Source organism: Symphalangus syndactylus, chromosome 10, assembly GCF_028878055.3.
Source record: "Symphalangus syndactylus isolate Jambi chromosome 10, NHGRI_mSymSyn1-v2.1_pri, whole genome shotgun sequence".
Lineage (NCBI taxonomy): Eukaryota > Metazoa > Chordata > Mammalia > Primates > Hylobatidae > Symphalangus > Symphalangus syndactylus.
Genome location: NC_072432.2, coordinates 123,062,614 through 123,126,833, shown reverse-complemented (window position 1 = coordinate 123,126,833; position 64,220 = coordinate 123,062,614). Strand labels below are relative to the sequence as shown.

At 43.1% G+C, this 64,220-nt stretch overlaps 3 protein-coding genes across 6 annotated transcripts; 2 read left to right on the top strand and 1 right to left on the bottom strand.

Moving 5' to 3' along the window:
* Positions 1-11,730: 11,730 nt before the first annotated feature.
* Positions 11,731-24,775, top strand: MBOAT4 (membrane bound O-acyltransferase domain containing 4). Its single transcript, XM_055295870.2, has 3 exons — positions 11,731-11,953; positions 17,633-17,857; positions 23,418-24,775. Exons 1-3 carry the CDS (start codon positions 11,835-11,837, stop codon positions 24,379-24,381), a joined length of 1,308 nt encoding a protein of 435 aa, XP_055151845.2. The 5' UTR covers positions 11,731-11,834; the 3' UTR covers positions 24,382-24,775.
* LEPROTL1 (leptin receptor overlapping transcript like 1) lies at positions 18,042-61,860 on the bottom strand. 4 transcript variants are annotated; one of them, XM_063610905.1, is made up of 5 exons: positions 61,689-61,835; positions 54,991-55,066; positions 52,474-52,660; positions 32,552-32,613; positions 18,167-19,119 (listed from the first exon to the last, which is right to left on the bottom strand). In XM_063610905.1, coding segments are annotated over exons 1-5 (342 nt in total). In that variant the 5' UTR covers positions 61,705-61,835; the 3' UTR covers positions 18,167-19,118. The 4 variants fall into 4 exon arrangements, with proteins under 4 accessions (XP_055151850.1, XP_063466975.1, XP_063466974.1 ...); XM_063610904.1 differs by lacking the exon at positions 18,167-19,119 and adding an exon at positions 22,927-24,348; XM_055295875.2 differs by lacking the exon at positions 32,552-32,613 and having other exon boundaries at positions 18,042-19,119.
* On the top strand, positions 38,815-39,288 carry LOC129491468 (small ribosomal subunit protein uS8-like). The gene has a single exon (XM_055295878.2). It carries the CDS (start codon positions 38,833-38,835, stop codon positions 39,184-39,186), a length of 354 nt encoding a protein of 117 aa, XP_055151853.1. The 5' UTR covers positions 38,815-38,832; the 3' UTR covers positions 39,187-39,288.
* Positions 61,861-64,220: the final 2,360 nt, after the last annotated feature.

The window sequence follows — 64,220 nt, the reverse complement described above, 5'->3', positions numbered from 1 at the left end:
TTTCTATAATGTACTTTTTTTAAAATGTAAAAAAATTAAAAATAAGAGCCAAATTCAGTTATTTTATTTCCGCTTCCTCTTAAAATCCAAACTGCTTTCCATAACCTATCTCTGAGCTACATCCAGCCCCTGCCTACTTCTCTCTTCCTCTTTCTATGTGTTCGATCACACCCTCATTCTCCAAAAAAGCAAAGCTGACTCTCCACCTCCAACTGCTTCCACTTGCCCCCACCCTAACACCTTCTGACCCTTTATGTCTCGGACATCACAAACTCAGCTTCCAACCAGAGAAACAGAACTAGTAGTAGATGGGTATCAAAAGGCTTATTGTAAGGAATTGGCTTACATGATTGTGGAGCCCCAGCTAAGCAAGTCCAAAATCTGTACACTAAGCTGGAACTCTCACGCAAGGGGTGAGGCTGTTGTTCACAGGAGGAATTGCTTCAGGGAAGCCCAGCTCTGCTCTTATGGCCTTCAACTGATTGAATCAGGCCCACCCAGATTAGCTAGGATAATCTCCCTTCCTTAAAGTGAACTGATGATGGGCTTTAATCACATCCACAAAATACCTTTACAGCAGCATCTAGATCAGTGTTTGACTAATGACTTGGGAATGTAGCCTAACCAAGATGACACAAAAAACTGACCATCACACTCAGGGAAACCTTCCTTGACTGTCTTAGTTCTTTTTTTTTTTTTTTTTTTTTGAGACGGAGTCTCGCTCTGTCGCCCAGGCTGGAGTGCAGTGGCGCAATCTCGGCTCACTGCAAGCTCTGCCTCCCACGTTCACGCCATTCTCCTGCCTCAGCCTCTCCGAGTAGCTGGGACTACAGGCACCCGCCACCACGCCCGGCTAATTTTTTGTATTTTTAGTAGAGACGGGGTTTCACCGTGGTCTCGATCTCCTAACCTCGTGATCCGCCCGCCTCGGCCTCCCAAAGTGCTGGGATTACAAGCGTGAGCCACCGCGCCCGGCCTGACTGTCTTAGTTCTTTCTGGCTGCTATAACAAAATACAGCTGGCCCTTTGTATCTGTGGGTTTGACATCTGTGGCTGGTTGACATCAACCCATGTTGGATCAAAAATTTGGGGGAAAAAATTACACAAGTTTCCAAAAAGCAAAACCTGAATTTGCTGCATGCCAAGTACTACATTGAAGCCACATGAATGAAGTGATATGTAGGAATTGTATTAGATATTCTGAATAATACAAAGATGATTGAAAGGATATGGGAGGATATGCATCAGTTAGTTATATGCAAATACTACACCATTTTATATCAGGGACTTGAGCATCTGCAGATTTTGGCATCAGGGTGTCCGGGAACCAGTTCCCCAAGCATACTGAGGGACAGTTATACCTTAGACTGGGTATAGTAGTCCTTCCTTATCCTCGGGGGATACATTCCAAAACCTCTAGTGGATGCCTGAAACTACAGATAGTACTGAACCCTCTATATACTATGCACACATTTCCTTTTCCTCATTAACAGTTTCATGGGTAAAAGATTTATTCTTACCGTAGATCTTAGCAACCTCAGCATATAGTTTTTTTTCTTTCCTTTTGAAATCAAGAAGTTTTCACATTTTCACTTAAAGCATTTTACAGTTTCTCTTTGGCAGATCCAAATCACCTGCATCACTACTTTTGGGCTTTGGGGCCATTATGAAGTAAAATAAGAGTGACTTGAACACAAGCACTGTGATACTGCAACAATGTATCTGATTACTGAGAAGGCTTTAATGAGCAGGTAGTACCAACAGTGTGGATACAAAGGGATGATTCATGTCCTTGCCTAGAGAGAGCAGCATGGTACGAGAGTTCATCATGCTACTCAAAATGGTGTGCAATTTAAAACTCACGAATTGTTTATTTCTGGAACTTTCTCTTTAATATTTTTGGACTGACGTTGACTACAGGTTACTGAAACCACAGAAGATGAAACCATGGATAAGTGTGACTACTGTTATTTATAAACAAAGACATTTATTGCTCACAGTCCTAGAGGCTGGGGAATCCAAGATCAAAGCGCTGGACATTCTGTGTCTGACGAGAGCCCTCATCACCTAATCACCTCCCAAATGTCCCACCTCTTAATTGCCAAGTAGTCAATAAAATATCACATGTGAAGCTTGGCAGAGAGGACAGAACCTTGAAGGTTTTATTTCAACATATGAATTCTGGAGGGACAAAAACATTCAGACCATAGCACCATCTAATCAAAAATAGGCTACCCTTCCTATTCTAATTATTTTCTCTGTGGGGTGAGGATTGCACTCATCACCAGCTATACTTACTTATCTTACCATTTCCCCCAAAGACTTAAGTTCCATGAAGGTAGGGCCATGTGAGTTTTGTTCCCACTCTTTACTCAGCATAAACCACAGTGCCTGGTGCATGGTTGATACTCCCCTAAACTTGTTGAATAAGTATATGAATGAATTTAGAGTATTCTGTCGCTGCCAACCATGTAAACACCTACCTATTTTCAAGCAATGTCTGTCTATATTAATTTGAAAGGCTTCTATAGCATACTTGTAAAGGACCATTTTATCAGTATTAGGTACAGTGTCTAGGACCTATAGGCTTTTTGGGGATCAACGAACTGTTTGAAACCTGAAAATAAAATGTACTGATTCCAGAATGCAAAAAGTACAGGTAGGAATTAATTAATACTAAGACCAGGCACAGTGGCTCATGCCTGTAACCCCAGCACTTTGGGAAGCTGAGGCAGGTGGATTGTTTGAGTTAGAAGTTCGAGACTAGCCTGGGCAACATGGCAAAACTCTGTCTCTACAAAACATACAAAAATTAGCGAGGCGTGGTGACATGTGCCTGTAGTCCCAGCTACTTGGGGCCTGAGGTGGGAGGATCACTTGAGCCCGGGAGGTCAATGTTGCAATGAGCCAAGATCATGCCACTGCACTCCAGCCTGGGCAACAGAGCAAGAGCCTGTCTCAATAATAAAATAAATAAATGCACACATACTTTTTTTTTTTTTTTTGAGATGGAGTTTCACTCTTGTTGCCCAGGCTGGAGTGCAATGGCGTGATCTTGGCTTACTGCAACCTCCGCCTCCCGGGTTCAAGTGATTCTCCTGCCTCAGCCTCCCGAGTAGCTGGAATTATAGGCACCCACCACCATGCCTGGCTATTTTTTTTTTTTTTTTTTTGTATTTTTAGTAGAGACAGAGGTTCACCATGTTGGCCAGGCTGGTCTCGAACTCCTGACCTCAGGTGATCCACCTGCCTCTGCCTCCCAAAGTGCTGGGATTACAGGCATGAGTCACCACATCCAACCTCACACATACACACTTAATTCAGTGTCTACAAAGCAACTTTTTCCTTAACAAATCAACTGCAATTCAATTCTTCTATACCTAGAAATTATATTTAATGTGGGATTTGGTTTCATTCAATATGTTTAATACGATGTTAGCTTGTTTAGTTCCTTGGGGAGACCTCTTCTTCCCTGTTGGGAATAGGCCCCCAAAATCTGGCCATAAACTGGCCCCAAAACTGGCCATAAACAAAATCTCAGCAGCACTGTGACATGTTCATGATGGCCATGATGCCCATGCTGGAAGGTTGTGGGTTTCCCAGAATGAAGGCAAGGAACACCTGGCCCACCCAGGGCAGAAAACCGCTTAAAGGTGTTCTTAAACCACGAACAATAGCATGAGCGATCTGTGCCTTAAGGACATGCTCCTGCTGCAGATAACTAGCCAAACCCATCCCTTTATTTTGGCCCATCCCTTTATTTCCCATAAGGAATATCTTTAGTTAATCTATAATCTATAGAAACAATGCTTATCACTGGCTTGCTGTCAGTAAATATGTGGATAAATCTCTGTTTGAGGCTCTCAGCTCCAAAGGCTGTGAGACCCCTGATTTCCCACTCCACACTCTATATTTCTGTGTGTGTGTCTTTAATTCCTCTAGTGCCGCTGGGTTAGGGTCTCCAGGACCAAGCTGGTCTTGGCAAGTGGCGCCCATACATGGGGGCTCATACCACGTTGAAGGGTCATCAGAGCGACGGTTGGAGAACACAGAACTAAGCTGGAGGACACCCAAGTACTCTAACACAGAACTAAGCTGGAGGACACCCAAGTACTCTTAAAGCAATCCCCATGGTGAGTAAGAAGGGGAGCTCGGAAGCATCAGAGTAACAATGGGACAAATGTGGGCTCTGTTTCGTTCCACTTTGTAACCTTTTCACACTGATGATGAGGAAGGAGAGTATAACGAAATAATAGAAGAGGTTACAGAGCAGGTTTATTTGCTAGCTAAAGCTAAAGTGGCAAAGGAGGGAGAGGTTCATCCCTACCCTTCTGCACTCCCTCATTATTATTTTGAAGAAAAAGAGTGGTCTTGCCCTCCAGATCTTTCTTTTCTGGAGGACACTGGGCGAAAAGTAGTTGCCCCAGTGACTGTTCGAGCAGCGCCTCCAGCGACCACTCTCAGTTCTATTCAGGCAGGAATTCAGCAAGCTAGACAAGAGGGTGATATAGAGGCTTGGCAGTTCCCTGTTAGAATACACCCACCTGATCAACAGGGAAATATTACAGCTACATTTGAGCCTTTTCCTTTTAAATTACTCAAAGAATTTAAACAAGCTATTAATCAGTATGGACCAGGTTCTCCTTTTGTAATGGGACTGTTAAAGAATGTTGCTGTTTTCAGTCGGATAAGTCCTACTGACCGGGACATTCTTACTCGAGCTTGTCTAATTCCCACTCAGTTCTTACAATTTAAAACTTGGTGGGCAGATGAAGCTTCCATTCAGGCTGCTCGCAACACCCAGGCCCAACCTCAAATTAATATAACTGCAGACTAACTTTTGAGGGTCGGCGGCTGGGCTGGTTTAGATGCAGAAGTGGTCATGCAGGATGATGCCATAGAACAGCTTAGAGGAGTGTGCATTAGAGCTTGGGAAAAAATCACTTCAAGTGGAGAGAAATACCCTTCCTTTAGTGCTGTAAAACAGGGACCAAAAGAACTGTATACGGATTTTATAGCTCGGTTACAGGAGTCTCTTAAAAAAGTAATTGCAGATTCGGATGCTCAAGATAGAGTGTTGCGGTTATTAGCTTTTGACAATGCTAATCCCGATTGCCAGGCTGCTCTGCGACCTGTTAGAGGGAAAGCACATTTAGTTGATTATATAAAGGCCTGTGATGGTATTGGAGGTAATCTGCATAAAACTACTTTCTTGGCACAGGCAGTGGCAGGACTGAGAGTGGATAAAGGAAATACTCCATTTCCTAGAGCTTATTTTAACTGTGGGAAGCGTGGTCATACTAAAAAAGAATGTAGAAAAACTCAGGAAGTCAGGCCACCAGATGGGGGAATAAAGAAAACTGATGAGCCTGAAATATGTACAAAATGCAAAAAAGGAAAACATTGGGCTAACCAGTGTCATTCTAAGTTTGATAAAGATGGGAACCTGATTTCGGGAAACACCCTGAGGGGCCCATCCAGGCCCCATTCCAAACCAGGGCATTTGTGGCTCAGGCCATTTCCTCACCCCTGTACAATGTCTGTCCCCTGCCACAGCCAGTAGTGCCACAGTAGATTTATGCTGCACAAAAGTTGTGAGCCTTCTGACTGGGGAACCCCTGCAAAAGGTCCCAACAGGAGTCTGTGGACCCTTGCCAGCAGGGATGATAGGATTACTTTTAGGAAGGTCTAGTTTAAATTTAAAAGGGGTACAAGTACAAACAGGAGTCATTGATTCAGATTACAATGGGGAAATTCAAATTGTTATATCTGCTTCTGTTCCCTGGAAAGCAGAGCCAGGAGAGCACATAGCACAGCTCCTGATTGTGCTGTATGTGGGAATGGGGAAAAATGAAATTAAACAAACAGGAGGATTTAGAAGCACAAATAAGCAAGGCAATGCAGCTTATTGGATAAATCAAATTACTGATAAATGTCCTACCTGTGAAATAACTATTCAGGGAAAGAAATTTAAAGGTTTGGTAGATATAGGAGCAGACATTTCAATCATTTCTCTACAGCACTGGCCATCCGTGTGGCCAATTCAACCCACTCAATTTAACATAGTTGGAGTTGGTAAAGCCCCTGAAGTATATCAAAGTAGTTATATTTTGCATTGTGAAGGGCCCGATGGACAACCTGGGACTATTCAACCAGTTACAACTTCTGTACCTATAAATGTATGGGGAAGAGATTTGTTACAGCAATGGGGAGCACAAGTTCTAATTCCTGAACAATTATATAGCCCTCAAAGTCAACATATGATGCATGAAATGGGGTATGTCCCTGGTATGGGACTAGGAAGATGTTTGCAAGGTTTAAAGGAACCACTTCAATTAGAAAGACAAAGTTCCCGCCAAGGTTTAGGATATCATTTTTGATGGCGGCCATTGTTAAGCCTCCAGAACCTATACATTTAAAATGGTTCACAGAGTAGCCAATTTGGATAAAACAATGGCCGCTAAGTACAGAAACTGGAGGCTTTAGAGTAATTCATTACTGAACAATTAGAAAACGCGCACATAGCTCCAACATTTTCCAGTTTTTGTAATTAAGAAAAGATCAGGTAAATGGAGAACGTTAACTGACTTAAGAGCCATTAATTCAGTTATACAACCTTAAAATAATAAGTTAGGGTAGAGGTTATACTTGTGTTTCTGCAGCACCGAATCAACAGCTGATTTGGATACCATCAAGACACCTGAAACCTTATCATGAATCAGATGCCGAGGAAGAGATTCCGGGAGGATCCTGAGGATCCCCTGGTTACAGCCATGTCGAGACTGATGCTGAGGAGGACCCCAACTGTCACGAGCAAACCTGTCGAACACAGCCACCCACCTGAGGACATATCAAGAAGCTGTCACAGATGGCAGAAGAAAACCTGAGGAAAGTGGGACAACCAGTGACAACGAGTAATTTAATGGTAGCTATGATAGCGGTGATCACCACTGCTGTGAGTATTCCTTCAACAAGGGCTGACACAAAGAACAATTTTACTTATTGGGCATATTTATCAATCTTGGCTGGCAATAATGCCTGGATGTAATCACTCTATGACACAGTTACCATGCTTTCTGAACTCAGTATTTACCATAATAAATCTGCTCCTATAATTGAGGCATACCACCCTCAAAAACCTATTTGTAAACAGAATTGGACCTGGCCAGAAATAATGAACATAGTTGTTTGGGAAGATTGCGTTGCAGAACAGGCAGAGGTGCTGCGCAACAATTCCTATGTAATCATTATTGGTTGGTCCCCTAAGGGGATGTTTAGCTTAAATTGCACCTCTCAGTCTGCGTGCCATGGCCACACTATATTCAGCTGGTCGGAACAAAACGGTCAGATGGTAGAAATGGTAAGAAGTACGGCAAGAGTTCCTATTATTTGGAACCATGGTGGTATAGTGGCACCTCAACCTCAAATGATATGGCCCGCTGTAAAAGCTAAACATAAGGACTTGTGGAAACAATTAATAGCTCTTAATAAGATCAAGATTTGGGAAAGAATAAAAAAGCATCTAGAAGGACACTCTACAAACTTGTCTTTGGATATTGCAAAATTAAAAGAACAAATATTTAAAGTATCCCAGGCACACCTGACATTAATGCCAGGAACTGGAGTGCTTGAAGGAGCTGGAGACAGATTAGCAGCTAGTAACCCATTAAAATGGATAAAACACTTGGATGCTCTGTGACTTCAATGATGATTGTGCTTTTAATCTGTGTTGTTTGTCTTTGTATAATCTGCAGATGCATATCCTGACTCCTGTGACAAGTAGCTCACCGTGACAAAGCTGCCTTTGCTTTTATTGCTTTGCAAATCAAAGAAAGGGGACATGTTGGGAATAGGCTCCCAAAATCTGGCCATAAACTGGCCCCAAAACTGGCCATAAAAAAAATCTCTGCAGCACTATGACATGTTCATGATGGCCATGACGCCCATGCTGGAAGGTTGTGGGTTTACCGGAATGAGGGCAAGGAATACCTGGCCCAACCTGGGCAGAAAACCACTTAAAGGTGTTCTTAAACCACAAACAACAGCATGAGCGATCTGTGCCTTAAGGACATGCTCCTGCTGCAGATAATGAGCCAGAGCCCTTCCCTTTATTTCCAAAAAGGAATACTTTTGGTTAATCTATAATCTATAGAAACAATGCTTATCACTGGCTTGCTATCAATAAATATGTGGGTAAATCTCTGTTCGAGGCTCTCAGCTCTGAAGGCTGTGAGACCCCTGATTTCCCACTCCACACTCTATATTTCTATGTGTGTGTCTTTAATTCATCTAGCACCGCTGGGTTAGGGTCTCCACGACTGAACTACTCTCGGCATTCCCATTAACTGTTTTATTGTTGCCTAAGACTTTGTGCCTTCTGTGACCTAGAATAAGCCACCCATCTGTTTGCAAACATCCTTTCATAGTGAGCCAACTTAAGCACTTCCACTCTTCGAAAATCCTTTTCGATTCCCTATTTCTGCAGGTGATTGTTTCTTTCTTTATCCTCTACCATACACCTGTGTACCTACAGTTCATTAACAAAGGTATTTATTTCCATTTCTGTCTCTCTAGTAGACTGAGAGCCACATGAGTGCAGGGACAATGTGTTACTCATCCCCATATTACTAGTGCTTAGCAAACAGTCTGTCACAAAGTGGTAGCCCAATAATGCTCATAATGTTAATTATTCAATCACTTTACCTTCAGCTACACTCAACCAGCCAGCTTTATATGCCATTATTTACATGCTTTATCTGATTTTCATAATGGTTCTGTTGAGACAGTCATAATTATGTCTAATTTTAAGGTGAAGCTTAGTCCCAGAGAGGTGATGTGACTTGCTCAAAGTTCCCCAATCAGTAAGATTCTTTTGGATTTTCTTCTCTGTGCAGAGCAGTCTCTGATATGTTTGGGTCTATGTCCCCACCCAAATCTCATCCCCAGTTGTAATCCCCACGTGTTGAGGAAGGGAAGTGACTAGATTATGGGAGCGGTTTCCCCATGCTGTTCTCGTGATTGTTCTCACGTGATAGTTCTCATGAGATCTGGTGGTTTTATAAATGGCAGTTTTTCCTGCACTCTTACTTCTCTTTCCTGTTGCCTTGTGAAGAAGGTACTTGCTTCTCCTTTGCCTTCCACCATGACTGTAAGTTTCTGGAGGCCTCTCCAGCCATGCAGAACTGTAAATCAATTAAACCTCTTTCCTATATAAATTACCCAGTCTCGGGTAGTTCTTTACAGCAGTGTGAAAACGGATGAATACAGTCTCTCACTAAAAGATGGTCCTTGCCCTGAAGATGCTCATGTCAGATTTTCTTGTCCCTTATTGACAGCTTGCTCATGAATGTGCCTTTGGGGAGGCAAAGCAGCTGGTCAGGGACAGCCCTGGAATGCCCCGGGTTCAGGAGATGGATCACTACTAGCCAAGAGATGTCTTGCCTCTAGTAAGTGTGGGTGGCAAGCCACCCAGGCGCCGAGGCAAGAGACCGAGGACACGAGCTGTTCCAGTATAATAAAATATAAAACAAGAATAGTTATAGCAGCTATAGATCTTAGATATGATTATATATGAATATCATTAATCATTAGTTTGTAGCAATTACTCTTTATTCCAATATTATAACAGTCCTCGCTCTATAATCATAACTTAGGAAAAACCAGGCCATAAGGAAATAGGAGCTGAGGGGACATAGTGAGGTGTGACCAGAAGACAAGAGTGCGAGCCTTCTGTTATGCCCAGACAGGGCCACCAGAAGGGCTCTTTGGTCTAGCGGTGATGCCAGCGTCTGGGAAGACGCCCGTTGCCAGGCGGACCGTGGTCTAGCGGTAGTGAAAAGTGTCAAGGAACAACACCCGCTACTTAGCAAACTGGGAAAGGGAGTTTCCTTTTCCCCAGGGGAGTTTAGAGAAGACTCTGCTCCTCCATCTCTTGTGGAGGGCCTGACATCAGTCAGGCTCGCCTGCAGTTATCTGCAGGCCTAACCGTCTCCCTGTGATGCTGTGCTTCAGTGGTCACACTCCTAGTCCGCCTTCATGTTCCATCCTGTACACCTGGCTCTGCCTTCTAGATAGCAGTAGTAAATTAGTAAAAGTACTAATAGTCTCTGATATGCAGAAATAATGGCATAAGCTGTTTTTCTCTCTGTCTCCTCTCCCTCTCTGCCTCGGCTGCCAGGCAGGGAAGGGCCCCCTCTCCAGTGGACACGTGACCCACGTGACCTTACCTATCATTGGAGATGACTCACACTCTTTACCCTGCCCCTTTTGCTTTGTATCCAATAAATAACAGCGCAGCCAGACATTCGGGGCCACTACCGGTCTCCGCGCATCGGTGGTAGTGGTCCCCCAGGCCCAGCTGCCTTTTCTTTTGTCTCTTTGTCTTGTGTCTTTATTTCTACACTCTCTTGTCTCCGCACACAGGGAGAAGCCCACTGACCCTGTGGGGCTGGACCCTACAAGTAAGTCTGTTCTGTATTACTTGTCAAGAAAAGATTCTCTTGAAATGTTTCCCCTCTACACTTTGGTATCCTCAAAACCTTTTTTTTCTTTTTCTTTCTTTCTTTTTTTTTTTTTTTCTGAGACAGAGTTCCACTCCTGTTGCCCACGCTGGAGTGCAGTGGCATGATCTTGGCTCACTGCAACCTCTGCCCCCTAGGTTCAAGTGATTCTCCTGCCTCAGCCTCCTGAGTAGCTGGGATTACAGGTGTCCACCACCATGCCCAGCTAAATTTTTGCATTTTTAGTAGAGACAGCGTTTCACATGTTGGCCAGGCTGGTCTTGAACTCCTGACCCAGATGATCCACTCACCTCGGCCTCCCAAAGTGCTGGGATTACAGGCATGAGCCACCACGGCTGGCCTCCTCAAAACCTTTTAAACAAATATTTACTGGGTATATAGTATGTTCAGCAGTGTTCTATATGCTAGGGATATAGTAATCTACAAAACAAAGTCTTTCCCTTGTAGAGCTCAGGTTGTAAAGAGGGCAGGCAAATGGACTGAGAAATAGATACATAAGAGGTACTGATAGGAAAAAAAAAGTAGCATAGGAGGAGAGTTGTGTTGAGGAAGGGGAATCTTGGTTTTTGCCTTAAGAACCTGCCTCCAGCTGGGTGCAGTTCCTCATGCCTATAATCTCAGCACTTTGGGAGGCTGAGGCAGGAAGATCGCTTGAGCCCAGGAGTTTGAGATCAGCCTGGCCAACATGGCAAAATCCCATCTCTACAAAAAAATATAAAAATTAGCTGGGCATGGTGGCACATGCCTGTAGCCCCAGCTTCTCAGGAGGCTGAGGTGGACGGATAACTTGAGCTGGGGAGGTGGAGGTTGCAGTGAGCCAAGGTTGTGCCACTGGACTCCAGCCTGGGTGACAGAGCCAGACCCTATCTCAAAAAGAGAAAAAGAAAAGAACCTGCTTCCCTTCCTCCTGGTCACATTCTTGTTTCCCTTTTTCAGTCCACAGCGTTGTCTGTCAACAGTTGGGAAATGAGATTTTTCAGTAACTTAGTGAAGAAAATATGACAGCATGATGACTGAAAAGGTAAATAGCATACTATGTCAATGAAACAAAACCACAACTTCCAAAAGCAATGTTTTTAGTGCATGTCATGTTTAATGTTACATCAAAATGTGTTTTGGTTTCCATAGTGCAGTTCCTCAATCAGAAAGCCGGTTTTTATTCTGCTTATCTCCAGAGCTTTTGTTTGCCTTTTGCTCACCCTAGCCGTGCTAAACCAGATAAAAAGACCAGAGACAGCGTGATTGAGATTACTCTTGGAGGAAGGCATCAGTTAAGGACCCTAGAAAAGACAGACTCTTTTGTTCTGGTTCCTAATGGAGTGGCTTCGGCTGTTCTTTCTCCATCCTGTATCATTTTACCAGGGGGCTGCATTTCCCTTTGCACTTCTCTTCAATTATCTCTGTATCATGGATTCATTCTCCGCTCGTGCCAGGTAGGCTGGATGGCTATTTTTACCCTTACATCCAGAAATACTATAGTGACTGGGTGAGGTGGCTCACGCCAGTAATCCCTGCACTTTGGGAGGCTGAGGTGGGCGGATCACTTGAGGCCAGGGGTTCAAGAACTGCCTGGCCAACATAGCAAAACCCTGTCTCTACTACAAATGCAAAAAAAATTAGCTGGGCATGGTGGCTCACGCCTGTAGTTCCAGCTCCTCGGGAGGGAGGCAGGAGACTCGTTTAAGCCCAGGAGGTGGAGGGTGCAGTGAGCCGAGATGGCGCCATTGCACTCCAGCCTGGGCAATGGAGCAAACCTCTATCGAAAAAAAAAAAAAAAAAAAAATTCAGAAATACGATAGTAGGGCAAAAAGCAGAGTAGACTGCAGATGTGAAGATTACAATATATTAATTACACTTGTTTTTAACTTTCACTGTCACTGATTATTGATTGCTTGATAATGAATATGTATAATAGAGTAAAACTAAACTGGAAATTCACATCCTGTCTGCACTGACATAAGGTTTGCTGGGTTCACGTTAAATGGCAGATGGATGAAAATAAACTCTCAGGAGAGATGGTTGTTGCGATGGTACAAGAATTCTCCAAATGGATACATCTCTGCCAAACATGGATCTCAGATATTCTTGAATAGTCCTAATTTTATGGAATTTTATCATTTTCAATCAAATTAAATTTTATATAAAGTTACATCAGTATAAGTTTTATTATAACTAAATGTGATTTTTAAGGTGCCTTTATATGAATTCTCAGAGAAATGAAATAAGTCAAAATGAATCTTGTTAGATTAGCTATATGATAATTTGAAGTTCAAAAATTATTGTCACTAGTGATGACTTGATTGTAATGATTTTTTAATATCAAATAACCTGAACACATTAGAGACAGCACCTATTTTTTTAGATTGCTCATATAAGATTTTATTTTTTTAACATAATCAAAAGGCAAGAACTTAACTGAACATAGAACAGAAATGGTGAGTGTACTGTTAACATGGCTACATGATTTTCTGTTAAATTGAAAAGTCGCAAATACATTTTTAATTTTATTTATTTATATGTATTTTTGGAGGTAGAGTCTCTCTCTGTCACCCAAGCTGGAGTGCAGTGGCACGATCTCGGCTCACTGCAACCTCCACTTCCTGGATTCAAGGGATTCTCCTGCCTCAGCCTCCCCAGTAGCTGGGACTATAGGTGCACACCACCATGCCCAGCTAATTTGAAATATATTTTTAAAAATAATTCCAACTTTTATTTTAGATTCAAGGGGTACATGTGTAGGTTTATTACATGGGTATATTGTATGATGCTGAGGGTTGGGGTACGATTGATCCCATCACCCAGGTAGTGAGCACAGTACCCAAGAGTTAGTTTTTCAACCCTTTTTCCCTGACAGTCCCTATTTTTAACAAGGTTTTGTGGAATGTCCTTTTGTAAAGTGAAAATCTATTGCCAAAGGGCCACTTCCTAATAATTCACTTATTTTGGGAATTAGGATTTTTATATATTGGGATTCTTAAATAAAATATAGCTGTATCTACGATCAGTTAGGATTGTGGAATTTGATTAAACAATGGTATGATCACGTGTTCACAACTGCCTGATGACTGTTAACTTCACTTATGGAGATTGGAGTTGGGGAACAGCTGTAAAGAAGTTTCCTTTTGAGAAAGATTCTCAAAACAATAAAGCAACGTGAGTGCAAAAATAAGGATTAATCCTTATGGAGTTACCTTAGGGTGAAGATTGCTCAGTTTCTGGCCGGATGCAGTGGCTCACACCTGTAATCCCAGTAACTGGGAGGCAGAGGCAAGTGGATAGCTGGAGCCCAGGAGTTTGAGACCTGCCCGGGCAACATGACAAAATCCCTGTCTCTACATAAAGTACAAAAAATTAGCCATGTGTGGTGGTACATGCCTGTAGTCCCGGCTACTTAGGAGCCTGAGGCTGGAGGATCCCTTGAGCCCAAGAGGTTGAGGTTGTAGTAAGTCGTGATCATGCCACTGCACTCCAGCCTGGGCAGCAGGGAGAGACTCTGTCAAAAATAAAAAATAAAAATAAAAAAGACTTCTCACTTTGGATTCAGCCTGTTGAGTCTTGACTCCCTCACCTAACTAAGTGTCCTTGTGTATGTCAGTATACTTCACCCAAATGCCCTCTTCTTATCTGTAAAACAGAAAACATAATGCCTATCTCATGGGGTTATTTTAAGTATTAAATAAATATATTTCTCATAAAGGATTATTAGCACTATGCCTAGAATGAAATAAGCAATCGCTAAGTCATACGTTCTACATTGTCCATGTACAGACAATTTAATGTTTATAAATCTCCTAGGGGAGTTGCCTCTGGGTGGGAGGGTTGCTGTGTAAAGGATAAATGTTCCCCCTTTTGTTTTCCCATAGCAGGGAAGTGAAGGCTTGGACCACAACGTTAACTGGGGTGTTGAGGGGGGAAGTCACCCCAAGCATAGGCTCAAAGAGAAGCACAGGAATGTCCCAGGCTTTTGAGTAATAGATGCTCTCACACTAAGACACTTAATGCTCTCCCCCAAGAAAAAAAGAGGTTCTTGCTAACCTGTACTTGGCACTGTGCCCGGAGCCGTGACACACATTTGCCTTGCAGTGGTGTTTCCTGGTTCTGAGTTGGTAGAGAAATCCTAGGCTTCTTTGAGTCGCTTTCCCAGAGAGTCAAAAGGACTAGTGAGTCCTTTTTTCTTTTCTTTTCTCTTTTCTTTAATTTTCTTTCTTTTCTTTTCATTTCTTTTTGAAACGGAGTCTCTCTCTGTTACCCAGGCTGGAGTGCAGCAGTGCGACCTCAGCTCACTGCAACCTCTGCCTCCTGAGCTCAAGTGATTCTCCTGCCTCAGCCTCCCGAGTAGTTGGGATTACAGGGGCCCGCCACCACACCCTACTAATTGTTTTTGTATTTTTAGTAGAGACAGGGTTTCACCATGTTAGCCAGGCTGGCCTTGAACTCCTGACTTCAAGTGATCTGCCTGCCTCAGCCTCCCAAAGTGCTGGGATTACAAGTATGAGCCACCACGCCCAACTATTCCACACTTTTTCTGACCCCTTCATTCAGCTTTATTAATTTGGCAACAATTAAAAAACAAGCCTCCATATAATGCAGAAGGACGAACCAAGTGTGCATAATGTGAACCTTCCCAGGCCTCTGCAGATCCGCATCTCCTTGGCTTCTGAGAGAGGCATGATTCACAAACCATTTCATCAATGTGGGTATTTTACAACATTAAAAAAACACTGGCCAGGCACCCTGGCTCATGCCTGTAATCCCAGGACTTTGAGAAGCTGAGGCAGGAGGATTGCATGAGTCTGAGAGTTCAAGACCAGCCTGGGCAACATGGCGAATCCCCATCTCTACAAAAAATATAAAAAAATTAGCCAGGTATGGTGGTGCATATCGATAGTCCCAGCTACTAGGGAGGTTGAGGTGGGAGGATTTCTTGAGCTGGGGAGGTCAAGGCTGCAGTGAATCATGATCATGCCACTGCACTCCAGCCTGGGCAACAGGGACCCTGTCTCAAAAACAAGACAAAACACCGCTCTTTTCCTCCCTGGCCACCTGAAAATTGGCCACTATCATGAAAGACACAGCAGCTATCCATTCAAAGGAGTTCATAATCAACTGACGACTTGGGTGGAAACATATGGTCGTGGTCATCCTTCACTCTGGGAAGGCAACAGTAATAAGAAAGAAATCTGGGAAAAACTAGCCAAAATGTACAAGATCTCATGGACATGATATATAAGATGGAGATCATCTTTGTATTTAGATTCTGACCCCATTTTGTGGTAGCAAGATAACTGGCATGATTTATGATTCCCTGGATTATGTAAAGAAAAGTGAACCAAAGCATAAACTTGCAAGACATAGCCCAGATGAGAGAAAAAGACGTCAAGAAAACAGCAAAACGAATGCAAGGACAGAATGAAGAAAGTCAGGGGGCCCCAAAAGCCAGTGTTGGTGCTGACAAAAAAGTACAGATTCTGCAATGGCTGGGCGCGATGGCTCACCCCTGTAAACCCGGCACTTTGGGAGGCTGAGGTGGGCGGATCACCTTAGGCACAGTGTCTAAGACTGTACCAGGAGTTCAAGACAGTGTCTAAGACTGAGGCCAGGAGTTCGAGACCAGCCTGGCCAACATGGTGAAACCCCGTCTCTACTAAAAATACAAAAATTAGCCAGGCACGGCGGCAGGTGCCTGTAATCCCAGCTACTCTGGAGGCTGAGGCAGGAGAATTGCTTGAACCCAGGAGACAGAGGTTGCAGTGAGCAAGATTGCACCACTGCACTCCAGCCCGAGCAACAGAGCCAGACTCTGTCTAAAAAAAAAAAAAATGATTCTGCAATGACTTCATCTGCGGTGATTGTGCAGATTTTTCGTGACAGGATATAATAAACTGTAACAACTTTTTGGGTTTTTTTAGAGACAAGATTTTGCACTGTTACCCAAGCTGGAGTGTAATGGTGTCATCATAGCTCAAGTGCAGCCTCTAACTCATGGGCTCAAGTGATCCTCCCACCTCAGACTCCTGAGTAGCTAGGACTACAGGTGGCCACCATGCGTGGCTATTAAACAAATTTTTTTTGTAGAGATGGGATCTTGCTATATTGCCCAGGCTGGTCTCAAACTCTGGCCTCAAGTGATCTTCCCTCCTTGGCCTCCCAAAGTGCTGAGATTACAGGTGTGAGTCACTGTGCCTGGCCTAAACTTTAATAAGTATAAACTTTAATAAAACAAAACAAAATCCTAACTCATAAGATCTAAAAGTGCAGAAGTAAAGATGAAGGGTGGATATAAAGATTTTTCCGAGTTTTCACTTTTCAAAGGGAAGTGTTGAGTCTCCTTTCTCTGTCAGCCTCTGGAATGCTTCTGGGTAGCACAACCCTGTGAAAAGGAAGGTGCTTGTCTTGAGAGGATGCCTAGGGCGCTCTTCTAGATCCTTAACACTAGGTTCACAGCACTTTTCAGTCAGACGACGTACCAGGAGATTTCAAAGATGTCCTTGCTAGCCAGACTTCCAGGACTGTCAGGGGCAGGTGGTGGAATACCTTGGGAGGGAATCCCTTGAATGGTGGGCATCAAAGAGAGAGGTTCCAGGGCCGCTAAGGCAGGAATTGAGATTTGTCTCCAGGTCAAGGGTGTGGCTCATGCCTGCAATCGTAGCATTTTGGGAGGCCGAGGGAGGAGGATCGCTTGAGGCCAGGAGTTTGAGACTGGGTGACACACCAAGATCCCATCTCTAAAAAAATAAAAAGCTAGCCAGGCATGTTGGTGCATGCCTGTAGTCCCTCCCAGGTGGGAGGATCACTTGAGTCCAGGAGGTCAAGGAGGTGAGCCATGGTTGCAACTCTATACTCACCCTGGGTGACAGAGAGAGACCCTGTCTCAAAAAAAAAAAAAAAAAGATTTGTCTCCAAGGCAGAAATTTACAAATTTACCCTGGCTCTTTCTCCCGTGATTCTTTTCTTCTGAAGAACAAAAGGAAAGCCCCGGAGTGCTAACAGTGCAGCTACTTTAGGTGTTGTGTGGGGACTACCCAGATCGGGTTCTCTGGAGTGACATCTGCAGTGATTCCTTTGCTGTGCGGTTCTAAGTCATTCTCCCCAGGGTGTCCCTTCTCTTTCAGGTACCTCTTTCTCCTGGCTGGAGGAGGTGCCCTGGCCGTGGCTGCCATGGGTCCCTATGCCGTGCTCGTCTTCACCCCTGCTGTCTGTGCCGTGGCTTTCCTCTGTTTCCTGGCCCCGCAGCAAGTCCACAGGTGGACCTTCTGCTTTCAGATGAGCTGGCAGACCTTGTGTCACCTGGGTCTGCACTACACTGAGTATCATCTGCATGAGCCTCCTTCCGTGAGGTAAGCAGCCTGTTCGATGGTCATGCTCAGCCCACCTGCGGTTTGGAGGCACCACGGTGGCAGCAGAGAGAACCTGGGTATTGGGTTGGAGTCCTAATTCTTCCACATTTGACCAGTGTGACCTTGAGCAAGTCATTTTACCTCTTTCAGACTCATTTCTTTCTCTGGAAAAAGATACGGGGCTAACGATACTGTGTTGCACTATTGTTGTGAATGTTAGTGTAACCGCCCAATGGGTTCACCTTCTCCACTGACTAGACAGACAGGGGAATTGCAGTAGAGAAAGAGTAATTCACAGAGAGCTGGCTGTGCGGGAGACAGGCCAGTTTTATTATTACTCCAAGCATTTGGAGTAATCATAATCAGTTTCCCCGAGCATTTGGGGATCTGAGTTTTTAACGATAATTTGGTGGGTAGGGGGAGGCCAGTGAGTTGAGAGTGCTGATTGGTTGGGTTGGAGATGAAATCATAGGGAGTCAGAACAGTCTTCTTGTGCTGAGTCAGTTCCTGGGTGGGGGCCACAAGATAAAATGAGCCAGTTTATCGATCTGGGTAGTACCAGCTGATCCGTCAAGGGCAGGGTCTGCAAAATATCTCAAGCACTGATCTTAGGCCTTAGAATAACAATGTTATACCCAGGAGCAATTTGGGGAGGGTCAGAATCTTGTCATCTCCAGCTGCATGACTCCTAAACCATAATTTCTAATCTTTTGGCTAATTTGTTAATCCTTCAAAGGCAATCTAGTTTCCAGGCAAGAAGGGGGTTTGTTTTGGGAAAGGTCTGTGATTGTCTTTGTTTTAAACTGTAAGCTATTAACTAAGTTCCTCCCAAAATGAGTCCCAGGAATGACCAAGGACAGCTTGGAGGTTAGAAGCAAGATGGAGTTGGTTAGGTCAGACTTCTTTCAATGTCTCAGTTATAATTTTGCAATGGCTGTTTCATTAGAATGAATATAAATGTGATTCTGTGACTAATCATCGCTGCCATGTGTTGCCTACGTGGTGCAGTGTCTGGCACTGAGCAGTAGTTGTCATTGTGCCTGAGAGGGAGGGCAAAGCAGGAATCCTAGAGCACACAGAGCAGGCCTGCCCAGAAGTGACTCAGCACTGTCTGCCAGCCTCAGCATGGGTTGAGTGGACACTCTGCTTGCAGGTAACAATCTTCCCATGGCGGCTGCTGGGAGAGGCAGCTGCTGTGTCAGTGTTTTCCTTCCTTCAGACTCAGCTGTTCCCATCTTGCTGAGGAAGGGTAGGCACCCCATCTAGAAAACAGAAATCAAGAGCTAATCACAGTCTAGAGAAGTGTTGTTATGAATCAGCAAGATCCCTGAGATGAGGGGAAACATTGCTTTGTGATCTGGAGATCTCATGTTCCTGACTCTCTCTGGTGATCACAATTGGCTTCAGGGTCACTCAGAGCACAGAGGCTGTGATGCTCCAGGTGGTCACCTATCTGATTCTAGCCTGTGGTTGGTTCACTTGCTTTGCCATCCTGACTATACCCAGAATTTTTTTTTTTAAATTTTCCTGTGAAGACTATTTTCAACACTTTGGGAGGCTGAGGCAGGCAGATCACTTGAGGCCAGGAGTTCAAGACCAGTCTGACCAACATGGTGAAACCCTGTCTCTGCTAAAAATACAAAAATTAGCTGGGCATAATTGGAATCCCAGCTACTCGGGAGGCTGAGACAGGAGATCGCATCACTGCATTCCAGCCTGGGTGACAGAGGGAGACACTGTCTCAAAAAAAAAAAAAAAAAAAAAAAAGAGAGACTATTTTCACCAAAGGCTTCAGGTTGGCTCTTCTAAGTAAAAGGCAAGATGGCAGGTGGGTGGGGCGTAGGAAGTACCAAATGGGATGGAGTGAATCAGGATTTCAGTAGGGAGCTGGGGCCTGATGGGGCTGGGAGGGCAAGTTGAACAGGATCTGGCTGGATGTGAGGGAGGCTGGAGCAGACCTGGTATGGGGGGCTCTGCTAGTCGGGTACGGCTGCTGCCATCACACAGTGCCACAGACTGGGTGGCTCAAACAACAGAAATTCATTTCCTCACAGTTCTGGAGGCTGGAAGTCACTGATGATGGCGTCAGCAGGGCTGGGTTCTTCTGAGGCCATTCTCATGGCTTGCAGGTGGCAGTGTCCCCCTATGTCCGCGTGATGGTCACTCCTCTGTCTGTGCATGTGTCTGTGTCCTAATTGTCTATTCTCATAAGGACTCTGTGCGTATTTGATTAGCGCCCATCCTAATGACCTCATTTAACCTTAATCACATCTTTAAAGACCCTAACTCCATATACAGTCACATTCTGAGGTACTGGGGTTAGACCATAAGCACAGGAATTTTGGGGGCACATTCAGTCCATAATAGAGAGTGAGTGAGCAGGTTTTGGTGGCATTTGGAGGCTACCTTGCTTTCAGTGAGAATCAGTCAAGTGAGGGGGTCCGTTTTTCTTAAATCTTCAGACACACGGATAGAAACAGCAGCAGTTAGAAGACTTGTTTTCTCTCCACAGGACAGCATTTCTGATTGTAGAGTGTGTCACTGTAATTTTCTTTCTTTTTTTTTTTTGAGACAAGGTCTCACTCTGTTGCCCAGGCTGGAGCACAGTGGCATGCTCATGGCTCACTGTAGCCTTGACCTCCCGGGCTCAAGCAATCCTCCCACCTCAGCCTCCTCAGTAGCTGGGACCACAGGCATGCACCACCAAATCGGGCTAATTTTCATATTTTTTGTAGAAACGGAGTTTTGCCATGTTGCCCAGGCTGGTCTCAAACTCCTGCGCTCAAGTGATCAGCCCACCTCACCTCAGCCTCCCAAAGTGCTGGGATTACAGGTGTGAGCCACTGTGACCAGCCTAATTTTCATTCATTGTTCTCCTCAATAATCTTGCCAGCAGGATCTTTGATGGTGAAGCAGTAAGAGCTCAGGTGATTGGTTAAGACCATATTTCAAATTGCTAATGGCTCAGCACACACTGTGATCCATTCCTCAGCACAAATCCCACATTAAGCAAAGTCCTACAGCCAAGGCCTGGTTTGTATTTAAAATCTTCAGCTTCCTATCTTTTCTTCACTACTGAGTTTTTGTTTCCTCTACGGCAAATTTCTCCCAAGTCTCTGATCCTAATCTTTGTAGGCCATTCTTGGAAATATTATAATCAACATTTCCCACAATATTCCTCATCATTCCCTTATTTGCATCTCTGACTAATGTTTAATTTCCCCACTTTCTTGATCCGGCCTGATGTCACCCTAAATAACAAATAGAAAGAGGCTCCCTAAAAGAAAATGATGGGGCTGGGTGCAGTGGCTCACGCCTATAATCCCAGCCCTTTGGGAGGCTGAGGTGGGTGGATCACTTGAGGCCAGGAGTTTGAGACCAGCCTGGCCAACATAGTGAAACCCCGTCTCTACAAAAAAACCCTACAAAAATTAACTAGGCATGGTAGAGCATGTCTGAATTCCCAGCTTCTCGGGAGGGAGAGGTGGGAGGATCACTTCAGTCTGGGAAGCAGAGGTTGCAGTGAGCCAAGATGGTGCCACTGCACTCCAGCCTGGGCAATAGAGTGAGACCGTGTCTCAGGAAAAACAAAACAAGAGAAAAGAAAAGGATGCTTATGGCTGGGAGCAGTGGCTCACCGCTGTAATCCTAGCACTTGGGGAGGCCAAGGCGGGCGGATCACCGGAGATCAGGAGTTCAAGACCAGCCTGGCAGACATGGCGAAACCCTGTCTCTACTAAAAATACAAAAATTAGCTGGGCGTGTTGGCATGCACCTGTAATTCCAGCTACTCAGGAGGCTGAGGTGGGAGAATCGCTTGAACCCAGGAGGCAGCAGAGGTTGCAGTGGGCGGCTGAGATCGCACCACTGCACTCCAGCCTGGGCCACAGAGCGAGACTCTGTCTCCAAAAAAATAAAAAAAGAAAATGATACTTATTTAGGAATTGGGCATTACAGTGGGAATATGTGTGCCATCGTATGTGTATTCAGGTAGGTAAAGGAAGACAAAGTTTTTTTGTTTTGTTTTGTTTTTTTTTTGAGATGCAGTCTCGCTCTATCACCAGGCTGGAATGCAGTGACACAATCTCGGCTCACTGCAACCTCCGCCTCCCAGGTTCCAGTGACTCTCCTGCCTCAGCCTCCCGAGTAGGTAGGACTACAGGTGCGCATCACCACGCCCAGCTAATTTTTGTATTTTTAGTAGAGATGGGGTTTCACCATATTGGCCAGGATGGTCTCGATCTCTTGACCTCGTGATCCACCTGCCTAGGCCTCCCAAAGTGCTGGGATTACAGGTGTGAGCCACCACACCCAGCCGGTAAGAGAAAGTTTTTTAAGAGAAAAATAAGGAGCATTACATAATTGTTTTGAAATTATTATCCTTGAGTACAGGCTCAATGACAAGGGTGATGCCAGTCTGTGGTTGGGCAGGCAGTGGCTGGGCAGGTGACCTCACAAAAGTATTTTTTTGTGTAGGGTTGCAATGGTTTTTGTGCGAGGTTGTGGTTTTTGCAGTCTTTTGTGGTAGTTTTTGCTATCAGACATACAAGCATTGAGAATCCTCTCTTCATACCTTTTCCTGGCTCTGTTTGTCAGAAGTGTTTTGTTTTGTTTTGCTTTTTAACACAAGTGACTTCATTTTTCTTTTTTCTTTCTTTTCTTTTCTTTTTTTTTTTTTTTTGAGACAGGGTCTCACTTGGATGCGTAGGCTGGAGTGCGGTGGTGCAATCATAGCTCACTGCAGCCTTGAACTCCTGGGCTCAAGGGTTCCACCCACGTCAGCCTCCCAAAGTGATGGGACCCACTGCACCCAGCCATGATTCCATTTCTATTCCCACAACTTTCAAATTGGAGTAGTGTGTGGTTCTGAATTAATTCAAGAGTCTTCAGCTGTTAAAGTAAAATTTCCCAGGCAAATTCTCCTATTCAGAATGGAAGATTTCCGGATGGAAGATGGGATGGATCTCTGAGATCCCTGGGAAGCTTCTCAAGTTGAACATGCATGTAAATGTGTGCATCTTTTTTTCTTTAAAACAAACAAAAAATATATATGCAAATATACACACATATTCATTCAGATATACATATATTTATTTATAAAACACACGTGATCATTACAAAAAATTCAAACAAAGCAATAAGTGAAAGATATTCTTATGCTAATCTCATTCCCTAGAGGTAACTATTCTTAAAAGTTTGGGGTATATTAGTCTAGACTTAAGCTCCACTGTATACTTAAGATCTATAAATATTGCCAGGGGCAGTGGCTCATGCCTGTAATCCCAGCACTTTGGGAGGCCAAGACAGGCAGATTGCTTAAGCCCAGGAGTTTGAGATCAGCCTGGACAACATAGTGAGACCCCATCTCTATAAAAAAATAAATAAATAAGATTGATTTATTTTATTTTAAGATTTATTTTGTGTGGGGTCCTGCAGGCCATGAGATTAATCTTAGCTGTACAGACTTATCTATTTCCTGTGAGATCACATATGACAGACTAGAATAAGAGAGAGAATAAATACAGAGTATTTTTATGTTCTTTAAAAAATTATCTTGCAGGTTCTGCATCACTCTTTCTTCTCTCATGCTCTTGACCCAGAGGGTCACGTCCCTCTCTCTGGACATTTGTGAGGGGAAAGTGGAGGCAGTATCTGGAGGCATCAGGAGCAGGAGCTCTTTGTCTGAGCATGTGTGTAAGGCACTGCCCTATTTCAGCTACTTGCTCTTTTTCCCTGCCCTCCTGGGAGGCTCTCTGTGCTCCTTCCAGCAATTTCAGGCTCGTGTTCAAGGGTCCAGTGCTTTGTATCCCAGGCACTCTTTCTGGGCTCTGAGCTGGAGGGGTCTGCAGATTCTTGGACTAGAATGCCTAAACGTGGCAGTGAGCAGGGTGGTGGATGCAGGAGCGGGGCTGACTGATTGCCAGCAATTCGAGTGCATCTATGTCATGTGGACCACAGCCGGGCTTTTCAAGCTCACCTACTACTCCCACTGGATCCTGGACGACTCCCTCCTCCATGCAGCGGGCTTTGGGCCTGAGCTTGGTCAGACCCCTGCAGAGGAGGGATATGTCCCCGATGCGGACATCTGGACCCTGGAAAGAACCCACAGGATATCTGTGTTTGCAAGAAAGTGGAACCAAAGCACGGCTCAATGGCTCCGACGGCTTGTATTCCAGCACAGCAGGGCTTGGCCGTTGTTGCAGACATTTGCCTTCTCTGCCTGGTGGCATGGACTCCATCCAGGACAGGTGTTTGGTTTCCTTTGCTGGGCCGTGATGGTGGAAGCTGACTACCTGATTCACTCCTTTGCCAATGAGTTTATCAGATCCTGGCCGATGAGGCTGTTCTATAGAACCCTCACCTGGGCCCACACCCAGTTGATCACTGCCTACATCATGCTGGCTGTGGAGATCAGGAGCCTCTCCTCTCTCTGGTTGCTCTGTAATTCCTACAACAGTGTCTTTCCCATGGTGTACTGTATTCTGCTTTTGCTATTGGCGAAGAGAAAGCACAAATGTAACTGACATCTTTCCCTGGCTTTCATCTTAAACACCCAAGAAACAGTTTAGAAAGTGCCAGATGACGCATCGATAATGCATACATTTGAACTTTTCCATAATAAAATTTTTTCTAAAGTTTTGGATGGATATACCCAGTGACTTGCAGTAGGAATTTGTGTATCTACTTTAGCAAGCTATTCTGCTGGTACTGAGGATACAAAAAGGAAAAAGACGTGGTTTCTTCTATTAAGATTTACAGTCTAGATGTGGAAGCAAAGATTAAGTAAAGTGATAATAAAAACACAAAGTGCTGTGAACAAGACGGCAAACGCTCTATATATAGACACCCCAAAATTGAGTGTTCAGTTGGCCCACCTGATCCTGGAATGGGAACTTTAGCAACACGAAACCAAAACAAAACCTAACTCATTATCGTATTGGTTTGTTATGTGGACTACAGACTTATATCCATTATTAAGTTTGAACATTTTTTTTCTAAATTTGGAAATTTGTGCCAGGTGCAGTGGCTCATAACCGTAATCCCAGCACTTTGCAAGGCTGAGGTGGAAGGATTGCTTGAGGCCCAGAGTTTGAGACCAGGCTGGGCAACGTAGCAAGACTTTGTCTCAAAGTATATATATGTATATATATATATATGTATATATATACATATATATGTGTGTGTATATATATATGTGTGTGTGTGTGTATATTTGGGTGGGCATGGTGTATGCACCTAAAGACCCAGCTCCTCTGGAGGCTGAGAAGGATCTCTTGAGCCCAGGAGTTCGAGGCTGCAGTGAGCTGTGTTTGTGTCACTGCACCCCAGCCTGGTTGACAGAGGGAGACCCCCATCTGCTAATTTTTTGGGGGCAGGTGCTGTGGCTCACACCTGTAATCCCAGCACTTTGGGAGGCCGAGACGGGCGGATCACAAGGTCAGGGGATCACAAGGTCAGGAGTTCAAGACCAGCCTGGCCAATATGGTGAAACCCCGTCTCTTCTAAAAATACAAAAATTAGCCGGGCGTGGTGGTGGGCGCCTATAGTCCCAGCTACTTGGGAGGCTGAGGCAGGAGAATCGCTTGAATCCCGGGGTTTGGAGGTTGTAGTAAGCCGAGATCACACCACTACACTCTAGCCTGGGCGACAGAGCAAGATTCCATCTCAAAAAAAAAAAAAAATTTTTTTTTGAAAATTTTAAAAAATAATTGTCCTAAAAATAAATGGCTGATATTCTTCCCAGGTATATGTTAATAAAGTAAAAACCCACATGATAACTATTTACATAATTGTTAAATACAAAGCTGACTCATAAACATGTCTTACAAAGAGATCAATAACACGAAGTAAACACTATTTTAATATGACTTTGAGGGTGGATTTTATTCTTTTTTTCTTGGCATATCCTAAATAACTCCCTCTGTTTCTTCCTGTTAGGATTTAAAATACACGAGAGAAAGGTTTCAGGACTTCTAAATTATGCAGTAGCAATGTCATTTAACTAGCACTTACAAATTACTGCCACATCTGCAGGTCACCTGTACTGTTATGTAATTACCATTTTTCTTTAATCAACTTTAATTCAACTTACTTATAAAACTTACCCTCCTTCTAAGCAATGGCAGTGATGAAAATTGGGTTTGGTGTGCTAATTCTATTTTACTCCAGTACTCACTAAAAGAAATACATGCTTGTTCAAATATATACATAAAAAAAACCTTTTTATTTGTGTACTGCGTAAAACCATCTGCTTATCTAAGGTGACATCTATCCCACCATACAAAGCATTGTACAGGTATCTCATCTTGTTGAGTATTCCAAACCTATCCTTCTCATCATTTTCAAAATGTGAAATTGCAAATAAGCTTTTTGATATGGTTTGGGTCTCACATTGAATTGTAATCCCCAGTGTTGGAAGAGGGGCCTGGTGGGAGGTGATTAAATCATGGGGGTGGATTTCCCCCTTGCTGTTCTCATAATAGTGAGTGAGTTTTCACATGATCTGGTTGTTTATAAAAGTGCGTAGCACCTTCCCGCTCTTTCTCTTCCTCCTGCTCCAGCCATGTAAAACGTGTCCCCTGCCTCTTCACCTTCCGCCATGATTTTAAGTTTCCTGAGGCCTCCCCAACCGTGCTTCCTGTACAGCCTGTAAAACTGTGAGCCAATTAAACCTCTTTTCTTTATTAATTACCCAGTCTCAGGTAGTTCTTTGTGTGTGTGTGTGTGTGTGTGTGTGAGTGAGACAGGGTCTCGCTCTGTCACCCAGGCTGGAATGCAGTGGTGTGATCTCAGCTCATTGCAGCCTCTGCCTACTGGGTTCAAGCAATTCTGCCTCACCCTCCCAAGTAGCTGGGACTACAGGCACATGCCACCACGCCCAGCTAATTTTTGTATTTTTAGTAGAGACCGGGTTTCACCATGCTGGCCAGTCTAGTCTTGAACTCCTGATCTCAAGTGATCCGTCCACCTTGGCCTCCTGAAGTGCTGGGATTACAGGTGTGAGTCACCGCTCCCGACCTCAGGCAGTTCTTTATAGCACTACAAGAACTGACTAATACACTTTTAATCGTTAAAACTTCACAAAGATAATACTAAGTTAGAAGTTACAGATAACTTAGAAAGTTATAGGTCAATATCACTGATTAACATGAAGGCAAACAACAAGCCCAATCTTGGCTGGGCGTGGTGGCTCACGCTTGTAATCCCAGCACTTTGGGAGGCCGAGGCGGGCGGATCACGAGGTCAGGAGATCGAGACCACGGTGAAACCCCGTCTCTACTAAAAATACAAAAAATTAGCCGGGCGGGTGGCAGGTGCCTGTAGTCCCAGCTACTCAGAGAGGCTGAGGCAGGAGAATGGCGTGAACCCGGGAGGCGGAGCTTGCACTGAGCCCAGATGGCGCCACTGCACTCCAGCCTGGGTGACAGAGCGAGACTCCGTCTCAGAAAAAAAAAAAAAAAAAAAAAAAAAAAAAAAAACAAGCCCAATCTTAGCACTCAGAACATAACACAGTGAGGGTCTTGATAAACAGAGATAGCAAGGATTTGTAGTGGCCTTGGTGGGGCGCAGCGGCTCATGCCTGTAATCTCAGCACTTTGGGAGGCTGAAGCAGGAGGAGCTCTTGAGCCCTCAAGTTTGAGACCAGCCTGGGCAACACAGGGAGATGCCATCTCTATTAAAAAACACACACACAAACCCAAAACTTGAAGTGCCTTAACCAGAAGGGTTCTATACTTTCTCTCACCATACTCAGTAGCTCAGAGGAGACAAAGTAGATAAATGGGGTTTCCCAGAGTTGGGAATAGTCAAAGAGACTCTGTCTCAAAAAATAGTTTCAGACTCTGTCTCAAAAAAAAAGAAAGAGTGCTTTTTATAGGGGCACTTCTGGGGAGCTGTCTATGGGTGTGTGCAGCTGATGGAAATCCTTCGAAAGGTACACTTTAGATGTGTGCAAGTTTCCATATATATGTTACACTTCAATATTTTTTTTTGAAACAGGGTCTGGCTCTGTCACCCAGGCTGGAGTGCAGTGGCATGATCTCAGCTCACCGCAACCTCTGCCTCCTGGGCTCAAGCAATCCTCCCACCTCAGCCTCCCAAGTAGCTGGGACTACAGGAGCGCACAACTATGTCCGGCTAATTTTTTTTATTTTTTTGTACAGACAGGGTTTTGCCATGTTGCCCAGGCTGGTCTCGAATTCATGAGCTCAAGCGATCCAACCTCCTTGGCCTTCCAAAATTCTGAGATTACAGCCATGAGCCACCGTGTCCGGCCCTGTAATTTTTTTAAGTGACTACTCTTCATGATTAGGGAAATGCTCATGAAGGAATATTAAATTTAAAAAAAGAACTTGGTTAACAAAGCCTTTTAAAATGCAATCTGGCCTCAAAATCTATCTCCCCACTGATGGCCAGGGGTAATTTCTACTCCTCTGATTGGTTAAACCAGGACGTCTGCTTCCTTCTTTTTCTATTTGCATTCTGTAGAGAATGATTCATTTCTCTGGACAGTAGTAGAAAGAACATTTCTCTGGACAGGAGAAAGTGATTTGTGGGAATTGATCTAAGGAAAGAAGTCGGAGCCAGAGCTGTAGACTGGAGCCATCTGTCTGCCCGGAGGACAGCCCAGATCCAAGATGGGCAGAAACAGGAGGTGTCTCCTTCCAGTCCTGTTTCTTTTGTTAGATCTTTACTCGTTCACTTCCCAACTCCTGCCCCCGCTGCTCCCTCCCATTTGGCAACAGTTTCCCTATCCTTCGTTACCCATTCTATTACTTCCAAGACTGCCCATTGCTCCTGAATTCCCTTTGCTACATGACTGGTAGTACCTGCTTATTGACACCCCACCCCCTCTTTTTAAAAAATTCAATCACTACCCTTCTGGAATATCCTCTCGTTAATGTGCTCTGACCTCGCTTACAGATCTGGATTTGATGTTTTCCTTCTCTTGCTTGATCTAGAAGTAACCCTCAGGTTACCCCTGCTTTTTCTCTTGTTCTGGCCCATTTATTGGCCCAAGCAGCAGAATACATATACGTGTGTGTGTGTGTGTGTGTGTGTGTGTGTGTGTGTGTGTATTTTATTTTTTTTTTTGAGACAGGGTCTCACTCTGTCACCTAGGCTGGCATGCAGTGGCACAATCATAGCTCACTGCAGCATTGAACTCCTGGGCTCAAGCGATCCTCCCACGTCTGCCTCCCAAGTATAGAATAGTATTTTGATGAATCGTGCCTATCCTTACAAATGCAAGGACAGGGCCAGCTGTCTCTGTCTTGCAGGCAGTAGCCCTGGACAAGTGAACTCAATTCTGTGGACCAAGTACTAGAGCTCAGTAACCCATGGAAACAGCGCCCAGTGGGCACACACCCCCTGACCTCTGGCCTCCCACTTTCATCAGTCGAATCACTCTGAGAGGTTTGGCAGCTCTTTCAGGTCCCCAGGGGATCTCATTGATTTGTTTGAAAATAGTGTCTGAGAGTTTGGTGATTAAGGAATCCCTAAGAGGAGGGTAAGCCAAGCCATGAAAGCCATCAGGCTCGGGATGCTGGCAAAGCTTAATAAGAAAATGTTTAGCAGAAAAGCTATAGCATTAGCCTTTCTAAGAGCAGCAAGAAACTATAGCCTTCATTATTTATAGATTGAAATGGCATCATTACCTAGGAAGTGTCATGAGAACTCAGGTCATCTGTCAGCATATTATTTTGTTTTTTCTTTTTTTTTTTTTTTTCAGACACAGTCTCACTCTGTCACACAGGCTGGAGTGCAGTGGTGCCATGTCGGCTCACTGCAACCTCTGCCTCCTAGGTTCAAGCGATTCTCATGCCTCAGACTCCAAAGTAGCTCGGATTACAGGCATGTGCCACCACGTCCAGCTAATTTTTTTTGTATTTTTAGTACAGATGGGGATTTGCCACGTTGGCTAGGCTGGTCTTGAACTTCTGGCCTCAAGTGATCCTCCCGCCTCAGCCTCCCATAGTGCTGGTCTGGCCTGTCAACATATCATTCTGAATAAACTACCCTCATAGTGCAGCCCCATCCTTCTGAATCATAGCAGTTACTAAGCTGGGCTGCCCTCCTTCTTAATCTGTAGACAGTTGTCATGATCAACAGGCAGCCAGTGGCTTTAATATATGTCCCAGGTTTAGCAACCCACTCCAGTAGTTAAACTTCTCCACAGGAGACAATCCAACCTTGGCCTTTTTCTATCCATGTAGTTTCATAAAGCAAACCACAGGAAGGCTTCACTGATACACATTCAGTCTGTTGATTCATCTATACTGGATTCATCAATTCCATGAGGACTTGGAAAAGGAGGCTGGTATGGTTTGAATGTGTCTCCTAAAGTTCAAATGTTAGAAACTTAATCCCCTGTGCAGCAGTGTTGGGAGGTGGGGCCTAATGGAAGGTACAGTCATGTGTCACTCAATATGGGGACACATTCTGAAAGATGCATTGTTAGGCTATTTTGTCATTGTATGAACATCATAGAGTGGCCTTACACAAAGCTGCATGGTCTAGCCTACTACACACCTAGGCTATACGGTATAACCTAGGGGTCTCTGACCCCCAGTGCTGATCCATGGCCTGTTAGGAACTGGGCCACATGACAGGAAGTAAGTGGCAGGCAAGATTATAGATAGATTATGGGCATTGCAATGACCAATTGCAATCATTAGTAATTATCCTGATTAGAATGCCAACTATTAGATAGTACATTCAAATCACTTACAACAGATTCTTCACAGATATATAACATAGGAGATGGTTCAGGAAACTTGATTCTCCATAGTCTAAGAGTTCAGTACTAAGAGGTGAAGGGATAGTGATTATATTTTATGTGAGCTTTTTCCAAATGTCTAAATGCATCTATTTCCAAAACATTTCAAAGGAAATGATAGAGTAAAATGGCCATGACTAGTTTAGCATTTTCTTTCTGATAATGGCTAATTCGGATGTTGGCAAAGCCATCTCATGGGGAAGCAGTCTGAACCCCTCTCCTGGAGGCAGGAGTTCTGGCCCTGTCCCAGTTCTAGCACAGGCCAACTGTGGGACCCAAGCAATTCCCTCTGGGTCCCAAGTTTCCTAGTACACCAAAACAGGATGTGGATAAAATATTCCTTTTAGAGTATTTAATTTTAAAACTGAAGGCATTATGATTGTATAAGTGTTCTATTAATTTTTCAACACATTAAGGAGAAAAAGTAAAGCATCCATCTCCCAACCTGCCTCTTTTCATCCAATAAGAATTTTATAGAAAGCAATGGAAGAAAATCTGCTGAGTGCTCAAGGTTCTTTATAAACACCCGGCATTTCCTATTAGGTTCCTTCCATTTGTTTTCTATTGTATAAAAAGAACAAAGTGATATTTTTGTGGCTCATCAAAAAACTGAGAGTCGACAATAGTTCTCTCCTACTAAGAAAACACTGTTAACTTCTCTGACTCTTTCTTTCCTGAATAGTAGGCTTAATTTCTTAGCCTATATTTGGCAGCTCATAACAGTCAGATACTTATTAATCTGTTCTGGCTCGTTTCCAGGGACAATCATAACAACAGCTAGAGATGCCAGATTATTTCTAAGGAAGTATTTTTGTCTTGCTTGGTTCTTGCTGCACCTTTTTCTTCAGAAACACCTTTTAAGCTATGACAAGTGAGATAATTATGTATGTATGTTTTCCTTGCAGGGAATTTGTGCAGTTCATAAGATTCAAGTGATACTTTGGTTTAGTTTAATGGCCAATCTGGGTATGTTACATCGAGTGCCTTAGGTGGATTCATTAGCCTGAGGACATGTGAGGTGATGTTTTCTGGCATTCTCAACTTACTAAAGGAATGCTTTCCACAACTTTGCTTCTAAATTGTTTGTTTAGAGCTTCGATAATATTTCCCTGTAGAAAGAACATTATGTTAACTCCTAATGGATGACACTCATGGTAACGACCTGAATTCAAGGGAACATGTTGTTTAGGATTGAAGAGAAGAGCAAGGTAATTTCCTCCCCACTTCTTAAATATGCAGCTGACCCTAAGTACCTTTTATTTTTATACTTTTTTCTGTTTATATAGTTATGTAAATAACTATATAATAAACTATATATATGAACTATATATGGACTTTGTTTAGATCTTGATTCAAATAAACCAACTTTGAAAGGATATTATGGGAAATTTAAACACTAACTGGATAGTAAAGCTTTATTGTTAACTTTTTCAGGCGTAATAATCATATTGTGGTTTTTCTTAAGAATAAGGAAGGGTCATATTTTAGAGATATTCACAGATTAAATGATATGTCTTGGATTTGCTTTAAAATAATCCGAGTTAGAATGAAGAATACATGGATGAAACAGAACAGCCATGTGTTCAGAATTGTTGAAACTGGTTAATTGGGAGTTCAATATATTCTATTTTTTATAGGTTTGAAAATTTATATGAAAATAAGTGTGCAAGAGACTACTGGGTAGATAAGGAAGAGGGAAGTCAGATACAGGAATTTCCATTCTCCAATTCCTAATGAAAAGATCAAAAGCTGCAAAAACTCATTATGGCCCCAGTGACCCATCCCCTCTTCCGGCATTCTCATCATCCCACATTGAATCAAGGTTGGTCTGTGTGATGAATATTACATGACAGAAGTGATGGTATGTCACCTCTGAGATTAGGTTATAAGAGACAGTGTGAGACTAACAATCTTACCAACTTTGTGTTTTGGTAGTTTCTTCTTCACTGCACTCGAGGTACAATGGCCTTGCTATCTTCTGGAAAAAAAAAAAAAAAAAGCGTATTCCTCTCTTTGAGCCTTTGAAATTGCTGATCCTTCTATCCAGAATGTTCTTACCCAGGTCTCTATGGAGAGAGATGCTGCTCCTTTACATCATTCATGTCTCTGTTCAAATGACATCTTGCCAGAGACGAACACCTTGTCTAAAATAAATCCCATCCCCATGCCATCATTCCCATCTCCTCACTCTGCTCTATTTGGTTCATTTACTTTTCATTGATTGAAATTATGTTATTTATTGTTTGACTAAATGAATAAATTATAGGTCTGGATAGAGCTTCCTGAGCAGGAATAGGTATAGACATGGGAACCATGCAAACATACTTCATACTTGAGGTTTGTATGTGTGTATATGTACGTATGTGTGAGTGAGAGAGAGACAGAGCGAAAGAGAGGAATGCTAGTATGACATCAGAAAACCTGACATACATTTAGGAATAAATGTAGTAAAATGACTGCAAGACTTGTACTTGGAAAACTATAAAACACTGCTGAGAGATGTTGCAAACCTCAATAAATTGAGAGCTATACCATGTTCATTGATTGAAATACTCAATATTGTTGTGGCAGACTGCATTTTCCAAAGATGGACACCATAATATATTCCCTCCCATATGCTTTTCTTACAATGTAACATTAACACTCTTCCTATTGAATGGTCTATGGTCATTCCCCTTGAACCTGGGGGGACATTTACACAACTGGGTTGACCACTAGAGTATGGCAGAAGTGATGCTTCGTGACTTCTAAGGTAGGTCAGAAATGTCCATACACTTCTGACTGATTTTCTTGGGATGATTCACACTCTTGGAATGGATGTAAGAAAGCCACATTGCCATGGAAAGGCAGAGTTATATATGGAGAGGAGCAGAGACCCCTGACCTTCATACTAGCTGAGCTCCCATTTAGACATCCAGCACCAATTGCCAGCTATGTAAGTGAACCATCTTGGGAGATGATCCACCAACCCCCAGCTGACACCACGTGGAGCAGACAAACCCTTACTGTTAAGACCGGACCAAATTACAGATTTGTGAGCTGAACAAATGATTATTGGTTTAAGTCAATAGGTTTCGGGTGGTTTGCTATGCTGCAATAGATAACTGTTACAATTGTTAAGATTCATTCTCCCCAAATTGATCTATAGCTTCAATGCAATCCCAATCAAACTCCCAAAAGTTTTTTTGAGAGAGAGAGTCTTGCATTGTTACCCATGCTGCAGTGCAGTGGCACGATCTCAGCTCACTGCAACCTCCACCTCCTAGGTTCAAGGGATTCTCCTGCCGCAGCCTCCCGAGTAGCTGGGATTACAGGCATGCACCACCACACCTGACTAAATTTTTTTTGTATTTTAAGTAGAGACAGAGTTTCACCATGTTGGCCAGGCTGGTTTTGAACTCCTGACTTCAAGTGATCCACCCGCCTTGGCCTCCCAAAGTGTTGGGATTACAGGCGTGAGCCACCATGCCCGGCCCTCCCAAAAGTTTCTAAAAATAGAAATTGACAAGCTAATTCTAAAGTTTATATGAAAATACTAGACTGGGTGAAGTGGCACAGGCCAATAATCCCAGTACTTTGGGAGGCTGAGGTGGGAGGATTACTTGATGACAGGAGTTTGAGACCAGCCTGGTCAACATAGTGACACCTTGACTCTACATAAAAATTTTGAGTGAATTTTTGAATTTAGAGTGAAGTAGGGGTCCAATTTCATTCCTTTGCATGTGGATATCCAGTTATCCCAGCAGAATCATCTGGAAGAGATGATTCTTTCCACACTGAATTACCTTGACACCTAAAGTTAATTTTTTTTTTTTTTGAGAGGGAGTCTTGCTCTGTTGCCCAGGCTGGAGTGCCGTGGCATGATCTCGGCTCACTGAAACCTCGGCCTCCCGGGTTCAAGCGATTCTCCTGCCTCAGCCTCTTGAGTAGCTGGGATTACAGGGGCGTGCCACCATGTACAGCTAATTTTTTGTATTTTTAGTAGAGATGAGGTTTTACCATGTTGGCCAGGCTGGTCTCGAACTCCCGACCTCAAGTGATCTGCCCGCCTTGGCCTCCCAAAGTGCTGGGATTACAGGGGTGAGCCACTGTGCCAGCCTAATTTTTTTTAAAGATAAAAATAAAACAAAAAAGAAATCACTGGAATGCTTGGGGGAGCAGAAGGTAAGGAGCTAACTTTCCTGTTAGACCCCACACCCCTAATCCAGAGGCCAGGACATTTCTACTGCCATCCAGAGGCCAAGAAACCACTGCCAGAATCACATATCCCCGCATCGGGTAAAAAGCAGTGCAACGGAGTCTTGTCAGCCCCAGAAAAAACACACCAAAGCCCACATACCACTGCTGGCAGAAGAAGGATGTCTTTTGCTTTCCTTCAGGTTTCCAAGTCATCTCATGAGTTTATTTTATTAACAATATCTAGGCCGGGCGTGATGGCTCACACCTGTAATCCCAGCACCTTGGGAGGCTGAGGTGGGCAGATCACTTGAGCTCAGGAGTTGGAGACCAGCCTGGCCAACATGGCGAAACCCCGTCTTGACTGAAAATACAAAAATTTAGCAGGGCGTGGTGGCACGTGCCTGTAATCCCAGCTACTCGGGAGGCTGAGGCAGGAGAATTGCTTGAACCCAGGAGGCCAAGGTTGCAGTGAACCAAGATGGCGCCACGGCACTCCAGCCTGGGCGAGAGAGTGAGACTCCGTCTCAAAAAAAAAAAAAAAAAACCCCAAAAAACGAAAAACAAAACAAAAAACCCCAAAAACAATAAACAACAAAACACAAAACACAATAAATACGTAGATGAAACACAGAACCCTGGAGGTAAGGGAATCGAGTAAATGTAGTTTCAAGGCTCCTGAGATAAAAGGGGATGGGAATCAGTAAACAATATACAGCTTATCAACCAGTCCCAGAAGAACAAATGCTATATGATTCCACATATAGGAGGTACCTAGAGGAGTCAGACTTATAGAAACAGAGTAGAATGGTGGCTGCTGGGGCTGGGAGGAGGGGGAATGGGAGTAGAGTTTGTCATGCAAGATGAAAAAGTTCTAGAGATCTGCTGTATAGGGTATATAACAATACTGAAGTGTACACTTAATAATTTAAGATGGTATTTCAGCCAATCCCGTTTGAAAAGAAAAACAAAACAGTTGGGTGTGGTGGCTCGTGCCTGTAATCCCAGCACTTTGGGAGGCTAAGGCTGGTGGATCACTTGAGCCCAGGAATTCAAGACCAGCCTGGGTAACGTGGAGAAACCTCATCTCTAAAAAGAAATACCAAAATTAGCCAGGCATGGTGGCTCATGACTGTAGTCCCAGCTACATGGGAGGCTGATACAGGAGGATTGCTCAAGTCAGAGAGGCGAAGGTTGCAGTGAACTGAGATTGCACCACTGCACTCCAGCCTGGGCGACAGAGAAAGAACCCGTCTCAGAAACAAAATTAAACAAAGATGGTAGATTTCATGTCATATATTTTGTTCCAGAGTTAAAAAAAAAAAAATATATATATATATATATATGCATAGACAAATACATACAACTTATTAAGTGACCATTTACATTTTGTCCTCTTTATATTTTACAACTAAAAGAGTATCATGTAACATCTTATGCACGTGCAGTCTTATGATAGTTCTTATTCTTCTATTTTTCCCCAAATGGCTGGGGGAAATCTGGGTCCATGCTGTTATTTTATGTTTGTTATGGAGGAAGCAACTGTTAAACATATTTTCCAACTCAGAATCTGCTTCAAAGGGATGAGCTATTTGGACCCTTTTCAGAAACTTGTTGGGGCAAAAATTATTAGTAATAATGATAATCAATTATAATTTTATTATTTTATTTGAGGTAGCTTCATGTGCAGCATTAAAAACATATATTTATTTATTTATTTATTTGGAGATGGAGTCTCACTCTGTTGCCCAGTCTGAAGTGCAGTGGCACGATCTCGGCCCACTGCAACCTCTGCCTCCCAGGTTCAAACGATTCTCCTGCCTCAGCCTCCCTAGTAGCTGGGATTACAGGCATACGCCACCATGCTCTGCTAGTTTTTGTATTTTTAGTAGAGATGGCATTTTGCCATGGTGGCCAGGCTGGTCCTGAACTCCTGTCCTGAAGTGATCTGCCTACCTCGGCCTCCCAAAGTGCTGGGATTATAGACATGAGCCGCCAGGCCCTACTTAAAAGCATTTTTATAAAAAAATCATTAAAAAAATTATCCATATTTTAAAAATACCTAGTTAATATTTTCATATATAGCTGTTACGGGCTAAGTAGTATTCCCCTAAAATTCATATCCTAACCCCCAGTATCTCAGAATGTGACTATATTTGGAGAAAGGGCTTTAAACATGTAATTAAGGTTAAATGAGGTCATTAGCATGGGCCCTCGTCCAATATGACTGGCATCCCTCTAAAATCAGACAATTAGGACACAGACACAAAACAGAAATTGACAAGTGAATTGTAAAGTTTATATAAAAAAATCTAGATAGGGTGCAGTGGCAGCTCACGCCTATAATCCCAACACTTCTGTGTGAGGACACAGGGAGAACGGGCCATCGGCAAGCCAAGGAGGGAGATTGTAGGGAAAAGAAAGAGAGATGAGACTGTTACTGTTACTGTGTCTATGTAGAAAGGGAAGACAGAAGAAACTCCATTTTGACCTGTACCCTGAACAATTGCTTTGCCCTGAGATGCTGTTAATCTGTAACTTTGCCCCAACCTTGAGCTCACAAAAACATGTGTTGTATGGAATCAAGGTTTAAGGGATCTAGGCTGTGCAGGATGTGCCTTGTTAAAAAAATGTTTACAGGCAGTATGCTTGGTAAAAGCCATCACCATTCTCCAGTCTCAATAAACCAGGGGCACAATGCACTGCAGAAAGCCGCAGGGACCTCTGCCCTGGAAAGCCGGGTATTGTCCAAGGTTTCTCCCCATGTGATAGTCTGAAATATGGCCTCGTGGGAGGGGAAAGACCTGACTGTCCCCCAGCCCGACACCCATGAATGGTCTGTGCTGAGGAGGATTAGTAAAAGAGGAAGGGAGGCGAGACATGTTGGCAGCAATGCTGCTTTGTTATTCTTTACTGAGATGTTTGGGTGGAGAGAAGCATAAATCCGGCCTACGTGCACATCCTGGCATAGTACCTTCCCTTGAACTTATTTGTGACACAGATTCCTTTGCTCACATGTTTTCTTGCTGACCTTCTCCCCACTATCACCCTGCTCTCCTGCCGCATTCCTCTTGCTGAGATAGTGAAAATAGTAATTAATAAATACTGAGGGAATTCAGAAACCAGTGCTGGTGCAGGTCCTCTGTATGCTGAGTGCCGATCTCCTGGGCCCACTGTTCTTACTCTATACTTCGTCTCTGTATCTTATTTCTTTTCTCAGTCTCTTGTCCCACCTGACGAGATATACCCACTGGCGTGGAGGGGCAGGCCACCCCTTCAGGAGATCTCAGAAAAAGCTGAACCTGCTGACACCTTACTGTTGGACTTTCAGCCTCCAACAGTGAGAAAATAAGTATCTGTTGTTTAAACTACCCACTCTGTGGTACTTTGTTATTGCAGCCCTGGCAAGTTAATATAATAACCTTCCAGCTTTTTCCACATGTACACATGTATCTGTATGTACATATATTAATATATTTATGTTTTTCTGGCCAGGAACGGTGGCTCACACCCGTAATCCCAGCACTTTGGGAGGCCAAGGCAGTTGGATCACTTGAGGTCGGGAATTCAAGACCAACCTGGCCAACCCAGTCTCTACTAAAAATACAAAAATTAGCCAGGTGTGGTGGTGGGTGCCTGTAATCACAGCTACTTAGGAATGTGAGGCAGGAGAATCGCTTGAACCCAGGAGGCAGAGGTTGCAGTGAGCCAAGATTCTGCCACTGCTCTGCAGTCTGGAAGACAGAGCCGAGACTCTGTCTCAAAAAAACAAAAAACCAACCAAATCAAAAAAAATATATATATATATTTTTCCCAAACAGTAGATTCACACTAATTTCTATTTTGTAGCCTGCTTTTTAAACTTTCTGTCTATAAGCATTTTTCTACAATATAATTTTTAATAACCACCTGATACAGTCATAGGTGATTTAATCAATCTTCTGCTAACTTTCAGATTTTTAAAATTTTTTGTAGAAACAGGGTCTCACTGCTCTTTCCGCCATCTTTCTGCACCGCCACAATGGTGCGCATGAATGTCCTGGCTGATGCTCTCAAGAGCATCAACAATGCCAAAAAGAGAGGCAAATGCCAGGTGCTTATTAGGCCGTGCTCCAAAGTCATCGTCCGGTTTCTCACTGTGATGATGAAGCATGGTTACATTGGCGAATTTGAAATCACTGATGACCACAGAGCTGGGAAAATTGTTGTGAACCTCACAGGCAGGCTAAACAAGTGTGGAGTGATCAGCCCCAGATTTGACGTGGAACTCAAAGATCTGGAAAAATGGCAGAATAATCTGCTTCCATCCCGCCAGTTTGGTTTCATTGTACTGACAACCTCAGCTGGCATCATGGACCATGAAGAAGCAAGATGAAAACACACAGGAGGGAAAATCCTGGGATTCTTTTTCTAGGAATGTAATACATATATTTACAAATAAAATGCCTCATGGACAATTAAAAAAAAAAAAAAGAAACAGGGTCTCACTATTTTGTCCAGGCTGGTCTGAAACTCTTGGCCTCAAGTGATCCTCCTGCCTCCACCTCCCAAAGCACTGGGATTACAGGCCTGAGCCACCACACCTGGCCTTAAGATTGTTTTGATTTTTCAATGCCATAATTAGTAAAGCGATGACCATCTTCTGTCTCTGACTAATTCCCTAGGATTACAATACAAGGAGTTAGTAGGTCAAATGGTATGCATATTTTGAAGGTGTAAAGGGGAAAAAAACTTTTTTTTTCCTCTACTCACACATCTCTCAATAGTTCTGATCACCAAATGTATGTTTTTTTTTCTCCCCCACACTGACCAATTCTCCAGCACTAGCTGGCTATCCTATAATTCAATTCATGTCTGATACTTACTACCTGGAGTTAGCATTAGATCCCATAGGGTGAGGGCCCAGTCCCACAAGATTGTCCCTCCCTTCAGATGCAATCATAAGTAGTAGGTCCCCAGAGAACAAACAATGTCTGTCTGACTTGGCTACAAATCAGAGGTTCCCACAACCCCCTTCTTGGGTTTGACCATTTGCTAGGGCAGCTCATATAACACAGGAAAGTGCTTTACTTTATTACCTCTTTACCCTAAGGGACACAACTCAGGAACAGAAGGACATTTATCACGTAAGACATGGGTCCCCAACCCCCGAATCCCGCAACCCCCAGGCCAGGGGCCAGTATCAGTCCATGGCCTGTTAGGAACCGGGCAGCAGAGCAGGAGGTAAGCAGCTGGTGAGCGAGCATTACAACCTGAGCTCCACCTCCTGTTAGGTTAGTGGTGGCATTAGACTCTCACAGGATCACAAGCTCTATTGTGAATTGCACATGCGAGGGATCTAGGTTGCGTGCTCCTTATGAGAATCTAATGCCTGATGATCTGAGGTGGAACAGTTTCATCCCAAAACCATCCCCCGCCTCCCTGTCCATGGAAAAACTGTCTTCCACAAAACCAGTCCCTGGTGCCAACAAGATTGGGGACCGCTGACCTAACAGACTGCAAAGATGTTAGGAGCTGGGTGCCAGGAAATGAGGGTAGCAACCAATTTTTATTTTTTTTTAAGACAGGGTCTCACTCGGTCACCCACGCTGGAACACAGTGGCATGATCACAGCTCACTGCGGCCTCTACCTCAAGGCTTAGGTGATTCTGCCACCTCAGCTTCCTAGGTAGCTGGGACCACAGGCATGTGCCACCATACCTGGCTAATTATTTATATTTATGTAGAAACAGGGTTTTGCCACGTTGCCCAGGCTGGTTTCAAACTCCTGGGCTCAAGCAATCCACCCAGCTTGGCCTCCCAATACACTTATTATATCACAACATTACAGAAGGCTTTTAATATTTACCACCAAATTACATTTTAGAAGGTTGAGACCAACTACTTACACTCCCACCTAAAATCTATGAGAGTGATCATTTTCATATGTACTACCTGGGTATTATAATTTTTTAGAAACACTGGGTATTATAATTTTTATAGATCTTTGCCAAATTTGTGGGTAATATAAAGTATCATATTCATGTTTAAATGTCAATTGATTACTAATGAGAATAATGCCCCTTCCCGCACTCTTTATTTGCCACTTATGGGTTTTTATTCAGAATTTGCCTGTTTATATATTTTGCTATTTCTCTCTTGGGCCTTTTATCTTTTCTTTATCTATTTGTGAGGTTTTAAAGCATTCTCCTAAGCCTGGGCATCATGGTGAAACCCCGTATCTACAAAAAAAAAAAAAAAAAAATTAGCCAGGCATGGCGGTGCGTACCTATAGTCCCAGCTACTTGGGAGGCTGAGGTAGGAGGATCACCTAAGCCCAGGGAGATCAAGGGCACAGGATTAGATGAAGGTATGCATTTTTGGTAAGAATATCATGGAAGTGGTGTGCTTCTCAGTACATCATATCTGGGTGTACACGATATAGATTTTTTTTTTTTTAAGATGGGGTCTGGCTCTGCCGCCCAGGCTGGAGTGCAGTGGTAAAATCTTGGCTTACTGCAATCTCTGCCTCCTGGGCTTAATCGATCCTCCCACCTCAGCCTCTGGAGTAGCTGGGACCACAGGCCCGTGGCATCACATCCAGCTAATTTTTGTATTTTTATAGAGATGAGGCTTATCATATTGCCCAGGCTGATCTTAAACTCCTGCTCTCCAGGGATCCACCCGCCTCTGCCTCCGAAAGTGCTGGGAATACAGGCATGAGCCACTGCTCCTGGGCCACAGTATTTATATTAGAAAAAAGTCAGGTAGTGTACATGAGTTTCAGGAGCAGGAGAGAAATAAGGGAAGAGTTGTATAAAGAAGGGTGGTCGACTGTCTTGACGGCATTCACGTTCCCCCATGTCTTGAGATCAGGTGTGGCTGTGTGACTTGCTCCGGCAATGAAAGGGGAGTAGAGGAGGTGTGTGTGACCTCCAGGCAGGAGATCTAACAGCCACCGTGGAGGCCTCCATGCTTGTTCCCAAGTCTGCCAAAAGACGGAGAATGCTACTGATAGCCCAGGTTCCTGAGACAATATTCCAGTAGAGTCACAGCCAATCTGTGATATTTTGAGTGAGAAATAAACCTTTGTTGTTAGCCCTGAGATTTGGGTGTCATTCACTGCTGCGGCATAATTGAGCCCATCTGGACTCCATCAGAGAGTTTTCCAACTCGAATAAATGTCCACAATGGGCCATGCAGGGTTCTAGGTGGGTATCCAAAATGTCATGTAAGCTGGGCGCACTGGCTCACGCCTGCAATCCCAACACTTTGGGAGGCTGAGGCAGGCAGATCACTTGAGGTCAGGAGTTCAAGACCAGCCTGGCCAACATGGTAAAACCCCGTCTCTACTAAAAATACAAAAATGAGTTGGGTATGGTGGCGGGTGCCTGTAATCCCAGCTACTCGGGACGCTGAGGCAGGTGAATTGCTTAAGCCAGGGAGGTGGAGGCTGCAGTGAGCCAGGATCACACCACTGTATTCCAGCCTGGGTGACACAGCCAGACTCCATCTCAAAAAAACAAAACAAAACAAAACAAAAAAGTGTCATGTAAGATGTGTCATTCTGAGCATAACTTTTCCCTACCTTCCTATCCAAGCAGATGGCAGGTTCTGGGTTCATTGTCTCACTATGAATGTTAAAGGAAGGAGAATACATTGTTGAATAAGGTTTATCCGTATTAAGATTATACTATGTGTCTTTGAATCAAATCCATCTTTGTGATAAAACAAAGAGCTTCTGAGGAAAACCAAAATGTTTTCCCTAGGGTTCAGTCCTGGGGCAGCCTAATTGGATTTGGGTGCAAAAAATGTAAAATGTTCTGTAACTTTAACCCTCATCAGCCTGACTTTGTACAACAGTTGTTAGGGTCTTCCTAGGCTGGTGGGTGGCTCCAATACTTAAAACTGTAAAAACGGAGCTTCGGTGTGTTCTATTGTTTCCTCAGTGGTGAGTTCTCTGAATTTGTTTTCTTCCTGCACTGTTGGGTGATCCTCTTTGCACGGAGACCCCCTGGCTGGACGGCCAGCTGTGCCTGCTTGCGGGTCTCACTAAAGGGAGAGGCACGGTGTTTTCCCAGCATTAGGGATGAAAACGATGTGCTGCAGAGCAGAGGGCCCGGTGGCTGCTCTTCCAGACTTGGTATTCTTATCCTCGATACTGCAGGAAACATGTTCTCTCCGGCCCATAATGGAGGGTGAGATGGAGACTTGTGTGTACGTGGAGATGCGTAGGCATCTGACGCCTTGGCTGCTCCCCTGCCGCACTCCAAGTCCTCCCCCTGCAAGTTGCCTCAGTAAGCCCCCTCCTGCTCCTGGATTCCACCACTTGCAGCCATGACAGTCTCTTTGGCAGGGGTCCCACCTTTTATGGTAGTATTCTCCCATGCTTGCTAGCAGCATTTTAGGCTGCAGTTTCCCTCTTCAATACGATCCCGTATGTTTTCGTTTTCTCAGAAATTTCTTAGTTTCAGATCCACTAAGGCTTCACTTTCTTGTTTTAACTTTGCCAATGTATTCCTCTGTTCTTTGTTTTGTTTTTGTGACAGTCTTGCTCTGTTGTGCAGGCTGGAATGCGGTGGTGCAATCTCGACTTACTGCAACCTCTGCCTCCCAGGTTCAAGCGATTCTCCTGCCTCAGCTTCCGGAGTAGCTGAGATTACAGGCATGTACCACCACCACACCTGGCTAATTTTTTCTTTTTTTTTTTTTTTTTTTGTAGAGACGGGGTTTCACCATATTGGCCAGGCTGGTCTCAAACTCCTGACCTCAAGTGATCCGCCAGCCTCAGCCTCCCAAAGTGCTGGGATTACAGGTATGAGCCACCATGCCTGGCCTATTTCTCTGCTCCACACACACACACACACAAAGTGTATCATTTCTTTTTTCTTTTTTTTTTGAGACAGTCTCGCTCTGTTGCCCAGGCTGGAGTGCAGTGACACAGTCTTGGCTCACTGCTCACTGCAACCTCCGCCTCCTGGGATCAAGCAATTCTCCTCCCTCAGCCTCCCAAGTAGCTCAGATTACAGGTGCCTGCCACCACGCCCAGCTAATTTTTTGTATTTTTAGTAGAGACGGGGTTTCACCATGTTGGCCAGGCTGGTCTCGAACTCCTGACCTTGTGATCCACAAGCCTTGGCCTCCTAAAGTGCTGGGATTACAGGCGTGAGCCACTGCACCTGGCCAAAAAAGTGTATCATTTCTAAGATTCGGTGCAGGAGTAGGGGTAGGGAGGATCAATATGCTTAGTCCACTAGATCGTTAAAATGTGTTTTTAAAGAGTTTGTCCTCTTAAAAGAGGAAACTGCTTAGCAATACAGGCAATCGGTAAGAAACAGTGAAAGTAACAGCGAACATCTAACATTCACTATCTATGTGAGCTCTCTGTGGGTTACATTTAAATCTCACCACCACTTTATGAGGTAGATACTATTAGAATCTTCACTTTATAGATGTGGAAATGGGACACAGGTTAAATAACTCGGCTAAGGTTACACCACTAGCATCAAGAAGAGCTAGAAGTTGGGTGGTCTGCCTCCAGAACCTGGTGTGTAGCCCCTATGCTGTGATGTGTGCTACAGTGTAAACCCTCCAGGAATTCGGAAAATGGTTACAAAGGCCTGGTGCGGTGTGGCTCATGCCTGTAATCCCAGCACTTTGGGAGGCCGAGGTGGGTGGATCACCTGAGGTCAGGAGTTTGAGACCAGCTTGGCCAACATGGTGAAACCCCGTGCCTACCAAAAATACAAAAAAAAAAAAAAAATTGGCTGGGCATGGTGGCACATGCCTGTGATCCAGCTACTCAGGAGGCTAAGCCAGAAGAATCACTTGAACCCAGGAGGTGGAGGTTGCAGTGAGCCGAGATCACACCACTGAACTCCAGCCTGGGCAACATAGCAAGACTCTATCTCAAAGAAAGAAAAGAAAATGGTTACAAAGTTAGCATCCCAACTCTGAATAGTGTTTTGTTTGGCAAGGGTCTGAAACAAGGCAAATCGTGGCATGTCTGGGTAACAGGTGGACATGGTGAACCAGTTTGGATCTGTGTTCCAGAACCTTGATTTTTATTTTCAATCTCTCCCTTACTACGCCTTTACTCCTACCCAGGTGATATGGATGAGCAAAAACTTGGTAGTCATCACTGACTCCTCTGTCTTCCACACAACTCATCAGCAAACCTGCTTTTATTCCTTTAAAATACAGCCTGAGTCTCACCACTTTTTCTGTCTCCATAGTATCTGGGATCTAGAGATCAGGGTGTCAGAATCAAAAAGCTGTCCCCGACTGCCTCCGAAACCCCAGGATGCTGAAGAACCCGACTGCTGCTCCAAAGGAACTCTCACATCCTGGGACCCTGCTGGCTGGCACAAGACCCACCAGAGCAACAGAAAACTGCCCCCCACCCGACCTCTGTCTCCCAAATCTTTCCCTTCTGTGAACTCCACACTTCTCTCCTGGCTTGGAGAGGAATTGGCTTCCTTTGATATATTTCTATGTCTCTCTTATCTCATTAGATTACCACTTCAGAGAGGGACTGTGCTCCAAGATTTTCCTGTTTCCAGTAGTACCTGGAATGCTGTCACGCGGCATGTAACTGCCACTGGGAACAAGGAAGTTTTCTAGAGGAAAAGCTGAAACCAAACGTGGAATTTCAGCATAACTATCTCATGATATAACCGAAGTGAGACACAGAGATGTGAATGCCAAGTTGTTTCTACCTAATTCATTGGACATTTCTCAGCATCTGGGTTTTTAAATGTATATATTTTTGAAATCACTGTTTTAAGCACTGTTTTGATTTAGTTGATAATTTAATCAATTATTTTAAATAATTACTAGGCTATTTAAATTAGTAGATGACAAACATCATTTGTAGTATGAAGTATAGCTCAAAACCATCTTCTTTTTAATTCTTAGGGACTAACACCTTTGTCTTCACTGCTACACTCAGTTAATGTTTAGAGCCAATTCTTGCTTATGTTTTGGAAGTTGATGATTTAGACCCTCCCTGACAAAAATAAATCCACCTACACTTGGTTTAATCTTAGGAAGTTGTTTCAGTTGTAAACCCTTTTAGAAACAATCCTCAAATAGATGACATAAGTAAACCTAGCTTTCAGAAAAACATCTGTCCTACTTTGGGGAGGTTCCCAAATCTACATAAGTTCATTTACTTCTATGTCATAGTTGTATTTACATGATATTATACAATAAACTGATCTACCAAGAGAAAAAGATACTTCCGATGTTAAATGCCAGACACACTATATATCAAGATAATAAATACTAATGCTCTTACAAACAGATATGGAAATACTCACGTTTATTCTTTAGTATTTTATTCTATTGGCTGGTTTCTGTGGTTGTAAACTTCCACAACGCTTCCTTCATAGTATTAGACATTCTACTTGCTTTTTTTTTTTTTTTTGAGACTGAGTCTCGCTCTGCCACCCAGGCTGGAGTGCAGTGGCGTGATCTTGGCTCACTGCAACCTTTGCCTCCTGGGTTCAAGCGATTCTACTGCCTCAGCCTCCCAAGTAGCTGGCACTACAAGCACCACCACCACACCCGACTTAATTTTTGTATTTTTAGAAAAGATGGGGTTTCATTATGTTGGCCAGGATGGTCTCGACTTCTGACCTCAGGTGATCCGCCCCCCCTCAGCCTCCCAAATGCTGGGATTACAGGTGTTAAGCCACTGCGCCCAGCCTCTACTGGCTTTTGAAGTAAAAAAAATTCACCCACTACACACACACGCGCGTGCACACACACACACACACGGAGTACTGCCTCTAAATACAAAACTCCCCAGAATTACAGTTGAAAGATAAATGTTTTATGGTCATAGTCTCTCACTCATAGAAACAGGTTTGGATTTTCTCTGTTCCCACCACCCTCTGCTGGAATTTACAAGCCTAATAGATAATATCTGAATTACTGTGACTAACTGTGTGTATGGGCATAAACCCACAGATGAATTCAAATAATCTTCAAGAGACTGGAAGCAAAGCATACAGTATAAAGTTTCTTGTAAAAATAAACTGTAAATCTATCTTCATCCCTAAACTTTCAATAATTAAACACAAACAGTGAAGTGAGATATAAGACCCCAGAAATCAGATAAAGGTCTATGAGTATCTTGAGCTCAGAATAACCCCTACATTAAAGTATATTATAAGGCTTCTTCTGCTGCACAGCACGGTAACACCTCCTTTATCTGGTGCTCCTTTTGCAATCTCAGATTATCTAGTATACAGTTAAAAATTATTTTTTTTCTTAAAAAAGCCTTTCAAGAGGAAGAATACCTGTCACAAAGCATTTCATTTGTATAAGAGGTAGGAGGCACCCTAATTAAGTCTACTGATGTACTGTGTACAGAAATGTTACATAATTGATTTAATAAGCTTGGTTGCCTTATTTTTTTCTTTGACCACTTTCCACTCTTCCTAATATACTGTAAATCAGCAACTTGGAAACAAAATAAGGGGTGCTAGAAACAAATACTCAGTTGTACGAAAAGGATCAAAACACAATTCCAGAAAAATACAGGTCTGCAGCCACTTATGATGGGGGAAAATTGTATATGATGATAGTCCTAAATTACCAAGGAAAAATTAAAGTGTTTTAATATATTCTAAGAAAACACAAGTGTGCGATCCATTTAATACGTTCATCAAATGATTAAAGTAAAACAGACATTAGTTCTTAGTAAGTTAAGCTTCATTCGTCTGCAATATTTACCTACAGGATATGTTTTCTTCCTTGAGAATGCCATAAAATGAACAGACCTGTAATAAAATCAGAGCTCCTAATCTTCACTGAAAGAAAGGGCAATACAAGCTTATAGAGAAGAAATACGAATTTCAATTTCTCACCAATTGTATACATCATAAAGCATCCTGGGATCTAAAACACACATACCACTTAACAATAACGTTGTGTTGCTTGTTAACTTTGGTGCATTGATTAAAAGTTTTCTGAAACTTAAGAATCTAGTCACATTCAATATAAATATCCTAGACTTTAGAAATCTGGATTATTTTGACCAAAGTGTGATGGCTCACGCCTGTAATCCCAGCACTTTTTTCCAGAGCGGTGGTTGGTGGGGGGTGGTGGTGGTGATGACTTGAGGCCAGGAGTTTGAGACCAGCATGGCCAACATGGCAAAACCCCGTCTCTACAAAAAATATGAAAACTAGCTGGGCATGGTGGTGCAGGCCTATAATCCTCCCAGCTACTCAGGAGGCTGAGGGGCAGGGGGATAACTTGAGGCCGGGAGTTTGAGACCAGTGTGGCCAACATGGCAAAACCCTGTTTCTACAAGAAATACAAAAATTAGCCAGGTGTGGTGACCTATGCCTGTAATACCAGCTACGTAGGAGACTGAGGTACGAGAATCGCTTGAAGCTAGGAGGCGGAAGTTGCAGTGAGCCGAGATCATACCACTGCACTCCAGCCTGGACACAGAGCAAGTCTCAAAAAAAAAAAAAACAAAAAAAAACTGTATTGACAATGCCCCAAAAATCATATTAGAGCAGATGTTTAGTGTCCACGGCCTAAATTTTTTAAAGTATAAGATTATAATTAGGACAATTTGGGACACGATTAATATTTGAAAAAACAGAACAGCACTTTTTTCTCCTCACAGTGTACCAAACAGAAACATTTTTTGTTTAAAATGTTTGCAAAAAGTAACATGCTATAATAATGAGTGGTAATAAATACATAATAAGTAGTCATAAAAATGTTCTGAAAATTTAAGAAGTAGGACCTTGCCTTTAGGTCAGTAGTAGTCTTAAATGTCAACAAAACCTTTTATGACTATTTTTGTAAAAGATTTTGTAAAAATTCTACTTCTACTAATCCTTTTACTATAGCTCAAAATCACAGGGCTGCATTGTACTATCTGTTACTATGGTTTCCATTTTATTTTGGAATGGAAACTTCTGCAAGTCTAACATTACACCAATGTCATCTTGCTTTACATCACATTATTAAAATGTTAATGCACTTTAGAACGAAAGTATGCAATATATTTTCATTTCAAAAACACCCACAAACTAAAATAGATATTTAAAATCTTTATTGTTTCATCATCAAAAGTTTTCTTTCATAGAAGAATGGTAATGCTGTATCAGTGCATATTCTATGGAAAATTCATCTCAAGTAACTAGCCTAGAAATCAGAGACAGCACTATGTCAAGCTAGTGTACAAGGTCAAAGACACAATGCTGCCAATGCAATTAGTATATAGAAAGAATACGCAGCTGTTAGAAAAAGAGTCTACGGCCAAGTGGATAAAACAGTAGCAGTGCACTGCACTGACATCTAGAACAGAAAATGGGGAAGGACCAGAGAATGCACTTCCTGCAAAAAAAAGTCCAGTAGGTCACAGGCACAAAGAGTTCCCAACTGTCTCACCAGCTCTCTAACTCATGTGTACCTGCACCTTCCTCTTTAAGTCTGAACATTATAATACCACAAGCCACTTTCAGCCTCAAGTGTGAAGGGTCCAGCCACATGCCGATATTTCGTCCTGCTTCCCGTCATCTCATATCTAAAAGTCATGGCTTAAGTTAGGCAATAAAACCTGTGGCTTTAGGCATCTTTAGTAAAAAAGCTGAACAAATCCCAAATTTATTCCTATTTTCTTGAGAAATAAACCTCATAAAACAACAAAAGATAGCTGTCATGATTACTGAGTTTTGGCTGATGGTGAAATAATTTTCATGTAAGTATACTGAATAAACATACAAACAAATATCCTTAACAAAATACTCTCAGACCAACTTGAATGTTTTTATAACCTGCTCCAGAAAAAAGTCCTGATAATTGTTAGATGTAAACGACCACCACAAATTGATCATGCCTGGTTACTGGGAATTTTTTGGTCAGGTATGTTTCTGAAGCTGCTATATAGCTGGACTTGGCTACTTTGCATTAACTCACACAACAAATGCCTTTTATAAGGAAACAGCAGATCTATCATGATGAAATCAAAATCAAAACAGTTCAGAGGTATACAGGAAACTTGTCTTAAATACTTTTAAATTACATATGATATAACCTTAGAGAATAAGAACTATTATTACCATGGTCTAAATCTTAAACTGTTAATGCATGAATTATCTGTAAGACTAACAAGTTACTTGTTAATCATGGCAAGGCCTTGCGAGGGAGGGGGCACTCTGAATGTACGGCATAGCAATTATTTTCCAGGTAAGTAAACACTTCTAAGTGTTATTAAACTATATTTGAAAAGTTATTTTATGTAATATATACAACATACAAAATAAGTCAAAAGGAGGAAGCAGAGGAAGGTTTTCTGGCATATATGATGCAAACATACAACTGTCCCTCATCAGTAGTGGTTCCATGTATGTCCATTTTAACAGGGTAAAACATGAAAGGTTGATAGGAGATCACAAATTTCACTTATAAATAGAAACAGGATTCAAAAACTGGAATTTCAATTCATTTCTTCCCACATTGCAACTCACTCTAACAATAATAAACAAATAAAAACCCTATCTCAAAAATCTGTTTTTACATCCTTAAAGTTTAACATAAATTCTTCTAACAATTGAGAAGAAAAGCACTCCTCTGTAGCAATTCCATAAAATAATTTTAAATTCACAAAACATCTGTCTACCAGTAAAACCAACAACCCTTAATGGAGGGCATGGGCAGTAACACTTGGCCCCTCTGAGGTATAAATGCAGCTATATTTGCACTGAGTATACAGTCTATAACGTATGTCAACCATCTGCATGTTTGCATAACATTGGGAGTGACGTCATCCTGACTGATTGAAAACTTATTTTTATAATTTTTGTAATAATGGAGGCTAAATAATTTTAAGAGAAAAGATGTACTTGCCCAGTAATAGAACCGGCGGAATTCTGAATTCCTAACCAACGCAAATGTTTACATTAAAAAAGTGTTTAACATTGCATATTGATTCCAAAAAAAATCAACTGAACAGGAAAAACACATAAATATTTAAATTCAGCAGGACACCACAAAAAGCATACTATAGATAAGTGTGAAATCAGTCAAGCTTTTCCAAAAGAGAAAATCCTTTTAATCCTTCAGCAAGTCTCTGTGAAAATAGTATGCTTACAATAAAAGTGAGAAGGGAGCACCTAAAATACCCCCAAGAGGCTTGCTATACCATTCAGCATTAACTGCCCCGTCTCCTGTGTGCGTGAATGGCCAACAAATGACAGGAAGTCCATTTGACAATAGTTCAGTAATTTCTTTTCACCACTGCTGCCAGCTGAAGTCGTCATTGCTTCCAAAGACCAAGAAAAAGCCTAGTATAGTTGCAAAGATGACTGTGTTTCCTGTGAGAACAAGTGCACAAGCTCCCCACTCAATCTATAGAAGTAAGATACACTCAGTTAACAGCCATGAAAAACTAAAGGAAAATGAAAAAAAAAAAAATCAAGGCTCTAGTTGTATCCCAATTATGATCTAAAAGAAACATGGCTTGTAACAGCAATTGTCACAGTGCTGAACACATACTTATAAACATATATAGTATAAAAATATATATAAACATATAGTATAAATATATAAAAATATATAGTATAAATATATATAAATATATAGTAAAAAATATAAATATATAGTATAAATATATATAAATATATACAGTATGAATATAAATACATTTATAGTATAAAAGTCGTACTTTTATACTAGCATTTTCATTTACCTTTGGTTCCTTTAAAAAGAAAGTCATGAAATGACCATTCAAAAACAAGCTTGACTTCTGGGCTATGAAGAAGCAGCATAAAATTCTACAAGTTTCTGTTTATAAAGGAATGTGCTTACTCTTCCTTAATCTAAAAATCTATCTAGAGTAGATTAAATTTTAGCATATCACAGATGGAAACACACCCGTGTACATTCTTTTGAAGGGGTGGGAAAATAATTGCCTTCTCCATATGGCTGTCTTCTCTACCTCCCCAAAGATGAAGGCGCGTGGATCAGTCAGTTTGGGAGGAAGAACTGAGTACCCGTAGCCAGCCCCTTCCCCTCTTCAGTGCTTTTCTGCCTGCAGAGCACATGCATCTTCTCAGGTCTTCCATATTTTAGGTTTTACAGGATAGGCCTGGGTTGTTCAGTACTGCGGGAGTTGATATGCTCAACTCTGACAGTTAAGTATTAGCAAGCCGGCCAGGTGCAGTGGCTCACGCCTGTAATCCCAGCACTTTGGGAGGCTGAGGCGGGTGGATCACGAGGTCGGGAGATAGAGACCATTCTGGCTAACACGGTGAAACCCCGTCTCCACTAAAAATACAAAAAAAATTAGCCGGGCGTGGTGGTGGGCACCTGTAGTCCCAGCTGAGGCAGGAGAATGGCATGAACCTGGGAGGCAGAGCTTGCAGTGAGCCGAGATCACGCCACTGCACTCCAGGCTGGGCGACAGAGCGAGACTCCGTCTCAAAAAAAAAAAAAGTATTAGCAAGCCAACAGTTGCTGCAGATCCAAGCCACATTCTCCAATATCACTTCTATTAGTTAACAAGAACAAACAATAAAGTGAGATTTTAATCTCTATCTTCTAGGCTCTTATGTCTTTCATCTCTTTTCATGTCATTAACAAAAACTTTGCTTGAGAAAAATGTAACACATGTTCAATATAAAATCATTAATGGAAGAATATATTCACTTACCAGATGTGCTCTGGCAAATACAATAGGGAGTCCAAAAGCTGATACGACAATGCCCGTTGTAAGAAAGATGGCAAGTTCCTTACAAGCGTTACTCATAGCATCTGTATCATCCACTAATCTTCTTGCTATGCAGTATGGAATAGGTGAAAGGATGTAAAAAAATAGAACAAAGAGGGGCCAGTATTTGCTAGAAAAAGAAAAATAAGTTAATGTAATTTTTGCTATGTCATTTTCCTACACACAAAATATGGTCTTTTTTAAAAATCAGGATTCAATTCCTTGACTTCTAATGGATGATACCCAACCTTAGCATAAAGATGAAACAACCCTAAACTTCTCTTACAACACAAGTCCCAAATTACAGAAATCAAAATACAGAAAAGAAGCTAAAAGTAATTTCGAACACTTTCAGTCAGAATATAGAATTTATCACAATAAAAATAGATGGCTTTCACTCTACATCTAGTTAACTGTATTGTACCACAGTCATTTCCTGGTTTTGAAAACTATGGTTATGTAAGATCTTATGACTCTGGCAGCCTGTATGGAGGGTACAGGGGACCTCTGTGTACGATTTTCACAACTTCTTCAGAATCTAAAATTGTTTCAAAACAAAAAATTAAAAAGAAATAGATGCCCTTAAAACTACCATAGAATAAAACAGGTATCATGGTGGAGATCTGATTATACAGAGGCTAATGATAAGCAGCTATTTATGTTTCTTAAATTTTTTTTTTTTTTTTTTTGAGACGGAGTCTCGCTCTGTTGCCCAGGCTAGAGTGCAGTGGCATGATCTCGGCTCACTGCAACTTCTGCCTCCTGGGTTCAAGTGACTCTCCTGCCTCAGCCCCCCTGACTAGCTGGGATTACAGGCATGCGCCACCACGCCCGGCTAATTTTTGTATTTTTTAGTGGAGATGGGGTTTCACCATGTTGGCTAGGCTGGTCTTAAACTCCTGACCTCAGGTGATCCACCCGCCTTGGCCTCCCAAAGTGCTAGGATTACAGGCATGAGCCACTGCGCCTGACCATTTCCTAAATATTTTAAGAAAAAAATTAAAAATTGAATATATGCTTAAGAAAAATAATTGAAACAGTACAAAAGCACAAAAAGTAAAGACTAAAAGTTCCAAATCTCCTCTTGCCCACTTTCCTATTGAGCTTCTCAGGGACCCTTCCACATTTCCACATAAACTTTAAAATATGAATGGGTCCCTGCAGTTTTCTAACAATATGTCTTGAACATATTTACATGTTAGCACTTACAGCTCTTCCTCATTCTTTTTAAGACTGCCTAGTATTTCCATTAAAAGATTTACTATAATTTAACCATTTTTCTTTTGAAGGACATTTAGGATGTTTTCAGAATTTTTTTTGGCTCTTATAAATAAGGCACAAAAGAACAAAACAGAAACAAAAACCAAAAAATAAACAAGGCTGCTTGAACATCCATACTCTCCCCCACTAAATATATCTTTGTAAACATCTGCAAGTGGGTTTGTATGAGAAAGTCTAAGAAGTGAAAGGGCTACCTCAAAGAATATATACTTTGAGAGCTACAAGCAAACTTATCTCCAAGAAAACTATCTATGTGTACTTCCCCAACAGCACAAAAGAGTGCCTGTTTGCCCTGTCTCTTGTCTTTGCCAATGGATTTTGTTTAGTTTTGAGTGAGGCTGGGGATATTTTTATGGGCTTATTAGAAATTTGTAGTTCTCTTTTTGTATTTGTTTTTCTATTGAGTTGTCCATCTTTTTCTAATTTATCTAAATGTTAAAATGTTAACTTTGAGAAGTTCTTTCTATCCTAAGTAATTTTTTTTTTTTTTTTTGGAAACAAGAGTCTTGCTCTGTCACCCAGGCTAGAGTGCAGTGGCGCCATCTCGGCTCACTGCAACCTCTATCTCCTGGGTTCAGGTGATTCTTCTGCCTCAGCCTCCCAAGTACCTGGGACTACAGGCACGTGTCACCATGCCCGGCTAATTTTTTTGTATTTTTAGTAGAGATGGGGTTTCACCATGTTAGTCAGGCTGGTCTTGAACTCCTGACCTCAGGCAGTCCTCCTGCCTTGGTCCCCCAAAGTGCTGGGATTACAGGCGTAAGCCACCGCACCCGGCCAGAAAGTAATTGTTTACATCTCTCTTTTTTTTTTAGTTAATTGTGCTTTGACTGCTTATGGTATTTTTTTTGCAAAAAGACATTTTAAATTTTCTTGTAATTAGTATTATCAATAGATGTTAAAAACTGAGCAGGAGGGCTCAGGTACTGCGTAGCTATCTTGCCATTGCAGACTCAGCAGCAGTGAAAGAGCAGGTAACAGCCAAAAATCTTATTTGCATCTTGGTGTCCTAAAATCTTTAGAAACAAATTTTAAGTGATGATTTTTACAAAGGTATGTGTTTGGTAAGTGAACATTTCTCCGCATTACTTTTACAGTAGTAAAAAAACATATTTTTTAAGCTTTAAAAGTAGAAAAATTATACCCTTAAATATTCAGGAAGACAAACATTTTACATACTTGTATATTGGAAGGGCACATCCAAGCATCAAAAACATCAGTCCGATTGCTCCTCCAAAGGACAAACTAATCAAAGCTGCAAAGCAAATAAAAAGTGCAACAGGAATATAAATTAAATAAATAGTATTTTTATTAATATCAGCAGTCTGAACATTATCTGTAACCTCAGAAGCAAAAATCCCTCAAACGTATTAATAGTAAGCTGCCATCAAAAGTGTAAGTTATCTAGTCTTAGAATAAGCCTTCTGTGGTATCTTCAAGGCAAAATGAAGTGACACTGGCCTTTTTTTTGAGATGGAGTTTCACTCTTGTTGCCCAGGCTGGAGTCCAAGGGCTTGATCTTGGCTCACTGCAACCTCCGCCTCCCAGGTTCAAGTGATTCTCCTGCCTCAGCCTCCTGAGTAAGCTGAGATTACAGGCATGCACTACCACGTCCTGCTAATTTTCTATTTTTAGTAGAGATGGAGTTTCTCCATGTTGGCAGGCTGGTCTCGAACTCCCGACCTCAGGTGATCCACTTGCCTTGGCCTCCCAAGGTGCTGGGATTACAGGTGTGAGCCACCACACCCGGCCAGTGACACCGATTTTTAAAGCTCTAACCTACTGCTAGTACCCCACCCCATTCCCCAGATGCTGGTTCCCTTTCTAAAGAGTCAAAGTCCACAGGCTCAGTGCTCTTCTGGGCATTAGAATTATATTTACTTCACAGATCACTACAGTTTTGAAAAGCAGTATGTGGAGAAACTCCACATTCTCAAGTTTACTGGACTTTAGAAGCCTCATCCTATAGGAAAACCTCTTCTAATCAGCTCCTGTTTCTTGCACATATACTTTCAGTGTGCATAAAACTGACCAGAAAAAATGCCCGAGAATATCTGTAGTTAATGATTTTCATCAATTAATTTTGTTGCAGATCTTTAAATAATTTGGAAAGTAGAGCTGGGTTTCCTTCCCTAATCTACATTAGAAAATCTGTAGGACAATGGGTTATAATCCTTCTGAAGTATCACTATTTTAACATGTTATTATAAGCAATAGATGCATTCTACAGGTGAAATAGTTTCTAAAGCTACACACACACACACACACACACACAGTAGTACATTTTAAGGTACTCTCACATATTAGTGAATAGAAACAAGTTTCTTGATAGGCATAGTTAACCAATGACCTAGACTAAAGCAAAGAAACAAATGATAGCTGAGTGCAGTGGCTCACGCCTGTAATCCCAGCACTTTGGGAGGCCAAGGCGGGCGGATCATGAGGTCAGGGGTTTGAGACCAGCCTGGCCAATATGGTGAAACCCTGTCTCTACTAAAAATACAAAAAATTAGCTGGGTGTGGTAGCACATGCCTGTAGTCCCAGCTACTCGGGAGGCTGAGGCAGGATAATTGCTTGAACCTGGGAGGCGGAGGGTGCAGTGAGCCTAGACTGCGCCTTTGCATTCCAGCCTGTGCAACAGAGCAAGACTCCATCTCAAAAAAAATTAGTAAATGATAAATTTATTTTGCGTTCTATACAACCTGTATTTCTACAGTTACAGTGGCTAAGAAAATAACTAGTTTTGTTGTTGTTAGGTCATTTTATTAAAATTCAAAAGTTAAAATTCAAAAGATTTGTAGAAGGTCTAAAAGTTACCAGGACAAAGGCTAACATAGAGAAACCAAAATGAACAGGAAACAGGTTCAACTTTGCCAAGTACTACTGATATACTCTGCAGAACTAAAATGGTCATAATCAAGGACACCCAATGACATAGTGGCTTGGCAGATTTGGCTTTTGGTTAGATCGCTGATGCAGGTTATGGCAACTCTGAACACATCACTTAGTCCTGAATACCATTCTATTTCCAGCTACAGGAAAAGAATTGCATTTTTACTTTACAGCAAACAAGGCACTTCAAGTTTACAGGGGAATGTAATATAAACTGTAAGGAAAATACTGAATTTACCATTTGTTTTCTTCAGTTCCAAATTGGTTCTCATCACCGGGCCCTGCCCACCTCTCCTGTGACGTGTCACACCAGGCTACTACAGTGTCCCTGAACCCTCACTTCAGTTATACTGGCCCTCTTTCCTTTCCTGGAAATCAGCAGGCTCACTCACTCACGTGGCCTGTGCACACTTTGTCCCTTCTGCCTCAGACATTTTTTCATTCAAGAAATATTCACTGAGCACTAAATATGTGACAAGCACTAGGGATACAACAGTGAATGAGGCATGGCCCTCTCCCACTCCTCTCTACTTTCCTCCAACTTAACTCCTGCTTTTCCTTCAGATCTCAGCTCAACCAGTGAAGTGTTTTTTTTGTTTTTTTTCTTTTAGACGGAGTCTTGCGCTGTCGTCAGGATGGAGTGCAGTGGCGCGATCTTGGCTCACTGCAACCTCCGCCTCCGGGGTTCAAGCCATCCTGCCTCAGCCTCCTGAGTAGCTGGGACTACAGCTGTGCACCACCATGCCTAGCTAATTTTTTTTTATTTTTTTATTTTTAGTAGAAACGGGGTTTCACCACATTGGCCAGGATGGTCTCCATCTCCTGACCTCATGATCCGCCCACCTTGGCCTCCCAAAGTGCTGGGATTATAGGCATGAGCCACCGCACCTGGCCCAAGTGAAGTTTTTCCAAACCTCCTGATTAGACCAATTCCCTGTTATATTTATTTATTCATTCCTCTAACAAACATCTATGGAGCACCTAACGTGTGTCAGATACTGTTCTTGCTACTGGAGACAGAGCAATGACAACAAACAAAGCTTTTGCTCTCACGGAGCTTATGTTCTAGTAGGAGAAGAAAATGATTTTTAACAAGCAAGTGAATAAATGTCAAGTGATGACAAACGTCAGGTAGAGTAAGGGATGGGAGTGCTAGTCTAGACACAGTGGCCAGGGAAGGCATCTCTGATGAAGCACCACCTGAGCAAAGATCTGTATGAGGGGAGGGAGGAAACCATGTGGATATTTGGGATGAATATTCCAGGCAGAGACCCATGTATGCTGAGGTCCTCTGTTCACTGAATGCCTCTCCTTTGCTCAATTATCAGCTGCGATTTCCTACTGGTTTGTATTTTGTCTTTCCTTCTCAACTGTCCATTTCATGAAAGGAGGCAGCAAGTTTTTCTGTTGTGATTCGTGCCCTGGCTTTTAACACTCAAGAAATATTTGTGGAATGAATGTAGCAGAGTGGAAGCAGCATGGAACTGAGGACTCAGGAGGGTCCGAGGCCCTAATAGTTACTAACCAGTTGTCCAAGTAATTTATGAGTCTCAGTTCTTCCTTCTTTAAAATGACAGTTGGACTAGATCTTAAATGCAGATAATTTTCTGAACACTAAAGGTACTGTTAAGACATCTAAGTCCATTACTATAAATACTACCTAGTAACACCTCATTCATTCAGAAGCCATTTATAAGCAACTTAGAATCCTGAAGAAAACAAAGGCCACTAAAATGAGACAAAATAGATGTTACAAAGCCCATACACTAAAGCCAACATTCTCTATAAACAGACCCTTAAGTTCTTATTTATACTAATTCATTTTCGTGACACAATTGTTAGATGGGAATTCAGAGTAAAACACATTTTTATTTTAAAGAATCATCTATGCTCACTTATATATATTTTTCAATAGGTAATTCATATACCCAGAACAAAAATTAAGTGAAAAGGAACTTTCTCTTATCAAAAGTAATCACTATTACCTGTATACCTTGTGACACAAAATTTTCTAAGTTTATCTTCCCACATTGAAACAAATGGGAACTAGGAGAAAGAGTTGCATACAAGCAAGAATTGCCCTTTGACAGGAGGGAGGAAACAACAAAAAAAATTTAAACCAGGCAGAAAAATCTCAAAAAGCATGTTCACGGTAATCTCCGCAAGAGGCAAGCCACCTTAGGACCATGATGGCCTCTGAAAGTGGCTGTTCTGTGACAGAGAACAGTCATTCAAGTTCTTATCAAAAAAGAAGGCCTAAATTCTTTGACTACACTCTTACAAAGTTAATGAAAAATGATTCCTTAAAAAAAAAAAAAAAAAAACCAAGGGACTAAAATGAGATAAGGCTCAGGTATCAAAAAGCAATTTTAAATACATAAACCAAGACTGTCTTATTATAAGTGCTATGAATATGAATACTGGAATAACATTTGTTTGGGGGAATCAAGATACCTTGAGATAATACTTCTATTCCATTAAATGGAATACTTTAGTATTCCATTAAATACTAAATATATATATATATATATATTTTTTGAGATGGAGTCTCGCTCTGTTGCCCAGGCTGGAGTGCAGGTGGCGTGATCTTGGCTCACTGCAACCTCTGCCTCCCAGGTTTAAGCAATTCCCTGCCTCAGCCTCCTGAGTAGCTGGGATTACAGGTGCCTGCCACCACGCCCGGCTAATTTTTTTGTATTTTTAGTAGAGACGGGGTTTCACCATCTTGGACAGGCTGGTCTTGAACTCCTGACCTCGTGGTCCATCTGCCTCGGCCTCCCAAAGTGCTGGGATTACAGGTGTGAGCCACCGCGCTGGGATTAAATACTAAATATTTTTTTAAATGTTCATAACACAGTTTGATGTGACATCTCATCTTCCAGTCATACCGAATAAGGTAGCCAATTAGAGGTTAAATTGCTTAAAAGTGTTCTCAAAACTTGTAGTTTCTTCAATCTTATGAAATTGGCAACTAAGAAAATTTATATATACATTTCATCATTTGTATATAAGCTGTTTCTTAAATGACACATCAACAAGGCAAGAATTCATACAGTAATTGAGTGATGCAACATTTGGAAGACAAAGCTTAGATAAGTCTGGTTTCTACTCTCAAAGCCTCTAGGCTAGGGATGGAGCAGCCCAATTATCTGGCAAAACTCTCTAGAGACAAGATGCTGATTCTGTGATGACAAAGAAATTAGAGTAGAAGGAGGGACCACTTCTCTAACCTGGGAGTTACCAGAAAATCCAATATATCAAAAAGTAATAGACAAATGGCTCAAGAAATGCCTAATGGTCTCTAATTACAGCAACACTCCTTCCTAATATAAAGATATTAGGCCAAGAGAAAGAAACATACTGACTCATAATAACCAGAAAATCCTGCTGAAATCAAAAGTGCAATTCACCTGAGGCACCTTCATCAGTTTAATGCAGTATTTCCCTAGGTCTGGAGAAGTAAATTACAAAGCTATTTTCTTAAGAGACTCCCGCATTGGCCGGGCGCGGTGGCTCACGCTTGTAATCCCAGCACTTTGGGAGGCCGAGGCGGGCGGATCACGAGGTCAGGAGATCGAGACCACGGTGAAACCCCGTCTCCACTAAAAAAATACAAAAAAAATTAGCCGGGCGTGGTGGCGGGCGCCTGTAGTCCCAGCTACTCGGAGAGGCTGAGGCAGGAGAATGGCGTGAACCCGGGAGGCGGAGCTTGCAGTGAGCCGAGATCGCACCACTGCACTCCAGCCTGGGTGACAGAACGAGACTCCGTCTCAAAAAAAAAAAAAAAGAGACTCCCGCATTAACGACACTGAAGAAACAGGGAAGAACAGGGAAACAGGCAACATCATAAAAACCACAGCAATTCACAATAACTGCCTTTCACATAAGGGTTTAAAAGAGTCTATCACAGTTCAAAAGGAGATTACAAAGTATCCCAGTTGCTTAAATGACAAGGTTTTATATGGCAAATGAAATGTTTTCAGACATTGAAAATAAACAAGAAACAGTAAGACTGTGACCCTGAGAAAAAAAACTCGATTAAGTTTGCCTTAGAGAAGAAAAAATACAAAGAAAACCACTGCTCCCAAAGTAGTTCCTGCTTCCTGCCTGACTGCCCTTCTACAAAGCGGCAGGTCAAGAAATCCATGTAATTAGTTAAGCAGTAGTTGAAAACTTTCCTCATCACACTGACAACAAAACTACGTAACAGTTGGAACAAATGCAACGTTCCTTTTTTTAAAAGAGAATACATGAATAAGCCAGTAGTTTTTCATTAAGTTGTACCACTATTTTATCTTCTAAAAAAAAAAAAGGAAAAAGAAAAACTTTGAAATTTGGAAAAGCCTCAGGGTGCAACCGCGGAGCGAGAAGAGAGCCAGGAGCACTTTGGGGTCGCCTACAGGATCAACTCTAGGATCCAGGCACCGCAGATGAAAATGCACCCATTTCGGGAGGCTGTAAAGCCTCGGGCGCGGGCGGCCGGGGTGGACGTGGGGCTCGAGGTTTCGGGCAGACCCGTGCAGCGCCCGCAGACCGCACTTGTGCCTTTAGGTGGGAAATGACTGGTTTTCTATAGCTGGCATCTCCAGCAGCCTCAGCCTCCTCAATCCCACGCTCTGCCTGCCTCTCTCTCGGATGCAAACTCCTGCAAAACCTGTGTGGCCGACCAAGTCGCGACGGGACTCCTCACTGACCGCCAACCACTTCATATTTTGTCTGGGGGGCGATGGGTGGAAGAGAGGCTGCCGAAATCGGCAGAAAGTGGGGGCTGCGGGGCGAAGCCGGGGTCGCAATCGTCCCTTGCCCGAGGGCGCCGCGCCCACCTCCGGGCCAAGGGCAGGGCCTGGGCGGGGGTCGCTTCCCCGGCGCAGGGACCCGACGCGCGCGCCCGGGCCCGGAGGGGAAGTGCGGGGGCTGCGTGGGACCCCCAGCCCATCTTCCCCGGCGGGCCCCAGTCCTCCCGCGTCCAGCGCCCCAGGCCCACCTTTGATGCCTGCCATGGCGGTGACGTAGCTCCTGGCTCCACTACCCGAGGCGGCGGCGGCGGCGGCGGCAGCGGCGGCGGCGGCGGCGGCGGCGGCCGGGAGACCCAAGACGCGCTACGGCGGCCAGACAACACCCGGAAGTGCGCGACGCAGCACTTCCGCCGGCGGCTCGGGCTCGCGCTGGGGCGCGGGGGCCTCGCCGGGCTGGGCTGTGGGGCCGACCCCTGCCTCTCTTCTCCGCGGGTCTGCAGATCGTCGCCGGCCGAGGCTTGCCGCCGCCGCCCCGACTGGGGGAATGAGCAGGCGCCAGGTCTTGAATTCCCGTCAGGGCCGGTCTGGGGGCTCCCTGCTGAAGCCCCTGTCCCTGATCCCGCAACCTCCCGCATGCTTTGGGAAGGGGTCGTGGGTAGCGGCCGTCTTTTGGATGCACGTGTGATGGCTTTGGCTTAATTTCACATTGTTTTGTTTGTTTTTTGAGACAGGGTCTCTGTCGCCCAGGCTGGAGTGTGATCACGGCTACTGCAGCCTCGATCTCCAGGGCTCAAGTGATTCTCTCACGTCGGCCTCGCAGTAGCTGGGACCACAGACATGAGCCACCATGCCTGGCTTTTTTTTGTTTTGTTTTGTGTTTTGTAGAGACAGGGCGGGGTGTGAGACTCTCATCTTTTTGCCTAAGCTGGTCTCCTGAGCTCAAGGATCTGCCCTCCTCGGCCTCCCAAAGCGCTGGGATTACAGCTTGATACCCTACCTTGTTTTAACCTGATTGACTCTCTCTTAGCTGAGAGAGCCGGACAGACTCCATTTTGGTTTCTTCGCTTGCAGCCCCTTGTCCCCCTGCCTTAAGGACATAACTGGTGCAAACCGACACCAAGCACATCCAGGAATGTGTTTACTGATAAGATACTGAGGCAAGCTGTACCAGCAGCTCCTGGGAACGTGCTCGGTTGATGGTACCCAAAGCCCCTGCGTTTATCTCTTTGTGATAATTTAAGCCCCATGCACCTGGAACTGTTTATTTTCCTGTAACTGTTTCTGTAACCATTTATCTTTTAACTCTTTGCCTGTTCTGCTTCTGTAAAAATTGCTTCAGCTAGACTCCCCCTCCCATATTTAGACCAAGGTGTAAAAAGAAATCTAGCCCCTTCTTCAGGGCCGAGAGAATTTTGAGCTCTAGTAGTCTCTTGGTCGCCGGCAATAAAGGACTCCTGAATTAGTCTCAAAGTGTGGCGTTTCTCTATAACTCGCTTGGTTACAACAACAGGTGTGAGCCACCGCGCTGGGCACACATTATTTTACCGCACGTTTTCCTCTCTCCCTCCATCCCTCCATCCCCAGTCCTATAATTAAGGTTAGTTGGGTGGTCTGCACTTGGCTCCTCGGTTTCCTACACAGGACTAGGGTTCTGGTGAGGACCCACCTCCAGAGATAGGAGCGGCAGGGCTCAGTAAAGGGTGGATTTAATAGAAATCCAGTCCCTTGGGTGGCTGTCTTTTTGGTAGTAACAAGGCAAGGAAAAAAGTGAAAGCCCAGGTTCAATACCTTCATTTACACATCCTACAATTATTTCTGGAACATTTACTATGTGTTAGGCACAGGGTTAGACACTGAGATGTGCAAAACCAGGTACTGTTTGCAGACTGGTGAGGAAGAAGACACAAAAAATATAAAATTGCAATAATGATAATTGCTAGTAAAGGGGATCAGAATATGCCACTCTAAAATATGCCACTTTGAAGTCTGGTGTGGTGACTCAGGCATGTGATCCCAGCACTTTGGGAGGCTAAGACAGGAGGATCACTTCGGCCCAGGAGTTCAAGACCAGCCCTGGCGACACAGTGAGACTCCATCTCTACAAAAACGAAAAAAAAATTAGCCAGGCTTGGTGTGTGCCTGTAGTTCCAGCTACTTGGGAGGCTGAAGTAGGAGGATTGCTTGAGCCTAGGAGGCCGAGGCTGCAGTGAGCTCTGATTGTGCCACTGCCTGGGCAACAAAGCAAGACTCTGTCTCCAAACAAACAAACAAATAAATGTCAGGCCTCTGAGCCCAAGCTAAGCCATCATATCACCTGTGACCTGCACGTACACATCCAGATGACTGGTTCCTGCCTTAACTGATGACATTACCTTGTGAAATTCCTTCTCCTGGCTCAAAAGCTTCCCCGCTGAGCACCTTGTGACCCCAGCCCCTGCCTGCCAGAGAACAACCCTCTTTGACTGTAGTTTTCCTTTATCTACCCAAATCCTATAAAACGGCCCCACCCCTATCTCCCTTCGCTGACTTTTTTCAGACTCAGCCCGCCTGCACCCAGGGGAAATAAACAGCCTTGTTGCTCACACAAAGCCTGTTTGGTGGTCTCTTCACATGGACAAGAGTGAAAATAAGCCTAAGGATTGTTTTGAGCTGAAGGCAAATAAGAAGCAGCAGGCATAGAAGGAGCTCTCTGCTCTCCCCTTTTCTACCCAAAGGCTGTTCTTAAATTCCCTTTGTAAAGATAACATAAAGTTCCACTTTTTGTTTTGTTTTATTTTTCT

Coding starts and splice junctions, on each gene's coding strand:
- LEPROTL1 (XM_055295875.2), bottom strand. Junction 52,661..54,990: donor TGTGCCCTTCCAATATACAA/GTATGTAAAATG, acceptor TTCTTTTTCTAG/CAAATACTGGCCCCTCTTTG. Junction 19,120..52,473: donor TATTTGCCAGAGCACATCTG/GTAAGTGAATAT, acceptor TCTGTTTTCTAG/ATGGGGTGCCTACCCTTCCT.
- LOC129491468 (XM_055295878.2), top strand. CDS start 38,833: ATGGTGCGCATGAATGTCCTGGCTGATGCTCTCAAGAGCATCAACAAT.
- MBOAT4 (XM_055295870.2), top strand. CDS start 11,835: ATGGAGTGGCTTCGGCTGTTCTTTCTCCATCCTGTATCATTTTACCAG. Junction 11,954..17,632: donor TCATTCTCCGCTCGTGCCAG/GTAGGCTGGATG, acceptor CTTCTCTTTCAG/GTACCTCTTTCTCCTGGCTG. Junction 17,858..23,417: donor CATGAGCCTCCTTCCGTGAG/GTAAGCAGCCTG, acceptor ATTATCTTGCAG/GTTCTGCATCACTCTTTCTT.